General features: G+C 41.7%; 1 protein-coding gene across 1 annotated transcript; it reads left to right on the top strand.

Moving 5' to 3' along the window:
- The first annotated feature begins 21,625 nt into the window (after positions 1-21,625).
- On the top strand, positions 21,626-64,399 carry SLC6A15 (solute carrier family 6 member 15). Its single transcript, XM_072146511.1, has 12 exons — positions 21,626-21,782; positions 29,925-30,357; positions 31,933-32,090; positions 34,318-34,444; positions 35,145-35,326; positions 36,957-37,067; positions 39,211-39,452; positions 39,549-39,741; positions 54,828-55,020; positions 56,540-56,699; positions 57,834-57,996; positions 60,634-64,399. The coding sequence occupies exons 2-12, from the start codon at positions 30,069-30,071 to the stop codon at positions 61,009-61,011; spliced, it is 2,196 nt and encodes a 731-aa protein (XP_072002612.1). The 5' UTR covers positions 21,626-21,782; positions 29,925-30,068; the 3' UTR covers positions 61,012-64,399.
- Positions 64,400-72,089: the final 7,690 nt, after the last annotated feature.

The raw sequence follows: 72,089 nt of genomic DNA, 5'->3' as shown, positions 1-72,089 counted from the left end.
TAGAGGTTATACCAGCAATCTCATTGGGAGAAGCAAATAGACTCTCACAATTGTACATAGTCCACAGGGTATACAGAACGCCAAAATTCTTGTATGATATCGGGGTGCGATCAAACGCCTCATGCCCAAAGTGCTCTGAAGAAATAGCAGATATGGCACATATGCTATGGAACTGTCCTGTTATACGACCCTTTTGGGTGGAAGTGCTGGAACTAATAGATAGGGCGTATATGACCTCAGTCCCCAGGAATGTCCTTACATGTGTGTTAGGCTGTGATGAGGAAATCACTCTTGAACACTTTGGCAAGACTGTGGTAGGGAGGTTACTATATATGGCCAGAAAATCAATTGCAGCGAGGTGGATTCAACCGATCCCCCCTACAATGGAGGAATTCCTTCAGAAGGTAGAAGGGATGTTAATAAATGAGAGGGCTATACACAAAAAAAGGAAGACGGAAGGCAAATATGAGAAGTTATGGGGCCCATGGTTGGATACACCAGGAGTAGTATCAGCAGAGTTATTAAGGGAAAGGCTGTTACAAATTAATATAGGACAATAGACGAGAAAAGGTGATGTTTTAAGTGTTTATTGAACATGTGTATTATTGAACAGTATACAGCTTATTGCATCTACGAGCTAACCTGTTTATTGCCCTGCGTGCCGACCTAAGAATGTAATGGTTATATGCTAAATGTGCCATAAATTTTGTATAGCCCTGGCTGGGATGGGATGGGAAGGGGGGGGATTGCTTTTCTTCCTTTTAATGTTTGTACGTTCCTTAACCCCTTCCCGACGCGCGCCGTACTAGTCCCGGTGCATGGAGAGGGCTCGCGGGCCGAGCCCTCTCCATAGCCGGTAAGTCTTTGCTGCATATTGCAGCAAAGGCTTACCGGTAACACCCGCGATCGGTGCTAGCACCGATCGCGGGTGCTTTCACGGCGATCGCCGCCGGCAATAACGATGACGTCACGGGGAGCGGTGATCCGTTGCCATGACAGCATCGGGTCTCACGAAGGCCCGATGCTGTCTCGTTTTAACCCATTCATTACAATGTGCTATCAGCACATTGTAATGAATGAGGAGTAAAATCCCCATATACTGCCATATTGCAGTATGGCAGTATATGGTAGAATCGATCAGACAACCTAGGGTTAAAGTACCCTAGGGAGTCTGAAAAATAGTTAAAGTAAAAGTAAAAAAAAGTTAAAAAAATTATATTAAAAAAACCTAAAAATTCTAATCACCCCCCTTTCCCTAGAACTGATATTAATATTAATAAACAGTAAAAATCATAAACACATTAGGTACCGCCGCGTCCGAAAATGTCCAATCTATCAAAATATAATAACGGTTTTTCACTGCGTTTAACCCCGTAACGGAAAATAGCGTCCAAAGTCAAAAATTAATTTTTTTTGCCATTTTGGAAACTATAAAAATTTTTATAAAAAGTGATCAAAAGGTTGTACAGTCCTAACAATGATAGCAATGAAAACGCCATCAAAAGTTGCAAAAAATGACACCACCCACAGCTCTGTACACCAAAGTATGAAAAAGTTATTAGCGCCAGAAGATGGCAAAATCAAAAAAAAAATGTTTGTACAGGAGGTTTTAATTTTTTTAAATGTATGAAAACATTATAAAACCTGTACAAATGTGGTATCCCTGTGATCGTAGCAACCCAAAGAATAAAATATACCTGTCATTTGGGGCACACAGTGAAAGCTGTAAAATCCAAGCCCACAAGAAAACGTTGCAAATGTGTTTTTTCACCATTTTCACTGCATTTGGAATTTTTTTCCCGCTTCCCAGTACGCGCCATGGAATATTAAATACTGCCACTACGAAGTGCAATTTGTTACGCAGAAAATAAGCCGTAACAGAGCTCTTTATGTGGAAAAATAAAAAAGTTATAGATTTTTGAAGGTGGGGAGTGAAAAATGGAAGTGAAAAAACTAAAAAAGGCCAAGTCGTTAAGGGGTTAAAGTGAAAATAAATAAAGAAATATCTGATTTAAAAAAAAAAAAAAAAGGTTTTCCATCCCAGTTTTGCCCATTCAATATATTAATGGCCTATTTATATCTATAGAATGGTGCAATGGATGTAACCAGAAGCAGGCAGCACCATCCCGTGTGTAGACTCGGCCAGGGTTACTGCAGGCTTGTATATCAGGTTTATAGCAGAAGCTGCTTTGGCGCTGCGTGCGCACGATCGTGCGTGCGCCTACATAGGAAATGCCAGAGACGTTGCGTGCGCACGGTCGCGCGCAGCGCCGAAGCAGCTTCTGCTATAAACTTTAAAAAGTGTTAAAACCACAATACAGCGGTTAATAACACTAACGAAAGTAAGCACCGGCACCAGCTCACCCTGAGCTGGTGCTCGGTACTTACAGCTTACACCGACCATTTGAAATGGTAGGTTTCCTTTAAGAAATGTTTTAGTAGAGAATAAAATTTATAAAACTGCCTCTATTACATGATCCCTATAAATAGAAGCCTTATGTGGCATTGCTGGTCACTGGTCATACAGATGTTCATAACACTTATATACATCTGTCATAAATGTAGCAGTTCCATAGCCGTGAATATCTACAGTAAGTACATAGGTTAAAACATGAAATCAAAGTTATGCAACTTATTGGGGCACATTTACTTACCTGTCGGAGGAGTGCACCCAAAATGCATTGTTGCGACAATAATGCACTCTGGTGTGATTCACTAAGATCGTGCGCCCGATATCCTGCATGTGTCGCTTCCCCACTCAGGTCCGACGGAGTTCACCTTCTTCTTCATGTAAGTGCTTGATCCTGCAACACAATTAGGAAGTTGAATGCGTGCTCAGTCCGAGTCAGTAGCATCAGCCATCTTCTTTGGTGTAGTCTATTGGGGAGGCAGCATTTCAGCTAAGGAGAGCAGCAAACTAGACAGGCAGGAAAGAGTCACAATTTGGGCCGAGAATGCAAGGTTTAAAGTAAGCCTAGATAATCTTGAGACAGATTTATCATGATTTTACATTGATGTACTTGTGTAAAAAAGTCTATTCTAACACTGTGTAGCTTTCTACCAAGACTTAATAAGACAAGTAAACCACCGGACATTAACACCTTCTTTAACTTGTTACCACCACAAGTACCTTTTCCATTCTATGATAAGGTGGTTCTGTCTTCAGCAATGGACTCTCAGAGCTGCAGACATGAGTTCTTCGCTTCCATATACCCATAGAGACATCTTAATTCTTCAATTTTACATTTTTTATACAATTTTACAATTGTATTTATATTTATTTTTTTAAAGAAGATATTTTGTTTCTTTTTTCACCAAAAGAAAGTCTTCCGCCTTTTAGTTCCCACAGTACATTTCTCCCTTAATTGGGAATAGCTTTGTATTGATCATTTTATTTCCAGGAATCAATGAAATAGATCCCTTTCACATGACTGGAAACGGTTGACAGAATACAATCCCCCGCAACTTATCCACCAATAAAAACCAGTATAAACATATGTGCTGAAGGTCAGACAATGTGACACTGGTTGCTAAGAGTATAGTTCCTATGTGAAAGACACAGTCTACAAAATCCACTAACTTAAGAAAAGAAAGAAGTTGACTAAAGCCCTTTTGAGGTATATAGACAGATATGTAGAGTCTAGCAATATGAAAATCCCGAAGGAATTTTAAGCCAGGCACCAATTAAACCAGACTGACGCTGCTTAGGGATTTAGATAAGAGTATTAAATGTGTGAACTCACATGCATTCAATGCATTAGTAGACAATGCCAGAGGGGCCTACTGTACATGTTTCAGGGCCTTTTGAAGAAAAAAAAGGTTAATAACTGAGTATATTTAAATACTTAAAAGATGATTTATATCTTATTTTGTAGTGTTAGAACATGAATAATCTGCTTTTAAATACACGTTTGTATTCTGACGCATTACAGCTTCTTCAGTGTAACATGAGTGCATTATTTTAACTTAATAAACCTACTTTTAACCTTTGGAATAAATGTTACCTTTATTTATTGTATGGGCTTGCCAGGCTTTCGTTATTGAAACATTTGCCATTGGGTAAAAAGTGTTTGTTTCGTCTGTTGTTTTTAACATATATCTTATTTATAAAACAAAAATAAGCAATGTATCCCTATGGACAAGATCTATTCTCATGTACACCCATCAGATATACCAAACAATAAAACTACTGATATACTTTGATTATCTTGTGAAAATGGCCTGTGTCCACTATGGGATATGTCAGGCAACAGGTGAAGAGTCACTGCTTGGGTCGTGTCATAACCTGTACCAAAATAACCAAAATGTTGATTTATTAATATGGTCCACCTATTTTTTTCTAACAATTCTGTCTTGATGTGGCGTATGCTACACCCTTCAGTGAAAGAGTGTAGTTACCACTCCCTGACACATACCACAAACCATAGGCTTGACTAAATATACCTCTCACGCAGATTGCTTAACATGCTACCTAGGTGCTCTATTGACATTTTCCTATGGTTAGACATGCACCTGTCTTTGGATCACTGGAAGGCTCCCCCTTTGCACGTAAGCAGGGCTCATGGCAGCTAAATGATGCTCTCTTAGATGATCCTATATGCGCTGCAGATGTTGGTTCTGCCTTCCAACTCGTCTCCAACACCCCCCGCCACACGACACATTGCCACTTTATGTATGGGATTCACTTTAAAACAAATTACAATCCTTTTTCAGGTCACATGGGGCTAGGTTAAAATGAGAAAGAGCCCATAAGCTTAAATCCTTGCTGCTCTTCCTGGCTGACAAGTAATGTACCAATAAATCTACCCACTCAGAGGTTTTTAAAGCTGAGCTTTAAAAGAAATCCTCTCCATTTTGGATTAGAATATTGTTGTGCCAGAGAGCGCATGCAAAAAGGCTACTTTGAATATGGAGACAAATGTGGGGCCTGGCTAGCCAAAGCTATTAATTTGCAAACGGAGACAAAATGGCACGTCTGCCATCACCCTTACAAGCAAACATAAGAGTGATACCTAAACCAGGAAAGGCCAGACACATAGTGGTAATTTCTGCCCGATATCCCTTCTAAATGTAGACACAAAAATATTCTCTAAACTGTTAGCCATAAGACTCCAGCCATTCATCCCGTTCCTAATACATCAGGATCAGGTGGGTTTTGTGCCAGGAAAAGAAGCCAGGGACAACACGATTAAGACAAACTCATTGATATGATCCAGGACCCCCATGTGCTTATTATCTATAGATGCTGAAAAAGCTTTTGATCAAGTACGCTGGAGGTTACTGCAGGCCATCTTATGCTCCATTGGCCTGGGTCCACATGTATTCTGCCTGAACTATGAGCCCCTACTAAAATCTATAGCAACGGACCTAACTTAATGGCAACCATTAGCCCTTTCATGGTTTGGGAGAATCAACTTTCTAAAAATAGACACCATATCATGCTTACTGTACTACTTCCAAACATTACCCATAGACCTCCGACGCACGTTATTTCTGTCACTCTGTGAACTAACATGCTGTATGGCATGGAATATGGGGTCTCAGTGCTGAGACCTCCCAGATCGCGAAAACGAGTCCGTCGGACCCCTCGTCACTCTGTCAGATTAATGGAGCAGACGGCCGCTTAGCAGGTTTACCCGGGGGCATTTAAAGGGTTAACACCTGCGATCAATGCCAGCACCGTCCATGGGTGTTACCGGTGGGTGTTTGCTACAATATGCAGTAAATGTCCACCTTTTATGGAGAGGGCCCAGTACAGTACAGAATTAAAAGTCTCAAATGCATATTTGCACTTACCTTCATAAAATCTTGGCTAAAAGTTTTTAATGCTGTATGAAGAAATTCTAGAAAACGCCACAGGATCCAGGCCAAGTGTAACAATACAAAAAGAAGACAAAACGTGTATTTACTCTGCTCAGGCTCTTGGCCTCAATGACATGGTGGTGAGTGGGAGGCTTTTGTCTAGGGTTGGAAAGTAAGAGCTCTCCTTTCAGAGACTTTGCCAATTAAGCCTGCCATGTGGGGTATTGCTGATGTGATTGCCAAAATGCCAGAATCAAGAACCATGACAAGGTAAATACACTTTTTGTATTATTCATTTATTAATTTAGTTTTTGAAAATGCCTTCAAAGTATGCTCAAGTATCTTGGAAATCACATATGTAAAGCTCACCCAAAGGTAGTTGCTTATCTCCACCTTTTTTTTTAATCTTTCTTAAATATCTGTACCACATTAGCCATTCTCAAATCCTGAGTCTGCATTCACATCTCCCGACATGTCCTTACAACATATGGCACAGACGTATCTAATTGGATACATCGCCCGGTGCCTCCTCATTCCCCCTGAATGCACGTGAATAAGTGACTGCAACAGCCAGGGAGTTGGGATATTCATGGTGTTTCCCTAGTGATGTCACTGTCTCGATATGGTAAGTGATACTAGGGACCCTACCTGAACATATGCTCAGCGGAGGCCAGGAACAGATGTAGCACTCCTCCTCATAGATTTCAATGATGTACAATCAAAAAGGAGAAGGATGGAAAGAGGTATCTTGCTGCATCTTTTCATCCTACTTTGTGCACAGTATACGACAAATACTGTACAGAGAGATGCAAAACATGTGCTCCATCTACTAGTATAGGTTTTTGGTTACTGTTATGACCAGATGTAGGAAGAAATAAACAACAAAAGTTTTTTCTCTAAGGAACACAGAAGTTTCTGTGATTAAATAATTTACAAGGACAGAAAACACTTATCAGCTAAAACTTATTTTAGGTTCCAACTGTTTACATCTAGTAATATGACTCAAAGATCATGACTTTCTAAAATAATGTACAGTCCAGGAAACCTTCTGTGCGTAAAATATAGTATCAAAACAGAACATTCTGCTACCATTGTGCCCTCGGGCGAAAGAAATGGTGGTGCCACCGAAAATGTATCTTTTTCTAAAGTAAATGCTGCAAGACCAAATTATAGCACATCTCTAGAAGTCAATTGGGTGGGGAGGGGGCATGATCTGCCTTTGGAGTGGGCCCCATGGGAACATTCTAGCTATGACCTGGGTCAGCCTCTTGACACCCCGATATTTCTGCCCCAAAGTACATACATTCTCATACTGAATATAAATCACAATGTATCAACGGCAGATTGATTCATAATACACACTTCAGCAGAAGCAGAATATCATAATACACACTAATTTGGGAACTAGCAACATATTTTGTCTTGTTAACTCCTTAATGAAAAGGCTTGAAAAGGCTTTAATGTCCAGGGCATTTTTAGTGAATTTTCTTATGTGGTGGTTTAAGGGCCACTACTTCTTTTTTTTGCGTGCTAACGTAAAAAAATTTGTGCGGTTTTTTTCAACGCACATAGGTCTAGTTAAAACCTAATAAAAGTTTGAAGATTTTTTTTTCTATTTTTAGTTTTATTTGGGGTTAAAAGCGGAAAAAATGCTAATGTAATTTAATGTATATATATTATATAAATTTTCATATTAACTCAAAATGAACATTATTAATGAATACCCTATTTCGTTTTTTGTACATTCTGATATATAATGGGGCACATTTACTTACCTGTCCGACGGAGTTCACCCAAAGTGCATTGTCAGACGAGAATGCACTGTGCTGCAATTCATCGTGCGCCCTATATCATGCATGTGTCGCTTCCCCGCTCAGGTCTACCGGAGTTCACCTTCTTCTTCCTGGTGTACGTAAGTGCAATTTGCGACACAAATTGTAAGTTAAATCCCGCCTTCAGTCCGAATCAGTCTGATCGTCCAACGGCCTGCCCCCCAATTTCTGTCGCATGAAAGCCAGCGCAGCAGTGCCACAATCCAATTGCGTGCAACACAATGCCAGCACAAACCCCTGTTACATACCTGTCAAAGTAAAATCCCGAAAACCGTGAACATTCCTACTAAAGTGTGCGGCGCTTAGTTAATAAGCCCCAATATGTAGCTTTCTGGGCAAACTGGGCAACAACTTTTTTGTAGTATAGCTGGGGATTTTATTGGAAAATGTGAATGTATTTTTCTGAATACTTATTCATAGGTTTTTGCTTTATATGTTCCCCATGAGGTCACATATTCACTGTTTTTCTTTTATAATTTTTTCATCTACAAGAGCCCCAGTTACAGAGAGAAATGACCCCTTGACCTGACCCAGCAGCTGTGAATTATCCTCTCTGCATCGAACAACTTCAGCTCATTGCCTTGAGGAGTGAAAAAGAGTTAATAAACCGGATCTCTCTTCTCCTTAGGACCCAGTCCTGCTCCTTCATAACAGCTCATAAGGAGAATCACTTATAAATCGGCAATATCTATATATCTGGAATAAGATTAAAGATATGTAATGCATGCCTAAAAGTCTGAATTCACATGTCGTTTTGTAAGGATAAATTAGGAGGATTACCGACATGTCCTTAAAATGTATGGCACAAACCTATACCACTGTATGCTGATTTAACATTGGAAGCAGTTGGGGTTTTTGTTTCCCCACTGATTTCACTGTGTGCAGGAGTGAACGTCGAAAGCGGCTTGTGATGGGCATTTACCGAGAAATGTCAATAAACAGTGACATCACTGGGAACCTCCCTCCTGCTGAGCGACTGTTGCATGTGCCCCTATAGAACCCAATGGCCTATGTAGGCAGCAGGATGTAAAGATGTAGTTTGGTATGTCTTCCCATCCTGTTTTCTGCACAGTTTTTGACATTGCATGAAAGCCGGCGCCAAAATCCAATTGCGTGCGACACAATACCCTTTTAAATGTGACGCAAATCCGAAATCGTCGGAATATCCGACGTTTGTGCGGTCCGTGGACCGTTAGTAAATGAGCCCCATTATGAGCATACAGTGGCAAAGACTATTTATCATTTATCAATCTGTTTATAATAGAAGTCTGTTATAATTTGAACCAAAAAACTGTCTGCCCCACATGTATGTTTTTAGACAGTTTTCAGGCACTTTTACAACTAGCCTGTGAAAATGCTAATGCACCAGAATTATGGCAAAACTTTCTGGCGTAAACTAAGCCATCTGTTAGGAGGTGCAAAGTACAACTAGACAGTCTTATACTACGCCTTCAGACAGTCATAAACATGGTGCAGCATAAGACTATCTAGTGTTTCTAACCTTACGACACTTTTGATGAGTCTGCCCCAATATGTGAATAGAGCCTGGATGTCATGCATGCATATTTTGGCAGGTTGATAATCTCTCTGGTAAATACTACCACAAATACCTTCATAATATTTTGGTTGATATTCCTGAGTTAAAATTTACAACAGGGCACATGATAAAGTGAATGTCCAGAAAACCATCTTTTAGTATGCCGCAGCCTTGGGTAGCACTTTTACATGCATAGCATCATTGCATGACTTGGCACATACTTTAAAACTTTGCAAAATTTGAACACTTTGTACAATTCTTCTGTACACATTTGGCTTGAGGTAACAAGTGGTTCATCTGCCACTTTTTTAATACTGAACTGACATTTTTGTGAATTTATTGAATGATAAATTACAGTGTAATATGAGATTTGGAATTAGATGAACTCTAGAGATCTATGCAGACAGCTTAGTTTTTAATGCCATGTATCTTTTCACACGATATGAGAGTTAACATGCATTTTCCCAGAATATCTCATTAAGAAATGTATTAATAGTCAATGATGACAGATTTTTCTCAATCTGATCAAATAATTTCTGTGACTTCAGTTACAGAAGTAAATTGGTAATTTAGCACATAAAAACCACCACACCAAGTTTTCTATTCTCGTTGATTGCCCTGAGCAGTTAGTGTTTGTCTGAATCCCAACGCCCATAAGAGCGATCTTTTTGCAGGGTCTGTTGTGAGGTGAAAACAGGCTGAGCTCAATATTTAGTGTACTGTTCAGTACAGTGTAATTGCAACACATAGGGGCACATTTACTTACCCGGTCCCTGCACGATCACCAAGGTGCGTTGTCCGATGAGGATGAAGTCTGCCACGATTCACTAAGATCGTGCGCCCGAGATCCTGCATGTGTCGCTTCCCCGCTCAGGTTTGCCGGAGTTCACCTTCTCCTTCCCGGTGTATGTGAGTGCACGTCTTGCGACACAATTTGAATTTTAAATCCCGCGCTTAGTCTGAATCAGTCGGGTTTTCCAGCGGCCACACCCCCCATTTGTGTCGCAGAAAGTCGGCGCCCAAAAAACCCTGTTAAATGCTGCGCAAAACGGAATTAGTCAGGAAACCTGATGGAAATGCGGTGCGCAGACCCTTATTAAATGTGCCCCATAGTTTATACAGCTTAGTCCTTACAAGTAAATAAGAGAGTAACCAGATGAGGGGACCTTACTATTTACGGCACTGGACTTCTTTTTAATCAGAACTTTTTATCAAGGCAGTGAAAAAAACAGAGCCTTACATATTCCATTTTTTGAGTAGAGAGACATAAACATAAATTGGATAACAAAAGCAAGGGCTTACAAATTACCGCCCATTCCCCTGGGGCATAGCCAGGTTTAGATTGACCATGGACCTATTCTCACCGGGTGCAGCTGGGAGCTGTATTAACAATAGGATAACAGCCCTGCCTACCCTTCCCACCCCTCTCCTCCCACCCTTTCTCTGGTCTGGCGCCCCTCATCTAGCAAGTGTAGGACACTGGACTTCTAGTCATTTGACTACCTGGTTCTGTTGCATGGCAGGCATGTAGTGTCATGGTTGGTGGGTTTCCATTAGCATTGACTAATCTACAAATAATTACATATGGAAAACAGAGTTCATCTAAAATAAAGCCCAAGATATTTCTCAAAGAACCAAGTTTTTTTTTTGTTATATTTGAAAACTTTTGTTTGTTGTTTTTATAAGAGGTGCAAATTTTTAAGTGCATATTGATTAACAAATTTGAGGAGAAAATAAATGCAATCATATTATTTACTTTATTTACTACAACATAGCATTACAGAGGGAGAAGTGAGCTTGAAAAGTGGGCAGAGAAATGGTTGATGTGGTTTAATGTAGATAAATGTAAGGTTGTGGACTTTAGGCCATGGAAACAAAAAGTACAATTATGTTCTAAACAGTCAATTACTTAGTAAAACTGCAGCTAAAAAAGACTTGGCGTTATTGGTAAACTTAATTTTAGTGACCAGAGTCAGGCAGCTGCTGCTAAAGCAAATACAATGATGTGATGTATCAATAGAGGGATAGATTCTCATTAGGACACAGTTTTGCCCTTATACAAATCACTGGTCAGACCACACATGGATTTTTGTGTACAGTTTTGGGCACCAGTGTATAAAAAGGACATAGTAAACTGGAATTGGTGCAGAGGAGAGCAACCAAGATTAGTGGGGGAATGGGGGGACTAGAATACAATGACAGATTACAAAATTTGTGGTTTTTCAATTTAGAAAAAAGAGGGAAGGGGAGGCCAAATTACAATGTACAAATACCTGAACGGACAGTACAAGGATCTCTCCAAAGATCTTTTTATACCTAGGCCTGTGACCAGGACAAGGGGGCATCCTCTACGCCTAGAGGAGAGGCGATTCTACCATAGCCATAGACAAAGGTTCTTTACTGTAAGAGCAGTGAGACTATGGAACTCTCTGCCGCAGGAGGTTGTTATGGCGGACTCTATGTACATGTTCAAGAGAGGCCTGGATGCCTTTCTGGAGAGCAAAAATATCATATGTTATGGGAAAAAACATTTGTTTAATTCTTAAAAGTTGGGCTTGATGGACTTGCATCTTATATACTTATGATACTATGAACAGCAACACAACTTATCAGATGCAGAAAAAGTAGCCTCATACTCAGACAGTGGTGTAACAAGACACCAGTTGACCCTGATGCAAACTTTGGATCATTGCCCCCATATATCTAAACTTGCACTGCCACCCTCGTCCCGAACATTGGGGTCATTTATTATAACCTTTCAATGGGAAAACTGGCAGTGCTTATTTTTTTCCCCTCTTGTGCCACAATATTGGTGGCCCCGCTCGTGAATCCAACAGTTTTCTGGCGCTTCTATTTTATCGACTTGTTTTGTGGTGCAAAAAGAGAGCAGCTAAAAGTCAAGGGAGTTCTAAAACTCTTAATCTGTGCGCCAATTCATTAAGTCCCTTGTGCCACAAACTTACACCAGAAATTGATGCAAATATGGCATAGAGTTGACTTTCTGATGCATGACAAGCCAGAGATGCAAAGTATGTATGAGGTGCATTTGGCTCTTAATTCATTATATTCATTTTATTTCAGCACGCTTAATGACTGGTGCACAAAATGGAAAAGGCGCAAAAAAGCTTGCCTGGATCAACTGGCAAATTTGACAGGAAGAAGCAGGACAACCAACTCTGTGACTTTTTTGCACAATCATTTTTGCGACTTTTTGAAAATAAAGTCATCACCAGGCAGCAACGTAATGCTAACAGGCACAGGTGAATTTTAACACAAGTAAAATCCACCTAAGACAAATGAGACTAAGAAACCATACAAAAAAGGAACTAGACAACTAGAAAACTAGAAAGAGAAAAGTTAAATCACCCCCATTGCATATGTGAAGACTCTAACCATTTACAACAAAAGTGTGGTAACAAATACTACAGGGTGTATAAGAATGATAAAGCAGTAACAAAAAAAGAAAAAGTCCCCCCAGTAACCCAGCCCAGCGCAGAGCTCCCTGCACCACAAAGAAAAATCTTCCTGATGTGTCTAAAGAAGAAAGAGCCTATTTATAGATTACTGAAGTGAGGGAGGATAGACAAACCTCCAGACCACACACTTCTTCAATTCTGTAGCGTAATTGGACTGGAAGACTAGGAATACAAAAGTTTGCTTACTTATTTAAGGAATTCTTTATGATTGTTCTTGATGATTCCGGTACAAATCATACAGTTGTAGGAACTTCTGTGGTAGCATAGCGAATGAAAGAATTGTATATCAAGCTGTGAAGAAGAGTGGCAGAAGAATACCTATGTTTTACTACTAAGGCCACATTTCATGAGAAGCGCCTGGTAGTAAGAATGAGAACGTTCCAGAACTTTTTGTTACATTTTGATGTATGATCAGCCCATCCTTTAAACAGTATCTTATTATCTTATAGCAAAAACAGGTCCAAAATATATATAAAAAATTAGTGAGGGTCCAGGTGCTGAGATCCCATATGTCTCAGCACATGGCCCCTGTCCTAAAGGGGCATCCCGCTTGTGGACCTTTGTGGACAGAGGATGTGTTGCTCTTTTAATACCCCTTGGTGGAATGCCCAGGTGAAGATCCTTATCATCTATCACCTGTCTATATATCTATCATGTATCTGTCTAGTTATGTATCTCCTATAATTTGTCTATTTACTTTCTATATATCTATCTCTCATTTCTATCTATCTTCTATCATCCATCTAGTTATCTATATATAATCTACTTCATATTTTACATCTATATATCTATATCATCTTTCATATTTATCTTCTATCATCAATCTACCTATCACCTGTCACCTCCTATAACATTCTCCTACAGTCCCTATAAAATAGAAGAGCTGGGACTGAAGATGGCTTTTATTTCTAAAATGACAGTTTCTTCATCTTACTGTACTTTAGCCCTAGGCTACAATAAACAGCTATAACAGCTATCACAGGTGTCAGTAATGAAGCTTTATTGTTAATCCTGGTTATGACAATCCAACATTTTTTAAAATCCAACTGTCACAGAGACCAAAAAAATTTAGCTGGGGTTACAATTATAAGATAAACAGTTCCGACTTACATACAAATTCAAATTAAGAACAAACCTACAGAACCTATCTTGTACTTAACCCAAGAACTGCCTGAATAGTTAAAATAGAGGAGAAGATGTAACAGAGAGGGGAGAAATTGAGAAATAGGTAGACTCAAAGGGACCCCGTCACTTTCAGATTGTCACGGGTGCCTCTGTGACCTCCCTCCCGGGTCGCAGGGGCACCCGTGCCGCCCTTTATGGCTGCCCCGGTCCCCCGGCTTCTTACTTACCCCGTCCCATTCCCACGCCGACTCTTTGTGCCTCACAGCCTGAGAGAAAGCTTTACTGCGATTAGCCTACGTTCCTGTGTCTCCTGCATTCTTGTGTCTCCTGCGTTCCTGTGTCCCTCCGTGTTCCTGTGTTACCTGAGCTCCTCCGTGTTCCCGTGTACTAGCGATCCTCCGTGCTGCTGTCCTGTGTGCTGTGTTCCTGTACCCCTCTGCTTGGACCTCCTGTTGCTGACCCCGGATTGAACTCTGACGTTGCATCTCTGCCGCCTGCCCTGACCCTGTGCCTGGACTTTGACCACGAGATTGATTGCCGTTCTTGTACCTCAACCTTGGCCGCCACTGCAGACAAGTCACGCCTGTGGAACGACCTGGTGGTACCACGCCGCAGTTTGTCTAACCCGCTTTGCGGCGCGCTCTGGTGAAAACCGGGTACCACTTAGACTCCGGTCCCAGGTAGTGGCTTGTGTCATCGTCTGCAGTGGTCCAGTGGATCCACAACCCACAAGCCTGACAGTAAGATCCGGCCATGGATCCCGCAGAGGTTCCGTCTCCCAGTTGGCCCGATCTTGCTACGATTGTGATGCATCAATCCTGGCAGATTGCCGCACAGCATGAACAGCTGGAGCAAGTCACCGCCATGCTGCAACAGTTGCTAACTACCCAGCATCAGCAACATGTCCCTGAAGCTGTTCCTGCAACTCCTGCTACTCCGGCTGTCCTTCCAGCTACTGAACCCAGGCTATGTCTTTCTATGCCCGGAAAGTATGATGGGGATCCCAAGCTATGCAGGGGCTTCATCACCCAGTGCTCTCTACACATAGAGCTCATGCCGTCCCAATTTGTCACGGAGCGTTCCAAGGTGGCATTTATCCTCAGCCTCCTCTCCGGGATGGCCCTGGCCTGGGCTACTTCGCTTTGGGACAGAGACGACCCGGTCACTGCTACACTCTCAGCATTTCTGGCAGAATTCCGGTCTGTTTTCGAAGAACCAGCACGGGCCTCCTCTGCTGAGACTGCGTTGTTGAACCTGCGTCAGGGAGATTCATCTGTTGGAGAGTACGCCGTGCATTTCCGTACCCTGGCCTCGGAGCTCTCTTGGAACGACGCGGCCCTGTCCGCAGCTTTCAAAAAGGGACTCTCCTCCCATGTTAAAGACGCTCTGGCCGCTCGTGATCTGCCGTCCACTCTGAGTGGTCTAATCTCTCTGGCCACCCGGATAGACGTGCGATTTAGAGAGCGTGCCGAAGAGTCTCTCCTCAAGCAGCCTCAAGCTCGTCCAAGACGTCTTCCTCGCCTGGCTCCTGTCTTCCAGAGGCCGCTCCAGTCACCAGTTGTACCGTCTGCCGAAGAGCCTATGGAGGTGGACAGAGCCAGACTCTCTTCCCAGGAATGCAACAGAAGAAGACAGGGAGACCTCTGCCTCTATTTCATCAGGACGTGTCCCGTCCGTCATCAACGTTCGGGAAACGCCACCACCTAGGGTTCTTGGGAGAAGCGTCCCTAGGTGTGTGCGAAGCTTCTCCACGTTTGACCATTCCTGTGCTCCTCAGTGTTGGTACGGGCAGCCAGTTCCAAGTGTGTGCCTTCTTGGACTCCGGGTCCGCAGGAAATTTTGTGAATGCTGCACTGGTCTCGCAGCATCACATTCCAGTGATCCGCCTCGACAATCCCCTGGTCATCTCTTCGGTCAGTGGTCAGAACCTCTCTGATCCAGTCCAGTATCGCACTGAACCTCTGTGTCTGCAAGTTGGTGCCCTGCATATGGAGAGACTGTCTTTCTACGTACTTCCCCGTTCCACTTCCTCCATCCTATTGGGACTTCCGTGGCTGCAGGGACATGCACCTGTTCTTAACTGGCAGACTGGGGAGGTTCTTCGCTGGGGTCCTGGATGCCAGTCCCGCTGTCTTAGGGCTCTTCGTCCAGCCTCTACTATACCTTCCACCTTGTCTCCCAAGTCTTTGAAGGGTCTTCCCGCTGCTTACCTGGACTATGCCGATGTTTTCTCTGAAAAGCAAGCGGAGACCTTGCCACCGCATCGTCCATACGATTGCCCTATTGAACTGCTGCCAGGAACATCCCCGCCACGAGGTCGAGTTTACCCGCTGTCCGTGCCTGAAACTGCGGCCATGTCGGCCTATATTAAGGAAAATTCGAAGAAGGGATTCATAAGGAAGTCTTCTTCTCCCGCCGGTGCTGGCTTCTTCTTCGTGGCCAAGAAGGATTGTTCCCTTCGTACGTGCATATATTACTGCGGACTCAACAAAGTCACGGTGAAAAACCGTTACCCTTTGCCTCTCATCACCGAACTTTTTGACCATCTACGGGGTGCCAAGATCTTCACGAAGTTAAATCTGCGAGGGGCATATAATCTCATACGCATACATGAAGGTGATGAGTGGAAGACCGCCTTCAATACTCGAGATGGGCACTTCGAGTACCTTGTTATGCCCTTTGGTCTCTGTAGTGCTCCAGGACTTTGTTAACGACATTTTCAGAGACTTGCTCTATACCTGTGTCGTGGTATACTTGGACAGGGTGTTCTCTGCGGACATTGCATCCCATCAGGCCTATGTACGGCAGGTTCGCAGGCGCCTAAGGGCCAATTGCCTCTACGCTAAGCTGGAGAAGTGTCTATTTAATCAGAAGAGTCTTCCGTTCCTTGGATATATTATTTCGGACAAGGGACTTCAGATGGACCCTGCTAAAGTGTCTGCAGTACATCACTGGCCACGTCCAGTAGGGCTACGAGCTATCCAGAGATTCCTGGGATTCACCAATTATTACCGGCAGTTCATCCCACATTTTCCTCCCTGGTATCTCCCTTTGTGGCCCTGACGACGAAGAACGCTAACCCTAGACACTGGTCTCCGGCGGCAGAAGATGCCTTCACAAAGTTAAAGTCTGCTTTTTCATCTGCTCCCGTTCTTACTCGACCTGACTTAGAGAAACCGTTTTCTGGTTGAGGTTGACTCCTCATCCGTTGGTGCTGGAGCCACAGAAGGGCCCCAAGGGCAGAACCCTCACTTGTGGGTTCTTCTCCAAGACCTTTTCAGCTGCGGAACGGTATTACTCTATTGGTGAACGAGAGCTTCTGGCAATAAAACTTGCCTTGGAAGAATGGCGTTATCTTCTGGAGGGTGCTCGTTTTCCAGTTAATATCTACACCGATCATAAAAACCTTCTGTACCTCCAGACTGCCCAGCGTCTCAATCCAAGACAGGCTCGTTGGTCTCTCTTCTTCTACCGTTTCAATTTTCTCATACATTTCTGTCCTGCAGAGAAGAATGTGAGGGCCGATGCTCTCTCCCGTGCCTTCCTGTGATTGGGGAGGATCCTGCTCCTAGACATATTGTTCCTCCTGAACGCTTGGTTCTTGCTGCTCCTGTGGATCTTCGGCAACTTCCTCCAGGCAAGATATATGTTCGACCTGCCCTTCGGAGGAAGATACTGACTTGGGGACATTGCTCCCATGTGGCTGGGCATCCTGGGGTGCAGCGCTCTCTCGTCTTCATTTCCCGACACTACTGGTGGCCAGATATGGTCAAGGATGTACGGGACTTTGTGGGCGCCTGCACCTCCTGCGCTCGAAACCGATACCCAGCTGCCCGTGGACTCATGTGGCAATGGACTTTATTACCGATCTTCCATGCTCTGTGGGTAATACCGTTATCTGGGTGGTGACCGACCGCTTCTCCAAGATGGCCCATTTTGTTCCTCTGCCAGGCTTGCCGTCAGCCCCACGTCTTGCCAGCCTGTTCTTCCAGCACATCTTCCGGCTACATGGACTACCTCTGCACATAGTCTCGGACCGAGGGGTCCAGTTTGTTTCCCATTTCTGGCGGTCCCTGTGCCATCAACTACAAGTGAAACTGGACTTCTCATCTGCTTACCATCCTCAGTCCAACGGACAAGTTGAGAGGGTTAATCAAACCCTGGGCTGCTATCTTCGCCATTTTGTTTCCGCCCGACAGGACGACTGGTCCGCTCTGCTCCCATGGGCAGAATTCTCCTATAATTCCCTGGATTCGGAGTCTGCCGGCTCCGCCCCATTCATCATTGTGTATGGGAGACTTCCACGTCGACCCCTACCCCTCTCCGTGTCTGCTGATGTTCCTGCAGTAGAAGAGTTGGTAGTGGACCTTAAATCCATCTGGGAACAGACTCGTCGGTCTTTGCTTCAGGCGTCTGCCCGCACTAAGACTCAGGCGGATAAAAGACGCAGATCCCCTCCCATCTTCTCTCCTGGAGATAAAGTGTGGCTCTCCTCCAGATATGTTCGGTTGAAGATCCCCAGTTACAAACTGGGTCCACGTTTCCTGGGTCCGTTCGAGGTGTTACAGTGCATTAATCCAGTGGCATATAAGCTCCGCCTTCCCTCCACTATGCGCATCCCGATTTCTTTTCATGTCTCCCTGCTGAAACCTGTCGTCCTGAATCAATTCTCCCGGCATGTACCTCCTCCTGGTCCTGAAGCTGATACTTCTGATGTCTTTAGGTGAAAGAAGTCCTGCTGAAACCTGTCGTCCTGAATCAATTCTCCCGGCATGTACCTCCTCCTGGTCCTGAAGCTGATACTTCTGATGTCTTTAGGTGAAAGAAGTCCTTGATATGAAGACAGTCAGAGGGAGACAATTCTACCTTGTTGACTGGAGGGGGTTCGGCCGGAGGAGAGGTCATGGGAACCCGAAGAGAACATCCTGGATCGGGCTCTTCTCCACAGGTTCCTTCAGTCCAAAAAGAGGGGGAGGCCGAAGGGGGGGGGTACTGGCACGGGTGCCTCTGTGACCTCCCTCCCGAGTCAGAGGGGCACCCGTGCCGCGCTTCATGGCTGCCCCGGTCCCCCGGCTTCTTACTTACCCCGTCCCGTTCCCACGCCGACTCTGGCAGCACGGCGTGCGTGTCCCCGCCTCCTAGGGCGCGCGCGCGCCACCGTCGGCAAATTTAAAGGGCCAGCATGCCACTAATTGGCGCTGGCCATTTTCACTAAAACTACTTAAGCCTGTTTCGTCCTGTATCTCTTGCCGGATCTTTGTGCCTCACAGCCTGAGAGAAAGCTTTACTGCGATTAGCCTACGTTCCTGTGTCTCCTGCGTTCCTGTGTCCCTCTGTGTTCCTGTGTTACCTGAGCTCCTCCGTGTTCCCGTGTACTAGTGATCCTCCGTGCTGCTGTCCTGTGTGCTGTGTTCCCGTACCCCTGTGCTTGGACCTCCTGTTGCTGACCCCGGATTGAATTCTGACGTTGCATCTCTGCCGCCTGCCCTGACCCTGTGCCTGGACTTTGACCACGAGATTGATTGCCGTTCTTGTACATCAACCTTTGCCGCCACTGCAGACAAGTCACGCCTGTGGAACGACCTGGTGGTGCCACGCCGCAGCTTGTCTAACCCGTGAGACAAATTTGCAACTTTTGTGTGACTTTTTAACTAAAAATTTGCATATCCCAGACATTAATACCTCATGTGCTACAGTTATTAAGGCGTCTAAGCTGCTCTGACGAATCTGCTGAGCAAATAACATCTAAAAGCTGCTAAGACAGTCTTATAACTGGAATAAAATTCTGCCTTATGATAAATCTCCCTCCAAAGGGCGTTCTTTATCCTTAGTCTACAAATTTAGGGTTTTGGTTCTGTAATCTGGCATAGGGGTCAGGTGGTTTTTTGCTACTTTGGAAAAAAAAGACAGGTGCACAAAAGTAGAAAAGTCTTGAGCAACCCTCTCTAAGCTTTATCCTACCCCAGCACGGGAGTGGAGTGTTTTAGCACAAAGATTTGCGATTTTTTATCATAATTTAGACGAGAAAAGAAAAGGTTGGCAAGATGAAGCGCTAGGATGAGCGCGAAACGACTCGTCCCAGGAACGCTCCTCATGCATAAAATTCTTCTCTCCCTATAACGCATGCCATTTTTACAGATGTAAGAATAAAAGAAGATTTTAAAGAAAGTGGTGGGTGCCAACCTTTTCTTTTCTCGTCTAAATTATGATGAACAAATGTACTGTCTGCGTATATGGGTTAAAAAAGTTGCGCTGGTTATCGAAAAGCATTTAATCTATCTTTGAAGTGTCCATCCAAGCATCTCTTACTGCTGGGAAGAACAAGTTGTGAACTCAGCTTTCCAAGAAAAGGCTATACAAAAAGTACCACAACTAAAAACTGTGAGGAAGTTTGTTCTGCTGGTTATTGCTGATCTTAAATGCCGTAACAAGGGGCTTTTCTGGGATTGTACACCTGCTTTTTCCCTGCTTTTCTGGCATTTTAGGTGTCCTTTAGTTACATTTTTGGTAAAAATGAGCACAGAAGTCACATTCTGGGTGTGTCCGCATTAAAAATTCAGAAACTAAAACTAGAGTCTCATATTTCCTAAAATATTCCCTAGTTTATCATCCCAAACAGCAATCTCATGGTTATTTTCTATGAGCCCCCCTCATACCCTATGGATTCATTAGATACAGCCCCCTCACCCACATGGATTCCTTATGTACAGCTTTATGTGGGCCTCCCAGCATCTCCGAGCCCCTGCACTTGCCCAGGTATGCCAAGTGCTGGCGCCGGCCCTGCCATTGTGCCCAACAAATTTGCAAGAAAAGCAAAAAAGGAGGCAACATAAATGATACATTTGTTGGCCAGCTGCCCACAAACCGTACTGTACTATTTTGTCCAGTGAAATGTGTACGATTTTAGTACAGTTTAGTCCAATTTGAGTCCTAAGAACCTGCTCTATAATTTGCAAGAGCAGTTGGCCTGCCCATGGAACGCTGCATGGACCAGGGTGTTATTCACAAGAGAGGTCAAATAGGGACCTCACTATAACCCATTATTCTGGAATAAAACCTAACCTTTATTGTGTTTGCCGAATGGCTAGCTCACATCCAAAAAAAATTTAATGGGCATGAACCCTGAGTCAGAGTTCTGTCAGAATGCTGTGTGATGTAGGTCCGAATAGCATTTGTATGAGAAACCTTTTGTGCATATAACTATTTTGCTACACAAAATTATACCATGCATAAAGCTCCCATTCTCCTTTTTCTCTATGAGCACTGGTTATGGTTCTTAACACAGTTTAGGAAAAAGGTTTTACTTAACACAATGCATTCATTACATTGTGGGTCATATTTTGGCTTTTGTTTATCATAATTGAAAAAGACCATAAAGTCCCTCCTATAATGTAGATTGTTGGGTTATGAGATCATTGTTACATACTGCAATATGTGTATGTACAATGTGTATGTAAGTACAATTTGATATTGATTTTGGGATTCATTTTTATTTTACCTATCTTTTTGTGGAATATGATTATGTTAGTTATTGTGTTTACTAAAAAAAGAATCTAGAGAGTCAAAATAAACAGTTCCATAAAAAACACCATACACAACAGCAGACTGCAACACAGAAACCCCTTAATTCTAATAAATATTACTGTGATATTACCTTCTACTTTATAATTACAGTACATATAAATCATTACTTAGGATTTGGGTAAATATTCTATTTCGTAATGAATTATTAGCCCAGGTCTAAAAGATAATTTGAGGTGAGCTAAGATGACTCTTATGCTCCATGTATGGACCACTCCCTGGGACCAGGATGATGCGTGCAGCTTGCTACAGCTTGTATTAGGTGGATTTGTTTCAGACACTCAGACTGTAGTCTCCTCCCACTCATTCCTCCTCTTAACCCAGCTCTGATGGAACATGTGCAGATCCGTCATCATCACACAGTGTACACACAGCAGGCGTGCTCTCTGATCACATCACCCATCATCCTCATCTTCTTTCCTTAGGGAGGTAAGGTGAATCAATTTTATATGCTTTATTACTGTCTAGCTTACATATGTGGTGGGGAGATGGAGGGATTTGAGATGAAGCAGAGATGCTTGGCGATCCGAACAAAACACTGGAGGCCTGATGCTGATGGGATTTTATTTCTACACAGACCCTTGTACAGGATGGAGACACATGCTTATGCCGCATGGCAGTCTGGCAGCCCTGGTGTGGTTGTCTACAGGAAAGATCAGACCGCATGCTACTGCCATGTACATGTATCCTCTGATCATAAACCATGAGAATCTGATCAAATGCCTTACAGAAACGGCTTTACTGTAATTTATAGCTTCTGAGAGTTTATTGTGCTCAATATGTACATTTTATATTGCAAAACAATGAAAAGACTGGGTGATTATGTCTTATATATTTGAACAGTTTCATAGTAGATATTACTGTATTGGCTGGATGTAAAGACCCTTTACCTCTGCGCAGTGTGAATCATTCCCCGGTGATATCAGCCTCAGGCACTTGTGAAGGTCGAAAGGTAGAATTGTGGTTAAATCCTGATGTCATTACCCTTTTTGATGGCCTTACTAAATCTCATTAGGACGATGCAGGTCCTAATCATATAAGCTGACAGGGCGGATGAAGGGATGAAGGTGGTGCTAATGCTGTTGTACCGTCCCTGATGTCCATCCTCCAGCCACTGAGACATAATAGCATCAGTAAATATTATTGATTTGTGTCTACGACAGCTAGCAATGTTTTGAACACTGATAGTAAGCTGCATAGCACGCTGTCCATGCTCAGTGCTAGTGTGTTGCCTTTCAAGGGCAGCCTCCATTACCCCCCTTCCTCCATGTAAACTATGGTAGAGTAAACCCTGCCCTGCTGCTGCCTGGTGCACTAAAGCTGTGTGGATAGCACTGCTTGCAGAGAAATACCCGCCTCCTCCCCTTGCTCCCATGTCTCTTCTCCTCAATGACACGGGTAGGCCCACTTTCATCTAAGTGGAACGCCCCGGCTCATTGTATTCTTGTCATCTTTAAAACATGAACTCTTTTCGAGTACTCCAGCATGGGAACGGAACGGTTGCTTTCAAAAGAGAATATTAAGCAATCCATCCAAGAATGTCCACCCTTTTACATATAGTTACAGTATTTATGCAAATGTATATTACAAATTAATGCATCTGCATCTGTGATGGAATAGATTATGGTTTGGTGCTCATTTATACTTTACACACATTGTAAATTCAAGTTATGTGAGCTTGCAATGTAGAGTTATTTAGTTTCATTTAAAATATGTGCAAATCTACTTTAAAACCATAGTAACCAGTCAAACATTTGCTTTCATTGTATAACTTTCATGGGTCAGATGGTTGGTTACTATGGCTATAGTAAGGATTTACACCTTTAACCTAAGTGGTTAATTTGTAGACCTTTGAGAGTACTCCTCCTTTTTTCTCTCTGTACAGCATGGTTAGCTGCCTGTTCTCCCACACAATATGATTTGGTACTGCATATTTGGTACTGAACAGAAGCAGCCCAAACTGGAGTAAACCTTTAAATAAAGGCTATGCTGTGGTTTTCTTGCAACAAATTTAATTTGTCCAGAGATTGAACTTTCATTATGCAACATTGCATCATACAAAAATACAGTTACTAGTAATTTAATTTCTAGCAACTTTATTGTTATGGTTGCGTCAATCTCATGCTGAGATGTACTGTACAATAGTAAAAGTTGTAACCTATAGTCTCTATTGAAATGATGTGTATACACCTACTTTTAAGACCGCAATCCGTGCTTTGCTTTCAATACCTGAGCTTCCTTCACTAAATCAGTTGCTTTGACTGGTTCAGTGTGATCATTGATTTCTTTAGCGAGCATGTTGTCAGAACACAGCAGAGATCTATAGGCTCGATGATGCAATATTAGCAAACTATTTGATATGGCTACAAACTAGGCAAATCACAGACAATACCTATGTTATATACTGTAACTACTGTGTATACTGTATATACATACAAATCAAAATACAAGCTGTACAAGATAGGTTCTGTAGGTTTGTAATTAAGTTGAACTTGTATATAAGTCGGAACTTATATTTTATAATTGTAACCCCAGCTAAATTTTTTGGTCTCGGTGTGACAATTGGATTTTAAAACTTTTAGGTTGTCATAAGAACAAGGATTAACAATAAATATTAATTGCAGACATCTGTGATAGCTTTTATAGCTGATCATTGTAGCCTAGGGCTAAAGTACAATAAATTACCAACATCCAGAGGTCCCTTTGTAACTAGGGGTTGTAAGTCGAGTGTTCTTAAGTAGGGGACCGCCTGTAAAAATCTTAACCATATCACTTTGCAATGTGTCCCCAAGATAAGTTAACATTCATTAAGATGAGAACAATTACAAGTTCATAAGACACAAAAACAGCAGTGATCTGGAACAAATGGAGGGAGGACCCTGCCTGTGAGGGCTCATAATCCATATGTGAGGGTAGCTGGAGACACAAGGTGAGGGATTATAGCAGTGGGAATATTCCACATTTTAAGCAATCCTAAACAGGTAGGTTTTCAGTTTATGTTGGGGGACAGTCTGACATATTTTGGTAGAGAGTTCCTGTACTGGAGTTGGTTGTGAAAAGAGCGGATGGTATGATACTGAAGCTGAATGTCCTATGAGGAAAGATTATGTGTTATTGGCTACCTTTTTCATGTAGGGCTTTGTAAAACATACAGGACAATGTCTATGGCTATTTTGATATTTTAAACTGAATTCTTTGTGCAATAGGTAAGCAATGGAGAGTGGCAGAGCAGAGAGGCAGTGGAGAAATATGGAGATAGATGGATTACACTGACAGCAGGGTTAAGAGTGGATTGGAGGAGAGTTAAGAATGGTTGCCCGAGAGGAATTATCAATATATCTTATCTACCAAAATCCCTGCACGTTTCAGAAAACTTCAAAGTTTCAGATACCGATTAAATCCGTAGGACTTCAGTTGTAATCTTCACAACCCTCCATCACCATAGCCTATGCAATGTCATATACGGCAGGTCCCTCTTCCGAGCAGAATTGAGTTGCCAGCTAGGACCCCTCCACTTTGAATGCCCTACAGACACAACGCATATTGGAAGCCTCAGAAATCCTCGATGAGGTGGTACAGTTAGAAGTGCACCTAGTAGTAGGACTTCTTTCTACTTTATTGCCTGTGACCTTTAGGTCACACACTGCCACTCTACTATTCCAACATACCAAGAATTAGGTGCACATCTCATAGTGCTTTTTGAGCACCCCATGCACTTCAGGTTGGAAGTGCTCACACCCGCTGCTCTATTAGACACCACAGGCCCTTGGTATTTTTGAAAGCGCACTAGTACTATATGTGTAATAAGGTCACCAGTATTACTGACCAAAAAATCCCCTTCAAAGATGTTGTCCAGTCTTTATCATGTTATAAAATTGTATAACTTTATTTTGCTTTGGGATTCAGTTACTCATAATTTGCACAATGTATGGATCCTCAGACAAGCAAGACAGAAAGCATAAGCTATTTTGTTTGAATCCCTGGCAGACACAGAATGGATTTCATTTTAGTCAAAGAGGTCCATGAGCCGACTATATTGTCATGGGACAGACTTAAGAAAAACAATGCAAAAGTGACAATATTTAATGTAGTAGAATTGCTTGATGGATGGGAAATGATATAAAATGCAATATAATACTTTTTTCAATGATTAATCAATGTGTGTATAAATATGTTCAGGTTATGCTTGTAAAACATGGAAAACATGACTTTCTTTTTAAAAGCCAAAAAATAAGACGCAAATAAGTTGATGTGAATTGATAAGGGTAATAAACACAATGCTAGTAGAAGTGCTTTATGGATTGGAAATCATATAAAAAGCAATAAAATACTTTTTAAAAATTATTTATGGCCGTATCTATAAAGCAGTTCAGATTATGCTTGTAAAGATAATTGGAAAACCAAAAAAATGAGACACAAATAAGTTGATGTTAAGTGATAAGGGAAATAGGCACTATGCAACATATTGGGGCTTATTTACTAAGGGTCCGCGGATTGCACTTTTCATCGAATTTTTGAAATTTTCGGGATTTGAGCCACAGTGACAGGTGTTTAACTGGGGATTGTGTCGCAGCTGTGCTGACTTTCATGCAACAGAAATCGGGGGTCGTGTCGTCGGAAGATCCAACTTATTCGGACTGAGCACGGGATTCAAGATGTTGCAAGACAATGCACTTACATGCACCAGGATGAAGAAGGGGAACTCCGGCAGACCTGAGCAGGGAAGCGACACATCCAGGATATCAGGCGCACAATCTTAGTGAATCGTGGCAGGCAGCAGATGTGCATTCCGGTCGGACAATGCAATTACAGGGATCGCGCAGGACGGGTAAGTAAATGTGCCCCTTTGACAACAGTCATAATTTCATGTCACTTTCATAATGATTAAAACACAATAACTTAAGGGCCATTGTGTTCAGATTTTGACAAAACCACATCTATATGTAAAGGTGAGAGCTGGAGACTTGAACCCCCCCTAACAAGTGCACATCCTTCCTATGTGTATTGCTGATGCTCTGCTGCATTTTCTGTGGTTTTGGTACAAACTATAGAAACACGTTAAAACTTTTTTTCCGTTAATCCTGCAAGGATTGTTGTCACATGATGGAAACTCTGGTGCTATTTGGTTTTTGGCAGACTCTGCAGACACTTACATTGATAGCTTTGAAGTTTTTTTGAGTATGTCATGTGAATAAGATATTTATGATTATTTAAAATACTTTGTCTCCCCAAATAACATTTCCTTAAATCATTGCTGAAGCAGAAGATATGAGATTTGTTCTCTTGTCAAAGGAATAGTTTTGTTAAAAAATATTCGGTTAATTTTCTGTAAAGAACTAAACTTCTGAATGTGGAATAAGTTTAGCGGGTGAATGAAGGTGTCTAGGAGAATTTTACATGGAGATGTAAAAGGGATAGAAAAGTGACTAGTTGAGGCTGTGAACAGCCTACATGGTTTATAAAGAAATAATACACTTCATTATTCAGGATCCTTGCAGTCTTTGTCAATTTTAGGATTTGTGACATTTACTGTACACCAGTATGACAAATGGTGCAGACCATGATAAATTCATTGGAACTATTGTAAGTTGTTTCTCATTGCTACTGAAGAAAGGCGCACAAAAAAATCCTTAGATTTTCTCAGAAATCAAAGGTGTGCCTTATTGTCCAGTGTGCCTTATATATGCAATGTACTGACAGACAACAGCTGCCTTGAACTGCGCACTGGTCTGCCACCTGCTGGTCATTCATCCTTATAATCAGGTGCGCCTTATACATGAACCTAGACATTTTAGCAGGCATTTATTGATTGTGTGCCTTATACTCAGGTGCGCCTTATAGTCCGAAAAATACTGTATTTTGTAAGGGGCTGACTTTATTGTGAGTGACACAAAACGTTGTACGAGGATGTAACTGTTTAGCAAACTCCAAAGGGGAACAATTCCCTAAGTTCCTTCAAACAGTGCATGTATAAAAATATGTGACTATGAGAATTCTCATAATGGCCAATCCTTCTAGTCCTTATGGAGCCCACTGGAAAAGTACTTTAAATAGAATAGAAAATATATACAGAATCCTGATGTAATTTGAACAAAAAAAACTTTAATGAAGTGTGCCAGATTTATCAAGGGTATAAGCAGTTTTTATACACTGTTTCGATTAGTAAGACAAAAGGGATGTGGATTCCAGAAAGGGAGCAAAAAAATTCCAAAAAATTAGGCAAATGCACTACAATTTTGGTGCACATTTCTGTTGTAAACTGAGCCAACTAATAGGAGTTTCAAAGTACCACAGATTTTTACTACACTAGATTTATCATCCAGTATTAGACACTTTGATGAATCAAGCTGCAGCATAAGGCTATATTCACACGAACGTATGGGGGATGTATATACCGCCGATATATGTCCCCCATACATCGCTATGGACTCATGGCGCCCAACAGGAGCGGTACGGAGCCGCACATGTGCGGTACCGTACCGCTCCATACCCCATAGAAAGATAGGACATGTCCTATCTTTCTATGGAATATGGCGGCGTGCGCCATATATTCCTATGGAGAGGGGCGGGGGTGAGCGGCAGTCTCCCCCTTCTCCTCTCCCCCGGCACTGCCGAGTGCCCCCAGTGCTGCGGTACGGCGGGCAACGGCAGTGTGAATGTAGACTAAGACTTTACAGTCTAAGGCTACATTCACACTGCCGTTGCCCGCCGTACCGTACCGTAGCGGGCAACGGCAGTGCACGGGGAGAGGAGGAGGAGGTGAGCGCAGCTCACCCCCGCCCCTCTCCATAGGAATATATGGCGCACGGCGCCGAACTACGGACAAAGATAGGACATAGGGCCCCGTGCGCCGTCTATGGGGGACATATATCGGCCGTATATATACGTCGGCCTTATATATACGTCCCCCATACGTCAGTGTGAATATAGCCTAAGGGGTCTGGCTTTGTCAGTTTTTGGGACTTTTCTTGGCTTTTCTGCTGGTCAGATTTATCTTAGCGTTTTTTCCTTATTGCTACATGTGGTGTCTGGTCTCGAGTGAATTTTCAACTTTTTAAAACAAAAGTCACAAATATTTTTTGCAAAGAATGTGGGCACTAAAATAGAAACTGTCTCAGATTGTTAACAAGAATTTGCAAACAATTTGTTAACAAAATGCTAACAATCTGTTAACAAAACCCAATGTGTAAACAATTTGTTACACAAACCCATTCTGTAAACAATTTGTTACACAAACCCAATTTGTAAACAACCTGTCGACAAAAATCAGTAAACACTTTGTAAACAATAAATTGTAAATAACTTGTTAACAAAAAACAATTTAATTCAATTTGCTTCAATCTCAATATAATATTCAATTACAATAGTTGAAGACCAATGTTTAAGACTTTTAAAAACATATTCATGCATAAAAAAATAGCGATTCTATGTAGACAAAAGACGCAATTATACATAGACAAAGAAGTAAAACATGAAATCCTTTTTTAAGGTACTTTTTTATAAAATTCCCAAAAGGGAAAGAAAAAAAGGTTCGCAGATATTTGATAGATGAAATCTATATTTGTTGATTAACATATATGTGTTGAGGTTTACGACCAAGGGGTAAGTATTCCAGGAGGTTTGTGTTTTCAGGTCATAGGGCCCTATGCCTGTAATACACGTTTTTGTATAAAAAAAATTAAAAATAAAATGAAAATTAAAAATAAAAATAAAAAATGGACAATAAAATTAGTTTCTTTGAGCAGCTTTCAATCTTTTAAGACAATTGTAGCCTCCATGTGGTACCTTTATGGTTTGTAATATGCGATTGTTTGTTATATTATTTGGCACTCACGGTTAGTTGATGTTCAGCTGGGCTCATGTTAGTGTTTCTTAGCGGGACCGTGTTGCCTTATTCCGCGGGTTCCGATCACCAGCTATGTCTATTTCGCTGCTTTGTCGTCCCAGGGGACGTTATGTAGAGTGTCTCTGGGCTGTGCATAAGGATTGAGCAGCTTCATACCTTACAACATCTATGATTCACATTGGTGGACTATTTATTTGAAAGTACAACATAACCTTGCTCCGGAGCTTCAATGCCGTGTGTACTACAAAAGCTGACAACACATGATATCAAGATCAGCTAGTTTGGGCTGCGGGAGGTGAAAACCCACGATCCACAAGCCGGTCAAAGGCGCCTTCAACGGCGTTCTGAACGCCACTACAGAACAAAGAACGCATCCAGCTTGCACAGCCCAGAGACACTCTACATAACGTCCCCTGTACAAATAAGCACAAACACCAAGAAAATTCTCAAAAATTTCTTTGAAACACTTGATAAATTGGCCTTAATGTCTTCAATTTCTTGATTAGAAAATCAGTGGTAACCCTAGTGTATTTTGATGGGTACTGTAGCTTTCTTCATGCTGTGGGAAGAATTCTGCAAGTGCCAGTAGCAGCAATGTTCTTCTGGGAAGCCATTACACCACACATAATGAGGTGAAAGAGATTACCTTCACATGTTACAACTTCATAGTCCTATGTAATTTCCATGTAATACACTAATATGTATTCTAATTATCTACTTCATAGAATACCAACCACTATGGATCTTTGAAGAAGCCTTCCCCTGAAAAGAACCCTAAATATTAACTAAAACAATATTTTACCAGAATAAACTTTTACTTGAGAATCTGCCTATCCCGAAGCAATACAGAAACTGTATCATACATTCAGATGCCTAAGAACAGTAAAGTAACTAAAAGAGAGCTGGACGATGATGTTGTGGATTCTGTTAAGGATCTGCTGTCCAATGAAGATTCTTGTGAAGAAAGCTTTAAGAAGAGTGAGCTGATGGTCCAGGATGATTTGGACAAAGACAGAGATATTGAGGATGGATCAGACATTGATGATGAAAGACCAGCCTGGAACAGCAAGTTACAGTATATTCTCGCACAAGTTGGCTTTTCTGTTGGCTTAGGAAATGTGTGGCGATTTCCTTATTTATGTCAGAAAAATGGAGGAGGTAAGAACTAAATATGGTTTTATTAGTTAAAAGAACAAATAATGATTCCATAGTATGCACATCGGAAATGTCTAAATAGTAAAACTCCTTTTAGGTTGTGGAAGGAGAAAAGAACAGAATGCAAAATACGCTGACAATTAACAAAATTCTACCATGCCAAATCATTTTTCTTGTCACAAAGTACAGTGACAGGCATTGTACAGTAAAAACAAATCTGTTTTTGGATAAGGTGCATCTGTTACTGAAAACCCTTTATTCTATCTCAGGAGTCCAAATCTTAGTCCAAATTTGGGGATGTATATTTGCAAAATCCTTTTTCTGCATAATAGGTATAAATGTAGATACAGGCAGTCCCTGGGTTACATACAAAATAGGGTCTGTAGGTTTGTTCTTAAGTTGAATTTGTATGTAAGTCGGAACTGTATATTTTATCATTGTAATCCCAGCCAGAACTTTTTTGGTCTCTGTGACAATTGGATTTTAAAAATGTTGGGTTGTCATAAGAATCAGAATTAACAATAAAGCTTCATTACAGACACCTGTAATAACTGTTATAGATGTTTATTGTAGCCTAGGACTAGATGCTTGTGATTGGGTTCTAGGACATCCATTACCAAAAGGTTAAAGGGGTTGTCCACTTTTAACAAATAATTGATACGGTTTGTGTAAGGAAAAGTTAAACAATTTTCCAATGTACTTTCTATATCAATTCTTCACAGTTTTCTAGATCTCTGCTTGCTGTTCTGCTATAGAAAGCATGTATGTTTACTTCCACTGGATAGAAATCTGTCCATGGTCATGTGATGGACATGCAGGTGCACCTGTGTGACTATGTAGAGATTTTTATCCACTGGAAGTAAACATAAAACATTCCTATAGAAGGACAGCAAGCAGAGATCCAGAAAACCGTGAGGAATTTATACAAAAAGTATATAGGAAAATTGTATAACTTTTCCTTACACAAACCATATCAATTATTTGCTGAAAGTGGACAAACCCTTTAAGGTTTACAGAGAAGAAAACCTAGTTTGATAGTAAAGATGGCTCTCCTTATTGTATGTCACTCCATACATAGTACAAAACATCTATATTAGTAGACAGAGTAGCTGTGGCAGCACCTGAATGTTTTAGTAACATTTCTATAGCAGAAAGTGGTACATGATGTGAGCTATAGGTGCTGTATAGGGGCTGTCCTGACCTCTCTATTATCTTGGAGTTTGTCTATAGGGGCCAATGATCAAGAATAGGCTGCATTGTCAAATAGCCACCATTACTATATTCATCACTATACAGTTTACATTTGTCAGCAGAACTTTTGACCTTTACACCAGACAATGTGCTACCCACAGACAGGAATATTAGGCCTTATATAAAAGATGCAATCACCCAATTGTTTGCCCATTTATCCTACAAAATGTTTGTTCCAATAATTAGCTGAATAGTGAGTTTATGTAAAATTAATGTTGTTTCCCAGCTGTTAAAAAATAGAAAAAATGTACATAATTGTTTAATCATTGTTCAATCTGATTTTCATTCCTAACATATTCTATATTTTTCTATTCGTATTCTTTCTAGGTGCATATCTGGTGCCATATTTAATACTTCTACTAGTTATTGGAATTCCACTTTTCTTTTTGGAGCTTTCTGTAGGACAGAGAATACGTAGAGGAAGTATTGGAGTATGGAATTACATTAGCCCTAAAATGGGTGGAATTGGATTTTCAAGCTGTATTGTAAGCATGCTGTTTTGTCTTAACTTTGTGCAACTTCAATTACAACATTTTTATTGCTATATGGTTAACAGAAAAGTTAAATGATGTGGTAAAAGAAAGAAATAACACAACTCCATCAGCATCATAGGGAAACTAAAGAAGCATACAGTATGTACTCTACTTTGGCTAAGACTTGGGTAGTAAACAACATTGTTGTTCCTGATATAACAAAAAAGCTAACTAGGACTATAACTAGAAAAAAAGTATGTAGCCGCAAACCCTAATCTGACCTTAAAACAATTCTCCAACTTTAGAGTTTTCTGGTATGTGCATTAGACATGCCAGTAGATTATGGTCAAGGTCAGGAAGCTAATACTCTGAACAAAAGGTCCAAGAGCCAGATCAAAGGTGATCAGCCCTAAGTCATGCATCTGAAAAGCTTTGCAACCATTGAATTGTACCAGGTTATTATAAGGCATTCCTGAGTCAGAGTCAAAAACAGCCACACTATGTCCCAGTGTCAGGACACCTTTGTTTAGGATCTTGGTGAAAAGGTCCTTTAATCTAATACCCATCTCTCTCTCCTCCCATGTAGAGACAAAGGAAAAAAAGGCAGCACACCAGATTGTAGTGAAAAAAATACCTTAGTGGATTTATTCCATGTGAAAGAGCAACGTTTCGGCTCCAAACAGTGAGCCTTACTCAAGCTGAATATCCATGATTGTGTACAGATATATAAGCAAAATGGAGGAGGTCATGTGATCATTATTGACCAACACAGATAAAGTGCAAAGTTCAAGCAATGTGCAAAGTTCAAACAATCATAATGCTCATAAAATGTACTAAAATACAAATATCAAATAGATGCATCACTAGATTAAAGTGCATGTGCATGTCTCAACATGGTATATGTATACATGTATATTTTTAGAATACATCGTGATCATTCCTTGATGTGTGTGAACACTGACATAATAAAAGTGAAAAAAAATCTTAAAACATCCATAGCTAACAAGCCATAAACAAAGTCCCCATCGTCTCACCACCTTATATTAAAAGAAGAGCTAGTGATAGCCGTATACACCATCGCACTGAAATGCACACACTGGGAATGGCGACCGCGGGTGTGCGGATCGGCACATTGTAAGCCTATGGATAGAACTACTGTCAATCAAAAGACCAAGAGATTTCCCCGGTTTGGTTAGCTAATAAGAGCAGTGGCTTTCCTTCACAGCCTCAAATGTGAAGTGCCTACAGATTTGTATAAAAGTGGATGTTGTAGGCCAGATATGAGGCATTCTAAAAAAGGGTGGGGTGTGGGACTGACGATTGTTTAACCAAAGGGGACTGAAAACTATTCAACACTTTACCAAAGGCATATTAGTGAAGGCTGGTCGATATACAATATATCACAACATGATTAAAATATAATTCATTTTTATTAATGATTATAGTATAAAAAACCACTACAACATTAGAGTATAACACAAAATCGTTCCCGAAGGTCCATCTAATTCATCACTGCATCACAAAACAATTCATGAACGCATCTTTTCATAAGGCATCCTAATACTGTATATGCAAATTGCTATAATATCACAAAAAGTGCCATTGCAAAGACAACTCAATATATACCTATATACCAATTTACCCTATATTTCCTATATATTATCTATTCATCAATCAATCAATCAATCAATCTTCTATTTCTCATACCTATCTATCTTCTATCCTCTGTCTAGCTATCTATATATAATCTACCTTATATTTATGCATCTATAAATCTATCATCTATCTATACATCTATATCATCTTTCATGTTTATCTTCTATCATCAATCTACCTTTCATCTGTCATCTTATATAACATTCTCCCATAGTCCCATATTACAGATTTCCTTACCATACTACTGTGTGTAACTACAAAGTGTTATTACCGTGCATGGCTAAAGGAGACTCTTACTGAATGTGATTGTTCGTAAAATAGTTTTATTTTTATTTTTTACTTTTAGTTTTGCCCAGGGCCCCACTTTGGCTGTAAAATAGGAATATAACTCCATATTTAAAAACCCCGTTGCACACAGTCCAGCAGTTCTGCTTTCCATTCAGTTTCACCACTTTCTGGTCCAGCAATGATGTCCGGGCACATGGGCTTTTCTGATTGTTGTGAATCATAAGTCATTTCCTTTAAGATGGTGTATAGCCTTTTCCATACTTTTGTACTCATACACTTGTTTTATTTTTTTTAGGTCTGTTTGTTTGTGGCTCTGTACTACAATGTCATCATTGGATGGAGTCTGTTTTATTTCTCACAGTCCTTCCAGCATCCTCTGCCATGGGACCAATGCCCTTTGGTTAAAAATGCTTCTTATACTTGTGAGTTACCTCCAAATTTATTGAAAATAAGGATAAACTAGAAAACTCCTCCTCCTGTGTCTCCATGAGGTTCAAAATGTTACATAGTCTCATCACTTAACAATAAAGATATTATAAAATAAGTGTGGTAACACAGCGATGAATGGTGCAAAGGAGGTCATATTATAGTAGTGGGGACACAAGGGATACATTTATAGAAGTGTGGGAGGAGATGTTTATAGCATTTTGGGGTGGGGCACAAGGATGTCATATACTATATGAATGGGGATACACACTGTAATAGTCTTTAGTAGTTATTTTCTGCTTGATAACATTAAATAAATAGCACTCAGAGATAGTTTTATACTTGATCTAATTTGTTAACACCGACCAAATATTATTCTGATTACCAAGACATGATAAAGGTCACACAGGCTTAGCCCATAGGGTATTCTGAGCTGTTAATACAACTTACTGTGACTGTAGGCAACTAGACTTGGAAAACATTGTAACTAAGCTATGGAGGGGATAAGTATAGTATATTTCTTTTGTATAGCAGCTGTAACATTCTGTTAAATATATCCAGCATAGCAAACCCTTTAAATATAGGAATTCTAGTTGCCTACAAAAAATATCACTAGGTGAAGCTAAAACAAGTATGTCTTACAAAATTATTATCAAAAGAAGGAATGGTGTCACATACAGTTTTATTGTGTTTCAGATATTGAGCCAGAATGTGAGAAAAGTTCTGCAACTACATATTACTGGTACAGAGAAGCCTTAAATATTTCCAACTCAATTACAGAAGGTGGAGGGCTCAACTGGAAGATGACGTTGTGCTTACTAGCTGCATGGATTATGGTGTGTCTTGCCATGATCAAAGGCATTCAGTCTTCAGGCAAGGTGAGTATGTAGTATATCCACATCATCTACAGGTTTATGAGGCCATAAAAAAAGAGGGAAGGGAAATTGTGCCACTTCTGCAGTACTGCCATTGTATTCCGATCCTCTGTATGCTATTACAGTAAGACATAAGTTGCAGTTTGTGGTCTTTCTTATCCAATACATTAGAGAGCGTATAAAGTAATCCCCAAGTTTACTTCTATGGAGACGCAAGGAATGTAGCTGAGGATATTTGATGTAGGCAAAGGGAAATGGAATTTTACTAAAGCCTGTTCACACAAATAATATGATTCACAAATTTCCTATGGAGTTAACTACAACTTTGGCTGAATGCTACACACCTTAGCTAATCTTACATGCTGGAAGGCTCCTGTTTCTAAGAGGTTAGCTCTGTAGGTGAGTCAACAGCCAGGGAATTATAGCACATGCTGAAATAGACATTACAAAACAGTGGAAATCTTCATTTGTACTGATAAAATGGGTTTTTCCACTAAAACTACTGCTACATGGTTTATCCCTGTTCCTGTCACTTGTATGGGACAGACAGAAAGATCTCTGAAATGAAAAGGGCAGGGTTTCTGTGCACAATGCCCCTCCTCAGAAGGCCAGAGGAAGATCGATCAAAAACTGTGATGAAAGTTTCAGATGTACCAGTTTTTTTCTTAGAGAATTCTAGCTGATTTTTCAAGGCGGTAATTGCAATGCATGTCAGTTTACAAGTAAAAAAAAGATCTGCTGCTCCTACAAGAGTTTTTTTTGTAAACAACTTTATTATAATGCTACTGGGTAAGGCTACATTCACATGAATGTGTCCTTACCGTGCTATACACGTTGGTGCACGGGAGAGGAGGAGGGGGTGAGCGCTGCTTGTCCCCGCCCCTTTCCATAGAGATACATGGTGCACTGTGCCGTAATACAGGGAAAGATAGGACATATACAGACCGGTACGGAGCAGCACACGTACCATACCGCTCAGTGCGCCCATTGCCGCCCTATGGAGGATGTATATACAATGTTCATATATACGTCCCCCAATGGTCGTGTGAATGTAGCCTTAAGCAGTAGATTTTCCTTGCAGTAAAAATGAGTAATTTACATAGACTTTAGCTACACTACACTCTGGGCATGATGGGATGAAGAACAGGATGGGCAGTGTCGTGGACTGGTCTAAGCAGTCTTCCTCTGGTTTTGACATGCTTGTGCAGCGCTGCGTAATCTGTGTGCGCTATATAAATAAAGAATTATTATTATTATTAAGAGGTTGGAGATTCTTATTAGATATGAGGCGCTCAGGGGCGTAATTTGAGGGGGGTGCAGAGGTTGCGTTCGCACCCGGGTCCAAGAAGTTTAGGGGGCCCTTATGGTGTCACTTTCTCATATGAGAAGACTATTACTATAAACCATACATTGTAGTCGGGGGCCTGGGACAGACTTTGCACTGGGGCCCATCAGCTTCTAGTTACGCCACTGGAGGCGCTCATGGTAATTTTAAGACTTGTGTTTAAAACATCAGTCTTAATGAATTCCCCCAAATGTCTCACTCAGCAAGATTCAACAGGGATCCTGCTTAGAAAAGTCTAGGATTGGACATTAACATGGAATAACATGTTTTGTATTAATGTCCCCCCAGGTCATGTATTTCAGTTCTCTTTTTCCATACGTGGTTCTTACATGTTTCCTCGTGCGAGCTTTGCTCTTAAATGGCTCCATTGATGGCATTCGACACATGTTTACTCCAAAGGTGAGTGTGTACAACAGGATGGTTATAATCTTTATCGTATCCTCAGTTTTTTTTATGTATGTTTCTCCAAAAGTAAACAGAAAAGCAGCTGTTATTAAGAAATTGGTGACCGTGTTGCTCATAAAGCTTGCCTTTGAAAGCACAGAACCATGGTCAGTCCATGTAGAACAGGACTCTGCATTGTTTCACTATGATGCACATAGTGTCCCATGCTCTGTACTGCGGTCGTGCTGGGGGGCACAATTGATGAATGCCCCCAATTTGTTTTTCATTGATCAGTTACAGTTGTGTTCCAATGGCCTAAACTTTAGTTTAGTCTGTATGCACCTTTATGTAAAGGGGTTGTCCAGGTAAGCAGAGGCCAGCACGGAAAGAAGTAAATATATGCTGTTTATTATTTTTAAAGAATATCTACCACCAAATTCAGGCGTGATAAACTAGGGACACTTACTCATAGATTACTGGCACAATCACTGTGGTTATCTTCTTATATTTGTTATTCATGGCCTCCTTTTTTCTAAAATTAACTTTTAAAAGTATGTTTTTAAACCAGAAAGGCTTTAGGATTGTGCTGCAGCTCCTCCTCTTAGACAATACTGAAGATTGATTTAAAGTATCGATATTGATTTAAAGATTTAAAGTATCATTAAAAGTGACACCACCCACTCAACTCAATACTCAATAGACTGAAGTATGAAAAAGTTTCTAGCGCCAGAAAATGGCAAAATTCCCCCACAAATTTTTGTACAGGAGGTTCTAATTTTTTTGTAAATGTATTATAAAACCTATACAAATTTGGTATCCCTGTGATTGCACCGACCCAAAGAATAAAGTAGATATGTTATTTGGAGCGCACAGTGAAAGCCGTAAAATCCAAGCCCACAAGAAAACGTTGGAAATGTGTTTTTTCACCATTTTCACTGGATTTGGATTTTTTTTCCACTTCCCAGTACACGGCAGGGAATATTAAATACCATCACTACACATAGCTTTTTGAAGGTGGGGAGTGAAAAATGGAAATGAAAAAACAAAAAAGGGCCAGGTCGTTAAGGAGTTAAAGCTTCCCCCCAAGCCATGTATTGGAAATGTATTTACCTGCTTTTTTTTTTAAGAAAAATGCAGTTGTATGTGACAACTTCCAGAAACTCCCATTCTACATAAGGATAAAACTTATAGTGAAAGTTCATAATAAAGGATTTAGCTCATTATTTCCCTTGTCTAAAGACAAAACAAGGACGTTGTAGGATGAATTCTCCTGAAGTGCTGGTAAACACGAGGCAGCAAGGGAATGAGCGACCTTCATTAACAAAACAAGACAGAGATTGTGGTGACTAAATATATATTCTAAACTCCTCAGTATAAAAAAGATCTACATAATCTTCTCTCTCTACAGAATAACTCTCTCTTCATATCAAATGTGGGCTCAATAACATTAAATGTTACAGAATGGAAGAGAGAAAATTATTCCTCCCTCAAATTTCATGGGGTGCAGACCCTTGATGATCTCTTATCATATATGGATAAATGTGTGGACCCATGTAATGCACTGAATAGGGGGCCACCAAGTATATGGTACAGCAGTAGTTGTGCCCCTGGTTTCCCAGAATAAATATAAAAATGTCTGCTTTTTTTTTTAAACAACAGCGCCACTCCTCTCTAGAGGTAAACTACAGCATTGCATCCTAGACCCTTTCTTTGTAAATGGAGCAGCAGTACAAAAACTGACACAACTGATGGCCTGGTGTGTGTTTATATAAAATACGAAAATATGTTTCTCTAATCCTGGAAATTCCTTTAAAGTGTCCTGCTTACATCATAATACAGTCTCTTTGCTTTGTATTTTTATAGATTACTATCATTTCATCGATCACATGCTGTAAATTACTGTATGGACATAAAGGAATGGATCAGACAGGTTCAATATCACACATGGCTATAGGAATGTATGTGATATACCATGAATTTGTCTTTTCTAGCGGTGGCAGTAATCAGTATATAGCGCCACCTAGTGTCAAATAACATAACTACTTCTTCCACATAAAGCGAGCTAAGAATTTGCGTCCATTTAATATCACCAAGCTAAAAAAAAACTAAAAGTATTGCACTTTTACTGTTGTCTAACTCACTTATCTTCTCATTCCAGCTTGAAATAATGCTAGAGCCTAAGGTCTGGAGAGAAGCAGCGACACAAGTGTTCTTTGCACTGGGGTTGGGATTTGGAGGAGTTATTGCTTTTTCAAGCTACAACAAGCGAGACAACAATTGCCACTTTGATGCCGTCTTAGTGTCGCTCATCAACTTCTTTACATCAGTATTGGCAACTCTGGTTGTATTTGCTGTATTAGGATTCAAAGCAAACATTATGAATGAGAGCTGCATCTCGGAGTAAGATTCCCTGTTCATTTTCCCATTCACTCTATTGATTATAACGAGTAACATCAGCCTATTAAATATTTTTCTTTGATATCTATGTTACTATAGGAATGCGGGAAAAATTGTAAGACTTCTACAAGCGGGCAATCTGAGCCACAGTGTTATTCCCCATCATGTGAACTTCTCCAGTATCACAGCACAGGATTACGAGTTGGTGTATGATATTATCAAAAAGGTTAAAGAAGAAGAATTTGATGCGCTTGGGTTGGCAGCATGCCAGATAGAGGATGAACTTGACAAGGTAAACTTCTGCTCCTGTACTTTTTATTATTTCTGTAGTTTCCTTTTAGGTTCCTTGTAGTAATTATAAAAAAGTTTGTGTCTTTCCCTTGAAAGCTCATCAGTTTATCCCTCCACCGCCTATTTTTCTATATTACGTAAGAGGCAGATGTAATCAATTCACATTATATGTAACTATATCCCATTGATCTGTACATCTGTACAAGCCTGCATGTGCACAATATAAAGACTACTCCTTATGCCTTCTCCATTTATTCCACTCTTAGAGCATCTATCAGACTACCGTACATGTTGCTAACCCTCAAAAAAAAACCTCCATTTGCATTCCTTGTTGAGTCCATGTTACACATTCGTATGTCATCCATATTTGTCACATCTGCAAAAACAAAAAAGGCTAGCTGACTAAAATTAGCTGGCAGCATTCACAAAATTGGTCTGTTTTTTTTTTTTCGCTGACCCATTTACTTCTATGGAAACTGTGGTCTGCAGGCAAGAAAAATAAAAAAAAAACAGACATGTGACTATCGTTATAGAATACAATGGGTCAGTATACTATCCAGAAAAATTATTGAATTTAGCTGATTGCAGGATATGTCCAGTTAGTTTTCTTGAGCTTACTGGAATAATATTGATGCCCAGGCCTAATATTGCTAGTGCTAATTTTTAAAATCAAAGTCTTTGTGTTAAACTATTATGTAAACGCTATGTTTAACCTGCTGGACTTAATAAAAAATATTTGAAACAAAAAAAAAAAAAAATTCAATAGTTTTTCTGGATAGTATACTGACCCATTGGGGGTCATTTACTAAGGGCCCGATTCACGTTTTCCCGCCGTGTTACCCGAATATTTCCGATTTGCGCCGATTGTACCTGAATTGCCCCAGGATTTTGGCGCACGCGATCGGATTGTGGCGCATCGGCGCCGGCATGCGCGCGACGGAAATCGGGGGACATGGCCGAACGAAAACCCGACGTATTCGGAAAAACCGCTGCATTTAAAAAACGAAAATGTGTCGCTTGGGACGCGCTTACCTTCACCTGGTCCAGCTCGGTGTATTCCGGCGCGATCAGATGCATTTCAGCGCAGCAGCACCTGGTGGACGGCGGAGGAACTGCCATCATAAATCCCGGCCGGACCCGAATCCAGCGCAGAGAACGCGCCGCTGGATCGCGAATGGGCCGGGTAAGTAAATCTGCCCCATTGTATTCTATAACGATAGAGATGCTACTTACTCCATTACTCCACATGACTAAAACAGTACTACTCATGAAACAATCCCTGGTGCACCCTCACTTTCAGAATTATATTCAACCATTAACCTACATTGTCTACTGGAAAAAACCTTTGCTCTAAGACAAGGCACTCTAAATAATTTCCACACCATGTGGGACCCATGGATAGTAGTCGCTACCGATAGAGATGCTACTTACTCCATTACTCCACATGACTAAAACAGTACTACTCATGAAACAATCCCTGGTGAGAACCCTATCTTCCCTCTTCCCTCCCCATCCCCAAATGTTATTACCATGGTTTAGAGTTATGTCAATTATCTTCTACGATAAAAAATCGTAAAAACTATTGAATTTTGTCCATGCCATTATTGGTGCAAGGCCACCCCATGGCATGCCAAGTGGACCGTGCATGCTGGGATGAGGATGCCTTATGTCACCAGATTAACTATAGTATTAGCGGCAGTTCCTGACCCACGTTTTAGCGCAAGTCTGAAGGTCATAGTCTCTTCGGCATGGCATGGGAGGCGGAGGAGGGGTGGACATTTGTTAACACATGATGTGCCAGCTCTTGGTGTATTCCCTCATAAACTAAAAAAGGGTCAATCACGGAGAGCATATTGAGTAAAAAACCTGATGTGTAAATAAGCCTTTACTGTGTGAAGAAATCAGGCTTTGTCAGACATGATGTTATATATGAAACTTCACAGTGTTTTAGATACACCCAGCAGTAATCATCAGTGCATCTTTACCAAAACTTTAGAAATAATAGAATGATATATACACAGACATCTTATTTACAACAGGTCAGATAATAAACAGACCAAAAACATTTGAGGTGCCACAAGAGAACTCTGTAGTACGGCAGGCATACACCGGCGTCGGGGAGAGGAGGAGGGGACCCCGCCCCTTTCCATAGCGATATATGGCCATGGTGCCATATTCCGGGGAAAGATAGGACATGTCCATTGCCGTGTATGGGGGACGTTTATACGACGTATATACGTCGGCCATATATACGTCCCCCTTATGTTTGTGTGAATCTAGCCTTAAACTGTTTAGTTTCTAGATACCATGCTATTGCAGAACCTCTTATGGGCCAGAACAGTGGACTTCCCTCTGAGGTGACCACATTTTGCATTTTTAGCAGAATGTATCTTGGGATGTTTGAATCCCCCCTGTGATGTTTAACTTAACTTTCTAGAAATTATTGCCCAAATGGCAAAAAGTGAAAATGTAATTTTTCTAGAAATCTTCCAGTATGTACTGTGAGAAAGTGAGAGGTGTTGTGTGGGAAAACCGCTATCTGTCTTACAGGCAGTTGAAATGCTGGTGGTAAAAGCCCTGGGTTTGTCTGCAGTAACCCAAGGGTTAATGCAGACATGATAAGCAGGAATAGTCTGTTTTGTCTGTGTTGGCCTAGCTAACACAGACACATTTGTAATGTCCGTACTGGGCCTGCTTATTATGGAGTAGGGGTAGGCTGGTAGTGGGACTCCTACTCCACTCGGGCTTCGGTCCTGGGTTTGTGAATTGCCCACAGGGGCGGGTCACAGGCCTCGTTAGGGTCTGATTTAGTCTGCAGGCCAGAAGCAGTAGGGGAGGCCCTACCTGGAGAGCTGAAAGCGAGATTGCATTCTCACAGCAAAGGTAACTGAGGGTCTCCTGTCTTGCTGCTGGCCAAGAGCGTGTGCCAGGCAGCCTGGTACCCGGATAGCTGGGGTCCTCCAAATGTATTAGACAGCTCCTTGCCGGGCAGGAATTACTTTTATAATGTTTTTGCATGTGCCTAAGCCAAGGCTGAATTTGTGTTCTGTTTTGCAAGTGTGAATAAACACTTAAGTTGGACTTTTAAACCTGCGTGTGTCACTGCTTCCTGCACTGCTACCTGTCAACTACCAGAGCAATTCCCCACATATGGTGGATTGGAGCGGGCAAAAGTGCAGTGAAGTATACACTAGTGCATGTCCTGGAAGTTGACAGCACTGAAGATGCAAGCCACAGCCATGGAAGAGTTAATCAAGCAGCTTGTCCAGTCCAACGTGCAGCAGCAAGAGACAAACAGATTGCTGCTCCAGCAGATAACAGCCCTGACCGCTGCTCAGCAAAGGACTGTCCCAGCAATGACGGTGAAGGACGCCAGGAAAGAGGTCCGTAAAGCTATGACCAAGATGACCGCCGAGGATGATGTGGAGGCCTATCTGACAGGCTTTGAGAGGGTGGCCATCCGAGAGAGGTTGCCACAGCAACACTGGGCAGAGGTGTTGGCCCCCTTCCTCGTCGCTGATCCCCAGCAGGCATACTACGACCTGAGAGCGGAGGATGCCCAGGACTACACCAAGGTAAAGGCAGAGATCTTGGCCCGACTAGGAGTGGATCAGCATCTACGCGCTCAAAGAGTGAATAGCTGGAGATACCAGGAGGCGCTACCACCGAGGGGGCAGATGCACCAACTTGTTCACTTGGTCCGCAAGTGGCTTCAGCCGGAGACATCAACCCCAGCCCAGATGGTCGAGAAGGTTGTTTTGGACCGTTTCCTGAGGGCCTTGCCGGGTGAGATTCAACAATGGGTGGGACACGGGGACCCGTCTGATGCCGAGGCACTGGTGGGGTTGGTGGAGAGGTTTTGTGCCACCCAGGCCCTAACAAAGAAAGCCCCTTATACCCAGGCGGGCCCTAAGGCACGGAAGGTCGTGTCACCCACAAATACTTGGCGCAGGACAACGCCCAATGTCTGGGAAGTACCCCAGGGGAGGAGGAGGGGGGAGGCTCCCACCTGTTGGACCTGCCATGAGCCAGGTCATATTGCAGCCCATTGCCCCAATTCCTCAGAGCCCATGGACGGCAGTTCCGCCAGAAGGGTTTCTCTCTATGCTGCCCCTGTCTACACAGCTACTAGCCCCGACTCTGCTGATGAGCGCCACCTGTGCCGGGTGACAGTGGCAGGGCATCCAGCATTGGCCCTGCTGGACTCAGGCAGTCGGGTAACCTTGATTAATGGGACCCTCATAGACCCCAAGACAGTCACAGGGCGCACAATTGGTGTCCTGTGCATCCATGGGGACGTAAAGGACTACCCCACCACAGTTATTAACTTCCAGACCTCTTGTGGAGAGACACTACATGAGGCAGCGGTTGTCAAGAACTTGCCCCATGACCTTATCTTGGGACGGGACTTCCCCATGTTCTGGACTCTATGGCGGGGAAACCAAGAGTTGGGGGGTTGTTCTCCTGTGTTGTCTGGTCAGATCTCTGAAGCCGAGCCTGATGACCCAGACTCTGGAGTTCCTGCCGTAGGGGTGACCGCCACAGATGATGGAAGTGTAATGTTTCCCCTAGATGTTATGGCAGGCGAAACTGAGGAGGTAGTGACAGGACCGCAGTTGTCTGATTTGGAGGTATCCCGTGACAACTTTGGTACTGCCCAACTCCAGGACCCCACTCTGGTCCGCGCCAGAGAAAATGTGGTAGAAATTAATGGTGTACCTCAGCACCCAGGTGCGGATAAGTTGTTCCCTCGTGTGGTGGTAAATCAGGAGTTATTGTACCGCATTGATAAGGTCCACGGTGAAACCCGGGAGCAGTTAATGATGCCTCAGCCATATCGTCAGATGGTGTTAGACCTTGCACATAAGCATGTGATGGGAGGGCACCTAGGTACCACAAAAACTCTGGAACGCATCTTGCAGCGTTTTTACTGGCCAGGAGTGTATGATAGGGTAAAAAGGTATTGTGAAACTTGCCCTGATTGTCAATTGCATGCTCCCATGGTACACTTTCGAAGTCCGTTGGTACCTCTGCCCATTATTGAGGTACCCTTTGAAAGGGTCGCCATGGATTTGGTCGGTCCTTTAGTTAAATCTGCTCGGGGGCATCAGCATATCCTGGTAGTCATGGACTATGCTACCCGATATTCTGAGGCCATCCCACTGTGGCACACCTCTGCGAAACTAATTGCTAAAGAGTTGTTTGCCATGTTCTGCCGGGTGGGACTTCCCAAGGAGATCCTCACAGATCAGGGGACTCCTTTTATGTCAAAAGTCACCAAGGAGCTATGTCGGCTCTTTAATATTAAACAGTTAGGCACCTCTGTGTACCATCCTGAGACGGATGGATTGGTAGAACGGTTCAACAAAACTTTAAAGAGTATGCTAAAAAAGGTGGTAAACAAGGATGGGAAGGACTGGGATGTACTATTGCCATATTTAATGTTCGCCATCCGAGAGGTCCCACAAGCCTCTACTGGGTTCTCACCGTTTGAGTTAGTGTATGGCAGACATCCCAGGGGTCTCCTGGACATAGCCAAGGAGACATGGGAACAAGAGCCCACCCCCCACAAAAGTGTAACAGACCATATCGCAGATATGCAGGACAGGGTGGCAGCCGTCATGCCCATTGTCAAAGAGCATATGGAGGAGGCACAAAGGACTCAAAGCCGGGTTTATAACAGGTCAGCAAAAGTAAGGAGCTTTAGTCCCGGTGATCGTGTGTTGGTGCTAGTCCCCACTGTAGAAAGTAAGTTTCTCGCTAAATGGCAAGGACCGTATGAGGTTATAGAGAAAATAGGAGAGGTGAACTACAGGATACGTCAGCCCGGACGGAGAAAACCCCAGCAGACTTATCATGTAAATCTGTTGAAGGCCTGGAAAGACAGAGAGAGTCTGCATACAGAGATGGTCCTGGCTAGTCCACCTCCTGCGATACCCTCACCGGCTGCAGATAAGCCTGTGCCGGAGGCAGAACTGCGAATAGCCGATACCCTTACCAAAGAGCAACAGCGAGAGGCTCGAGAGTTTGTAGCAAGAAATACAGATGTGTTCTCAGAGTTGCCAGGCTACACATCTGTAATTAAACATGATATTGTCACTGAGCCAGGGATAAAGGTAAGATTAAGGCCGTACCGAGTCCCTGAAGCTCGTAGACAAGCCATATCAGAAGAAGTTCAGAAGATGCTGAAGCTAGGGGTTATTGAGGAGTCCAAAAGTGAGTGGGCCAGTCCAATTGTTCTAATTCCCAAACCGGATGGGACGTTGCGATTTTGCAACGATTTTAGAAAATTGAATGAGGTGTCTAAGTTTGATGCCTATCCCATGCCCCGGGTGGACGAGCTTATTGAGAGACTAGGGGGTGCTCGGTACTTCACCACCCTGGATCTAACTTAAGGATATTGGCAGGTACCCCTGACAGATAGGGCTAAAGAAAAGACAGCCTTTATCACCCCTGAGCGCCTTTTTCACTATGTTGTATTACCGTTTGGGCTTCATGGGGCCCCCGCTACCTTTCAACGGTTAATGGACATAGTGTTAAAGCCACATAGGAGATACGCCTCCGCCTATCTAGATGACATTATCATCTACAGCCAAGACTGGGCGAGTCACTTGGCCAAGGTACAGGCCGTAGTGAACTCTCTAAGGGCAGCGGGCCTGACTGCAAACCCCAAGAAGTGTGCGCTGGGAATGGAGGATCTCAGAAAAGAAAAGGGGGGAGGGGAGGTATTGGGAAAAAGAAAAAGTTGTGAGTGTAATAAAAATTAACTTTTATTTTTATATTAAAATCTAGAGTCTGAACTCTTATTCATTATTTATAACCTAACAAGCGACGCAAAGATTCTCATTGCTACGCTGTTGCCCCAGCCACAATTTGTACAGAATGACTCCTAGGGATGCAGATACAGGTGGGAGTCCCCTTATGTTTGCTTAGTTCCCTCCTGTAGAATGACTGAGTCCCACTTAAATTAAATAGTGGGAATCTAGGACAGTGTTATATAACTCTCTCTTGATATATAATGATTAGGAACTTTTATTGTAACCCAGCGTGACACCGCTGTGTGCGTGTGTCAGCTGTCAGTGACACCGTACGGTGCGTGTGTCAACTGTCAGTTGTGACGGGATCGCAGTGGTGCGAAACACTGCGTCTCCCCTCTTTAAATAACTGCGCCGCTTGTCTAGTTTGCAGTGACACGCGTGCACAGGAGCAGGGCTAATGGTAAGTCCTAATATATATTGAAACAGCGATCTCACTGTTCGTGAGTGTCGCTACTGCATCTGTCCCTTAATAGATCTTTCCCTAGGTTGTGGCTGCGGGCATAGATAGTGTCCCGACACGTGTTTCGCCGGGTCTCCCCGGCTTCTTCTAGGGGCGGGGGCGGCCGGGTTCGGGCGCCTTTTGTTTCAAAATCCAGGAGTGACAGCTTAATTAGCCAATGCACAGCCACTATCGATCTAGTGGGATGCAACATTGTATCGAAAGTGTCTTTCTGCTATTGTAACATAGTAAGAATGTATTTTAAATATGCTTGCAAGAAAAACTAAGTTAGTGTTTCTACAGTAATGTATAATGAGGAGAATTTTATCCTACATTATTGGGAATAGCAGAAATGGCCAGTTTGTTGCCACAAATCCATATGTTTGTTGATGTAATCACAATGTCTTTACTTAAAGTATGATGTTTAGTCATCAATATTATTCTTTGTGAAAGAGTCAGCAATTAGAGAATAAATAAATAAACGTATGGTAATATTAAGGAATCATAGTAGATGCTTGAATAGGACAAGTTTTGTTCCATACAAATATTAATTCAGAAATAGAAGTATTGCCTAGTTAATGTCATTTTTACACATAATGGGAGATCCCAGTTAGATTTGTTGATAGCGCAAACTCCAATACGGGTCCCCCAGGGTGACAGTTTTGGACGAGGGGGTTGTGAGAGAGGTGAGGGTCGCAGTGGAGGTTCATAATGGTGACCTCTAAAGAAAGCACCCAAATCCAAAGCTCTCATTCAGCCCTCTGGGCTTGAGGCTTCCCATTCTATATATCCATAAGCTCTCTTTTTGGAGAAGCATGTTGTCTAGGTCTCCACCTCTGATTCCCAAGGTAATCCGGGTAATCGCCCAACCTTTCAATCCTTTCGGATTGCAGTTGTGACATTTTTTAAAATGTTCTGCAATAGGGGTTGGCTGGAATAATTTGTTCTGTTTTAAAGCTTCCCTCTGCATCCTATCAAAATTCTTTATTGAATATAGATGTTCTCTCACCCTAGTTCTCATTTCTCGAATGGTTTTCCCCACGTACAATAGGCCACAAGGACATTCGAGAGCATATACCACTCCTGAAGAGGAACAAGTGATATGTTCTTGGATTTTCTGTCTGTGACCATCCTTATCTTCAAATGTCGTCTTTCTCACCAGCACTTGGCATGCTGTGCATAAACCGCAGGGATAGAAACCTGCGTATTTCTGGCATCCATCCTTCTTCCCCTTACAGAAATGACTCCGTATACTATACACAAGTATAGGACATCAAGTGGGCTGCAACGCCGTAAAATACTTCCTGGAACGCTATAATGATAAGAGTACTATGCGACAGGAATTTATTTTGGAAGCCTTGTCCTTCGTCACAATTACTTTATTTGAAGATAAGGATGGTCACAGACAGAAAATCCAAGAACATATCACTTGTTCCTCTTCAGGAGTGGTATATGCTCTCGAATGTCCTTGTGGCCTATTGTACGTGGGGAAAACCATTCGAGAAATGAGAACTAGGGTGAGAGAACATCTATATTCAATAAAGAATTTTGATAGGATGCAGAGGGAAGCTTTAAAACAGAACAAATTATTCCAGCCAACCCCTATTGCAGAACATTTTAAAAAATGTCACAACTGCAATCCGAAAGGATTGAAAGGTTGGGCGATTACCCGGATTACCTTGGGAATCAGAGGTGGAGACCTAGACAACATGCTTCTCCAAAAAGAGAGCTTATGGATATATAGAATGGGAAGCCTCAAGCCCAGAGGGCTGAATGAGAGCTTTGGATTTGGGTGCTTTCTTTAGAGGTCACCATTATGAACCTCCACTGCGACCCTCACCTCTCTCACAACCCCCTCGTCCAAAACTGTCACCCTGGGGGACCCGTATTGGAGTTTGCGCTATCAACAAATCTAACTGGGATCTCCCATTATGTGTAAAAATGACATTAACTAGGCAATACTTCTATTTCTGAATTAATATTTGTATGGAACAAAACTTGTCCTATTCAAGCATCTACTATGATTCCTTAATATTACCATACGTTTATTTATTTATTCTCTAATTGCTGACTCTTTCACAAAGAATAATATTGATGACTAAACATCATACTTTAAGTAAAGACATTGTGATTACATCAACAAACATATGGATTTGTGGCAACAAACTGGCCATTTCTGCTATTCCCAATAATGTAGGATAAAATTCTCCTCATTATACATTACTGTAGAAACACTAACTTAGTTTTTCTTGCAAGCATATTTAAAATACATTCTTACTATGTTACAATAGCAGAAAGACACTTTCGATACAATGTTGCATCCCACTAGATCGATAGTGGCTGTGCATTGGCTAATTAAGCTGTCACTCCTGGATTTTGAAACAAAAGGCGCCCGAACCCGGCCGCCCCCGCCCCTAGAAGAAGCCGGGGAGACCCGGCGAAACACGTGTCGGGACACTATCTATGCCCGCAGCCACAACCTAGGGAAAGATCTATTAAGGGACAGATGCAGTAGCGACACTCACGAACAGTGAGATCGCTGTTTCAATATATATTAGGACTTACCATTAGCCCTGCTCCTGTGCACGCGTGTCACTGCAAACTAGACAAGCGGCGCAGTTATTTAAAGAGGGGAGACGCAGTGTTTCGCACCACTGCGATCCCGTCACAACTGACAGTTGACACACGCACCGTACGGTGTCACTGACAGCTGACACACGCACACAGCGGTGTCACGCTGGGTTACAATAAAAGTTCCTAATCATTATATATCAAGAGAGAGTTATATAACACTGTCCTAGATTCCCACTATTTAATTTAAGTGGGACTCAGTCATTCTACAGGAGGGAACTAAGCAAACATAAGGGGACTCCCACCTGTATCTGCATCCCTAGGAGTCATTCTGTACAAATTGTGGCTGGGGCAACAGCGTAGCAATGAGAATCTTTGCGTCGCTTGTTAGGTTATAAATAATGAATAAGAGTTCAGACTCTAGATTTTAATATAAAAATAAAAGTTAATTTTTATTACACTCACAACTTTTTCTTTTTCCCAATACCTCCCCTCCCCCCTTTTCTTTTCTGAGATCATATTATTAGGTGGTGCACACCGTGAGTGCTTGATTATTTGAACACACCTGTGTATCCTGGGAATGGAGGAGACACACTATTTGGGGTATGTGATCGGTCAAGGTATAATTAAACCTCAGATCAACAAGATTGACGCTATACAGGGTTGGCCTCAACCAGTGAGCACAAAGCAAGTCAGGGCATTCCTGGGCATTGTAGGGTACTACAGACGGTTTATACCAAACTTTGCCACCATGTCCGCTCCCCTGACAGACCTGCTGAAGGGTAAAAGGCCTGTCATGGTGCGGTGGAATGAACAAGCAGAAGGTGCTTTTCAGGCATTGAAGTCTGCGTTGTGTGGATCTCCCATCCTCATTGCGCCAAACTTCAAGAAAGAGTTTATTGTGCAGACGGATGCGTCAGATGTAGGACTGGGAGCTGTCCTGTCTCAGGAGGTGAATGGCGAGGAACACCCCATTACTTACCTGAGCAGGAAGCTCACGCCAGCTGAAAAAAATTACAGTATCGTAGAGAAGGAATGTCTGGCGATAAAGTGGGCATTAGAGTACCTACGGTACTACTTGCTGGGACGACAGTTCCGTCTCATAACTGACCACTCTCCTCTCACGTGGATGAGTAGAACTAAGGAGAAGAATGCCAGGGTCACTAGGTGGTTCTTGTCCCTCCAAAATTTCAGTTTCATGGTGGAGCACAGAGCCGGAAAGCTACAGGGCAATGCGGATGCCTTGTCCCGAACGCATTGCTTAATGTCAGGAGTTCGCCCCGGTGGGTCTGAACTGAGGGGGAGGGTATGTGAGAAAGTGAGAGGTGTTGTGTGGGAAAACCGCTATCTGTCTTACAGGCAGATGAAATGCTGGTGGTAAAAGCCCTGGGTTTGTCTGCAGTAACCCAAGGGTTAATGCAGACATGATAAGTAGGAATAGTCTGTTTTGTCTGTGTTGGCCTAGCTAACACAGACACATTTGTAATGTCCGTACTGGGCTTGCTTATTATGGAGTAGGGGTAGGCTGGTAGTGGGACTCCTACTCCACCCGGGCTTCGGTCCTGGGCTTTTGTATAGCCCACAGGTGCAGGTCACAGGCCTCGTTAGGGTCTGATTTAATCTGCAGGCCAGAAGCAGTAGGGGAGGCCCTACCTGGAGAGCTGAAAGCGAGATTGCATTCTCACAGCAAAGGTAACTGAGGGTCTCCTGTCTTGCTGCTGGCCAAGAGCGTGTGCCAGGCAGCCTGGTACCCGGATAGCTAGGGTCCTCCAAATGTATTAGACAGCGCCTAGCCGGGCAGGAATTACTTTTATAGTGTATTTGCATGTGCCTAAGCCAAGGCTGAATTTGTGTTCTGTTTTGCAAGTGTGAATAAACACTTAAGTTGGACTTTTAAACCTGCGTGTGTCACTGCTTCCTGCACTGCTACCTGTCAACTACCAGAGCAATTCCCCACAGTACGTACAAGTCTACACTAGCTGCAGTCAACCAAATTTAATGCTAGTTAATGAAGTTATCTTACCTTTACACAGTAAGGTCCATGGACTGGTTTCCAGACATATTATCATTGGTGGGATTCAGATATGCATCACCCCTACCGATCAACCAGTCACAGTGGTACAGTGCTACAATAGCAGACACAGTACTACTCACTGCAGGTGCCGCTCACATTTCAGTACATAGAGGCTGTCTCTGTAGTGATCCTGGGTGGCCACTATACAGGGAATACAGTTGTCTGCTTCCAGCTATGTCTGTTGTGTCAAACAACTGATAGGCAGAGAGAGCGCTGCCTCCCCCCCCCCCACCTGTCACCTATCAATGGCCTATCCTATGATTAAGTCATTAGAAGATTGAGTCTAGAACCCCCTTTAGTACCCAACAAGAAGTCTGATTATCAGGAGACCCATTCCCGTTTATTTTTAGTTTCTCTTTTATTGCTAAATAGTGTTCCCAAGTCTGATATAATGCACATTAAGTAGGAGTCGTTAGAACAGATGATGCCGGATGATTCTGGCTACAAGGCCCTGGTGCTGCAGAACCAGATGGTGGCGCATTATGTTAAGACGTGCCATCTGGCATTGGGAACATTGAATTTTATGTCTTGTAAAGTAAAACATTCCATTGCAATCCTTTACTTAAAGGCATTTAAATATAGTTATTGCGAGCACTGTACCAGAATCACGTTATGTTACAAAGTTACCTAAAATTAGGTTGTAGTTTCACTGTCAAACTAACAGATGGAAGCCATCATGGCATTTCACTTTGACCCTTACAATGCCTAGATACATATGTTATATAATAACTGTATGTTCTTGATCCAGAAAAAATATCATATTGAATCTTAGAATCCTAGGTTGGTCACTTTTCAATAAATCTGTTCCATTAAACATGTCTCTGCATGTATATGTAGCTGTGTCTTTGCCACCTTTGATAGCTTCAGCCTTTCCCTGTTCTCCCATGCTGCCCTCTGCATGCATAAATACCTGTCCCCTCTCTCACTGCTCTAAGCCTTCCATATGGCGTCTCCTACTGTATCTTTCTTCTCACAGTCTGTCTTTAATGACAGAGACAGTTAAAGGAGAGGTGGAGGGAGCAAGGTGAGTCAAAACTCTCCTGCATCTAGTGATGTGTCGCTCGCAAAAGAGCCGGCTCTAAGAGCGTTTCTGAGCGATGTGAGCCGTCTCTCACTACAGTGAGCCAATGGATCACTTAACCCTGCCCGTTACCAGCTCACCATGCCCCCTTTAACCTGGCTCCCTATTATATATTTAATAGGGAACCGTTCAGGAGCCAGAAGAGCCAACTCTTCTCAGTGAGCGGAGCCTAATGAGCCAGTTCACTAAGAAGAGCTGTAATTCCCATCACTACCTGCAACGGTTCCTCCTATTCAGCAGAGCTCAGAGATGTAAACAAAGAATCACAGAAAGTATGCACAAAGCACAAAAGTAAGTAGCAGGAATGCTGAATAACTTGACAAGGCAGTACAGTCACAACTTATATAAAAGAGTGGCCAACTCCTTTAATGTTTTAGGTACAATATTTGGGGAGCAACATTGTTCTGAACTTAGGATGCAGCATCAATGTCTACCTTCCTATCTCTGCGTCTGTCAGGGAGTTGTAAAATATAGGGAAACTGCAAGTATCTTTGAAAAAAAGGATCTTTTCTGTCAATCATTTGAAATTGCTTTGGCAGCAAAAGAGGTAAAGGGCACATGCAATGAAATGCCAGTTATAGGTCATGTACACGTCTGAGACTAAATACTACTAGACTGCCTCATTTTGTACTGTGGGAATGTAGAGTATTTACTGTAATAGGCACCTACCTTTGGCAAGGGTTTGGCCACTCTTTTACATAAGTTGCTCATGTGCCTTTACTGTGTTAATAATTATCCCTGAATGTTCAGTACTGGTACTAAATTCTATGTTGTCTGGATACTCTCTGTGATTCTTTGCTTACATGTCTGAGCACTGATGTAACAGTAGAGTTATGACTCATCCTGCTCTCTCTCCCCTCTTCCTGTTACTGTCAGTATGAATGGACAGTAAAAACAGAGACACAGTGGGTGACGCTGTGAGGACAGTCTAGAGCAGTGAGAGATTAATTTATGTATAAATGCAGAGGGCAGCATGGTGAGAACAGGGAAATGTTGAAGCTATTAAAGGAGGCAAAGACACCGGTTCATATACAGGCAGAGACATCTCTAATGGAACAGACTTATTGAAAAGAAATGTCCATGGCCCTCTGGATGTTCTTTCCCTCTGACACTGCTTTTGGCTCCACAGCCAGACATGGTTTTCCCAGATGACACATTTATATGATAGATTGAAGCCATATATGAGTATTTTGACATGGCAGATTTGTTGCTGAAATTTCTTTTATTGTGATTATCATCTGAATGACATTTTCATACACATCCTTGATAATGGCTATAAAATAAAAGTTCTACAACTTTCGAATACACATTTACTAAGGGCTTTGCGCCGGTTTTCTTATGGACTTTGCATGTTCTTTCAGGAATAAACAGCCTGCACAGGTATTTAAGAATTGTCCGCGCCACTATTGTGTCGCACGTGACCGTTTTGTGGCGCAGCTGCACTAGCTACAATGCGACACAAATTAGGGGGCGTTCTGGTTCCCAATAGCAACAAGCACCGGATTTATCATGCAAATCTGTTGCACGCCCTATGTTAAAGCTGCACCACAAAAAAGATGTCGGGCCAGTGCAGGGAAGCGACAGATTTATGATTTCTGGTGCACGTTCTTAATTAATCTGTTGCACTCAGCATTATACATGGGAAGAACACTTTTAGTTTCCCACATTCTCAGTAAATGAGCCCCATTATGTTTCTTACTATTTCCAATTTGTACTTGCTGTACAGATCTGTCACTATAATTATATCCCGTCTGTGAGCTGTGAGCACCATGCATCAGCACCAGCACTTGTTTCAGTCCCAAGTCCTGGGTCAATTCTGGGACACTTCTATGCTGTCTAGACAAACCTGAGCACATCAGCCACCTGTCAAGTTTCTCGCCAGTCAGCATAGTCTGATACACTGGATCAGAACAAGTTGTCTTGAGTCCGAGCTGAGTGCCACTTACGCATCAGATCAGAAGCACAGCTTACTAGTAGTTAAAGTAGTGTAGTTATTGAAGTAGTGTTCAGACTCAGTGCTAGCTGTCTTACTGCTGTCACGCCTGTTACTAGGATTGCTGGTACTATCACTGTATGTACCACTAACGTTACTTGTCTTTTGCAGTCTGTCCAGGGCACTGGTTTGGCATTCATTGCTTTTACTGAAGCCATGACACATTTTCCTGCCTCACCTTTTTGGTCTGTGATGTTCTTCCTCATGTTGGTAAACTTGGGCCTTGGCAGCATGTTCGGAACCATTGAAGGAATTACCACACCCATAGTAGATACCTTCAAAATAAGGAAGGAGCCACTCACAGGTAAATCCAGGTCTCTAAACAAATTGTTCTTGCTGCTGTGAAAAATATTGCTAAGAACTTAGCATTAAAGGAAACCTACCACTTGTAGTGGCAGGTTTCTGATGGAAATACCGGGCACCAGCTCAGGGTGAGCTGGTGCCGGAGCTTATTTTCGTTAGTGTTTTAAACCGCAGTATCGCGGTTTAAAACACTTTTTAAACTTTATAGCCGGCGCAGGCAGGTACGCGCTCGGCGCTTACCGTGCGCGCGGCTACATAGGAAGTGAATGAGAGCCGCGCGCATGGTAAGCGCCGAGCGCGTACCTGCCTGCGCCGGCAATAAAGTTTAAAAAGTGTTTTAAACCGCGATACCGCGGTTTAAAACACTAACGAAAATAAGCTCCGGCACCAGCTCACCCTGAGCTGGTGCCCGTTATTTCCATCAGAAACCTGCCACTACAAGTGGTAGGTTTCCTTTAACATAACTGTTGCCTGTGTAAAATCAGGAATACCCTCTGTATCTAATTGACATCAGTATACTGTAACTACTTTTACTTGTGTAGTAATCAAAGGCAAATAATGTTGTCATACATTAAATCTGTAAAAGGACTCTACATAGCTGTGATGGAAAGTCACATAGCATTAATTTAGCTGCAGGGTCTTCAATCCTGGTGCCTTAGGGGAAAAAAAGAGGCCTGTGCCACTATTAAATGACACTACTCTAAACCTTTCCCAGTGTTCTATATAGTTTAAAGTGAACCTTTTTAGCATATTTCTAGGGTGTAGCATGAATGAAAAATCATCTTTTATTCTTTTTTCCCATGCAGTCATACAGTCAGGTAACCCCGCCTCCTGCAGCCAGGTAACCCCGCCTCCTGCAGTCAGTCTGCTATGCCCACTCAATGCACCTGGGTGGGAATTCCAGTGCATGGAGTGGCTTAGGGCCTCTTAGGGTCTCTTGATGTATCCAGAGGGCAGAGCTGCTGAGCAAAACTACACCAGGTCTGACTTGGTAAATTTTTGCGTAAAAACCAATGAATGAAAGTTCACAGGTTCTTCAAAATTACACAGACAAGGCCCCTCTAAACTCCTCATTCGTGCCCTGCACAATTGTGAGCGATTCTTTTACACGAGAAAACCGTAGAAGCAGTGATAACTCTCCCCCATGTTTCTTTTGGTCCTCTTGTTTAAGATAAGTAAATAGAAGATGAATGAAATTCTGCAGAGACTCTATGGGGGACATTTATTAGAACTTAATGTTCAAGTCCTGAAATAATCAAAATTACTTATGGAACACCCTGGGCACCTGAAAAGGCCTGCAAACATTCACAACATTTTTTCAAACATTCTTCAAACTATGCCAGAACATGGCTTGCCCAGCAGAGCAGCCAGCCAACAGATACATCAGGAGGTATAAACCTCCTCATCTATTTGTCAGGAAAGGGACGTATGCTGACTCCTCTTAACACAGGATCTATTTATTTGCTCTTTTCTGTGTGTAGTATTTCATTTTGTGTATATTTTTGACTTTTTACCTTTAGTTGGATGTTGCCTGCTAGCGTTCTGCATTGGCCTACTCTTTGTGCAGCGATCTGGGAATTATTTTGTTACTATGTTCGATGATTACTCTGCAACCCTGCCCCTTCTTGTTGTGGTCATACTAGAGAATATCACCATCTCTTGGGTATATGGGATTGACAAGTAAGTTTTGGATTCTTGTATCAACAATTTTTAAGGGAGAATACTTGGGTGTAATGATAAAAAGTAACTTATAAAACGTTTTACAAATCCAAAAAAGAATGGAGCCATAATATGGAAATATGCTTAAAATTTTGAAGGTGTTGTGTTGGGAATTAATATTTATACATTGGGGGGAATTTATTAAGACTGGTGTTTTGAACGCCACTCTTAAAATTCCCCATGCTTGTGTCTGGCGACCATATTCTTAATGGATATGGACGTGAATTCCATCAGTTTCAACCTGTAGATCAGAGCAGAAGCGGCAGAGTTTTCTACTATAATCTCCACTGGTTTTACCACGGAGACTATAGTAAATGTGACCTGCAGGCCAGAGAATGGCCAAAACAGAGGGATGGGAAAATTCATGTGGTTTCTCTGCCAGAAAACTGGCAGAAAAAGCCATGATGAATCTCCCCCATTATGTTCTGCCTCATCAGCCGTAATGATTTTCCAGTTGGAATAGCCTTTGAAATGTGTTTCGATATTGCTGTCTTGTTATGGAGCCCTCTCGAGTTCTTTTGATTCTCTCTCAGGATATCAAGTGTTTTTATATATTTCATTTTTTACTAGTGGCCTTGGGATGAGTTTAAAAAGCAAAGCCAGAAGCACATGAGCTTGGTCAGTCCATGAGTCATGGACTGTGCGATGGCCAGATTTCACGGACTGACCACAGTGGAACACAAAGGACGGAACTCAAAGTATCATATTCATAGTCATGCCCCCTGAGGGGACAACAGCTCAAAACTATAATCATGCTTACAGCGGGGGAAGAAGGGACTCCTTGCTTCAAATGTTACCATGAGGCTCAGAAACCTATCCCCATGACTGTAGTCAGTCTGTGAAATCAAGCCACTGCACGATCTGTATTCTCTTGGAATACAAAGGTCAACAGTGACAGGTTGATTTGTGTGGTCTAATTAGATAAAATGAATATTCATGTGATAGCATTACAATTACAATTTTACAATTTTGTAAAATATGTATGCATGTATCTTTAATAATATGTCTCCACTTGTTTCTCCATATGTCTCCATACCTGTTTCTATTCTCTTTTGTAAATACTAAAATTCTGTGTCATTTTCTACTATTTTCTAGATTTATGGATGACTTAAAGGATATGCTTGGATTCACACCTTACAAATACTACTATTACATGTGGAAATACATTTCCCCAATTCTGTTAATCATTTTGCTCATAGCAAGTATTGTCCAAATGGGCTTTACTCCTCCCGGTTATTATGCATGGATTGCTGAAAAGGTGTGTGATTAAAAAGATTGCCTCTTTTACACAATGAAAAATATGTAAGCTTTTGGGAAAATATTTTTTTCATAAGGCATACCATAAATTAATATATATCAATATCAGAATGGGGTACAAACATGGCGCTGTAATGTGTAGACACTTAACCACCTACAGATCCTTATAGATGTGCATGTCCTAAATCGTCATTTGCTCGTTTTATTATAGATCCAGATAGAAATAATCTAACACTCACACTTACCTAATAATGGAGATCGCGGTGCCTGCACAGTCATTTTGTGCAGTTCATATAGTACACCCCAGCTTCATTGTGCATGTATCTAGTTTAGGTGCAATGAAGCCAGGGGTTCTACGATGGCATAACTGGAACAACGTACAGGTTCCCGGGTCACCAGAGACAAGTCTAATGCGTCCTTATCGGACTCATCTCTCATCTCTTATAGCAGCCACCAAAAAAGTGCTTTTAGGGCGATTTGAGACATATTTCAACAAATAATTGATATTGTTTGTGTAAGTAAAAGTACAATTTCCAATATGCTTTCTGTATGAATTCCTCATAGCTTTCTAGATCTCTGCTTGCTTTGCTTCTACAAAAAGCTTCTCTATTTACTTCCAGCGGATAGATTCTGTCCATGGTGTTGTTATCACACAACTCCTATTACTCTCAGTGATAATAACAGACTTGTGCACCTGTATGTCCATCACATCACCATGGACAGATTCTACCCAGTGGAAGTGGAAAAATTGTATAACTTTAAACACAGGTTCATAAAGAAGTGTAATTGTTCAGTGTCTAAAATCGAGCAGAAATCACTACTCCTTCATTGGTCCTTTTTATCATATATGAACTATATACACTCACCGGCCACTTTATTAGGTACACCTGTCCAACTGCTCGTTAACACTTAATTTCTAATCAGCCAATCACATGGCGGCAACTCAGTGCATTTAGGCATGTAGACATGGTCAAGACAATCTCCTGCAGTTCAAACCGAGCATCAGTATGGGGAATAAATGTGATTTGAGTGCCTTTGAACGTGGCATGGTTGTTGGTGCCAGAAGGGCTGGTCTGAGTATTTCAGAAACTGCTGATCTACTGGGATTTTCACGCACAACCATCTCTAGGGTTTACAGAGAATGGTCCGAAAAAGAAAAAACATCCAGTGAGCGGCAGTTCTGTGGGCGGAAATGCCTTGTTGATGCCAGAGGTCAGAGGAGAATGGGCAGACTGGTTCGAGCTGATAGAAAGGCAACAGTGACTCAAATCGCCACCCGTTACAACCAAGGTAGGCAGAAGAGCATCTCTGAACGCACAGTACGTCGAACTTTGAGGCAGATGGGCTACAGCAGCAGAAGACCACACCGGGTGCCACTCCTTTCAGCTAAGAACAGGAAACTGAGGTTACAATTTGCACGAGCTCATCGAAATTGGACAGTAGAAGATTGGAAAAACGTTGCCTGGTCTGAGGAGTCTCGATTTCTGCTGCGACATTCGGATGGTAGGGTCAGAATTTGGTGCCAACAACATGAAAGCATGGATCCATCCTGCCTTGTATCAACGGTTCAGGCTGGTGGTGGTGGTGTCATGATGTGGGGAATATTTTCTTGGCACTCTTTGGGCCCCTTGGTACCAATTGAGCATCGTTGCAACGCCACACTCTACCTGAGTATTGTTGCTGACCATGTCCATCCCTTTATGACCACAATGTACCCAAGATCTGATGGCTACTTTCAGCAGGATAATGCGCCATGTCATAAAGCTGGAATCATCTCAGACTGGTTTCTTGAACATGACAATGAGTTCACTGTACTCAAATGGCCTCCACAGTCACCAGATCTCAATCCAATAGAGCATCTTTGGGATGTGGTGGAACGGGAGATTCGCATCACGGATGTGCAGCCGACAAATCTGTGGCAACTGTGTGATGCCATCATGTCAATATGGACCAAAATCTCTGAGGAATGCTTCCAGCACCTTGTTGAATCTATGCCACGAAGAATTGAGGCAGTTCTGAAGGCAAAAGGGGGTCCAACCCGTTAGTAGCATGGTGTACCTAATAAAGTGGCCGGTGAGTGTATATAGGCATATATAATGCATATATCCTTTAAAAGGATCACCATCCATGCTCCACAAAGTTGACAGTACATGAAACAGTACATGAACAAGTTTGGTTTGATAGTTGTACGCACACTCCTAGGTATGTTAAGGAAACCTACCTTAAGGAATCTACCATCAGAAGTAGATCTGATGGTAGATTCCTCCTGCCTGCATCTGCCCTAATATGTAATTTACAGTAATAATCCTGGAACCTAACTAGTTAAAAAACTTTATTTTAGTAACATCTGCAGTTAATTTACGTGGTATTAAAAGTTTTTTAACAAGTTAGGCTAGGTTCCAGGATTATTGATTAATCTACATTAGAGCTACTTCTGATGGTAGATTCCTCATGGTAGGTTTTCTTTAAACCGTTAGATGCAGTTATTTAGAATAATATTTTAGGTATTTTTAATGTAATGCTTTTTCATCAGCCATCATAGCTTGTACAAAACCTAGGAATAAGCATTTAATGACAAAGAATTTTTTTCCCTATCCATTCTGTTCTGAACTTTTCTATCTTCTTTGTTTCATTTTAGGCTACTGAAGAGCGTCTAAGTTATCCAACTTGGGGACTTTTTCTGTGTGTTTTACTCATTGTACTTGCTTTACTGCCCGTTCCTTTGGTCTTCATTGTCCGATTCTTCAATCTCATTGATGACAGCAGTGGAAGCCGAGCTTCAGTCTCATATAAAAGAGGACGTATTATAAAGGAAATATCCAATCCTGAAGAAGATGATGCCAGCCTAATCCATGAGAAGATTCAAAGTGAAATGCCATCTCCAAATATTGGAAATAGCATCTACAGGAAACAAAGCGGATCTCCAACACTGAAAGTAGATACTGCCCCCAATGGACGTTACGGCATTGGGTACCTAATGGCGGATATGCCTGACATGCCTGAATCAGACTTGTAAATGAAATGGCAGAACGCAACTTTTTCCTTCTTGGCACTGTACACTAGCTCTTCTGAAGTGAAGAGGTTGGCTTTAATGCTTGTGAAGCACTGGTAGCTCTAGAATGTTCTCAGGACTGAGAACACATAGTTTGAGAGGGAGAAGGGTATTGTGGGTTGGTACCAAATGGCATGGCACTATTGTGTTCTGGATATGGCTTTAGCCCTTAGCACTTTCTAGGACCTTAAGTACTGTATGTGTCTTACCTCTGTGCCTAATGTATCCCAACATCAAGTGGCAAATCAGCTACTGACATTTGTCTACTTTACATGCATAGAAACGTCATAAACAAGGGCAACAAAACAAAAAGTGCCAGAAATTAGATTGTTTTACGCTGGAATAGGCCGCAGGTCCCTAAACTCCCTTTAAGCCATATGAGTGGTTGGTTTGTGGGCTGCAGTATTATCATGTATTATGGATATTTCTCAGTATTTTATCAGCACCGCTGTTTTCGTCAGTTAAAGCTCAGGACTTTTCAGCAACTGATTCTTTTTAATGTTTCTTCATATTTTCTGTGATTCCATTTTTAGTTTATTTACCAGGTTCTTTCTTCAGTATTATATTCATGTCCGAATGTCAGGGTCACTCAGTGGTCATAACAGAACAGAATGTTTTTCTCCTCCGTTGTGAATGTTTTATTTTTTAATTAATGACCAATATTGGCATTTGCCATAGAACATATGGCATGGGTATATGGGTCTACATTCCGAATGTATTCTATATGGAGGAGCATTATTATTAGGAATATTTAAATGAGTCACTTTGTGCCAAAATGATTTTTTTAAAGTAATTATGAGCACTTATACACCAACCTGTTCCAAAGTTAATATGTACAGTGAAGATTATTAATGAACCAGGCTCGCTAACTAATACTAACATACAAGAAGGTAACTGTCACCTCATTGTCAGTAATAGACATCTCTATTTTTACATGCAGGGCAAAGGATTTTATATTTGTATGTAAACCTCAGTTCCTCGCGTTACGGTACCATGCAATAGTTCATCCAATTTGCACAATGACAAAGATTGTACAACTATTTGATGCATAGAGAATATTCTATCAACCAAGGAAAACACTACTTGTGGTTTGCACAGAACAATGTTAATGTGTTGATAGGGGACACTTGCTGTCTTGTGTATGGCACTTTTACATCAAATCTATTCTATTATTTAGTTGTAGATGTTTATTAAGATTGGAAATGTATAAATTGACTTACTGGTTTACTCTTTGGACCTGTTTTTATGAGACTGACCCCAATTTTACACTTTCTTCAACATAATTATAATAACATAATTATTCTAGCAAAATACATTACAGAATATACTTACAGACAAGTACTTCAGATAGAGAGAGATTGTTCTGCTCGCTTATCATGATGACATCCAATCCCACAAACGTCTATGTATGGATTCACTAGATTGTAGTATTGCGTAAATTCCAGTGTATTGTTGTATACTGACATCTGTGCAGCTGCAGTCTGCTCCATTGTCTTACATGTTGCTACATTCCTAGTCTATATTCCAACTAGTATTTCACATGATACTAGTTAATACCATAACACGATCTTACACTTTTATGAATTTAAAGGGGTTTTCTGGGACATAACCTAAAGGATAACAATAGTTAAGTCATCAATATCAACTCAGTATCGAGTAGATATTTGCAGCATATGAAGAAGAATTGCAATCTCTTAAAGGAGGTTTCAATGAATATGGAAACCCCCCAGAACACATACTTACCCGGTTCTGCTTCCAGTTCCCACATCGCGCAGTATTTCCCTTTCTCAGCCATCCATAAGTATGGGGGTCACTGAAATGCTTTATCCAATGAGTTGTCTCCGCTGGCCATGGGAGAGGGAGTTGTCGAGGGCGTGCATAATTAGAAGCCCGGAGAGTCGGACATCTTGTCCCGGCGCTCCGCGCTGCTAATTAACACTTACTTTTCTAGGTGATCCATGCATGTCAAGAATAGTGACAGACAGCGCCGGCATCAACATCAAGAGGAGCAGAGGTGAGTATTTATAGGTTTTTCATTGTTTTTTAACTGGTTGATATCTGACTGTGACTAAATGTGACTGGTTAACTTTAAAGTGTTTGTCCGAAAGTTCCAAAAAATTAGGAGCTGAGGGTGGACTTTTTAAAAAAATAAACGTATACTCACCTACTCTGGCGCTCCCGATGTTCCGCGCCGTGTCCGATCTGCGCTCACCTGTCCTTATCTCTCAACACTGTATAAGGCGATGGGATTTGGTCACGGATGGGCATGCCCAGCTAGCCAGAAGCTCCCTGAGCACAGCTTCCGAGTCCCTATAAACAAACAAGGTAACGGATCAGACATTGGGAGCGCTGGAGGAGGTCAGTACACTTTAATTTTTTTTCAAAAAGCCCACCTCAGCCCCGCTCCTAATTGTTTGTGACAGAATACACCTTTACCTACCAAGAATGTATTAAAATTAGAGATAAATGTACCCCTTTTCATGGAATATGTGCAGCATTTTACTTCTGCCCCCTTCTGAGCGACAATAACAGACACAACCTGGCATCCATGTTTCTGGACAAATTCTTAAAATGATGGTGTGACCCTCATGCATGTTTGTATCCTGATGTAGAGTATATACAGACATACCCCCTCCCTCAGACAGCATTGACAAGTATACATACACCCACACTTGATTGTACTGTAATATATGAAATGTATAGGTACCCTTATGTTATAGACCTGATCGAACTAAAGTAGTGTGCTTATTATTTTCTTATGTATTAGCTGTATAGATAATAAAAACTGTAGCACTTATTGACTGTGGGGTGTAATCTGTCCCCTTCTTTGCTGTGGATGTATCACATAAAGCTGTATATTTTAAGTAAAGTACTTGATGTTAACTGCAAAATGATCTGCTCTTTTATCAGGTTACAGTAATTGAAAGGTTTTTACATGTTGTGTTCCTAACAGAGCCTTGGATTGCTATTTATTGTGGTTACATCATGTCCAATTTGTTGTATATTTATACAATTTACTTGTACTGTAAATATGTACATTGCTATACACTAAATCATGTTCCTTGCTTACCACAGCAGTAAATTTTCTCTTATATTGAAAGAGGCCATATTTTGGAGTTCTTGTGAAAACATATACATTGGGACATGCATAAAGTAAAATACAAATAAACAATATTTTTTTGTACTTTTATTTCTTCTTCTAACTTAAATATTAAACTAGTGACTCTGGTATTCATCTTCTGCCATACATTTACTACCTTTTCAGTTATTCGCATGTACCTGTTTGCCAGGTCTGTTACATCATTTTTAATTTGTATTATAATGTATGTATTATTAAAACATTAACAAGAAATGAGATATGCGTGGTGATTATTGGCATTTGTATTGAATATTACAAGATGATATTCAATATTTATAAAGAGCTGTGTTACACTATCCTCAACCTGTAAGAAATGATTACTATTACTAAAAGATTGTAACACTATGAGGGCCATATTGCCAGATTTGGGGTCGTATTTACAGTCCTGTTCAGCATTTATAGTTTTTTTTAAATAGCATATTTATATTAAATACAGAAGATTTAATTTTAAAACAAAAAATAATTGGAGGGAAAAATAGCAAAACCTAAATCTTGCTGTGACCCTGGTATTGGCACCCTTTCAATGGCTGATCTTCATATAGGCTGTATAGGTGTACGCTCGGGGCCTCTGTCGTGCGACGGGCCCAAGCCCACCATTCGCAGGCCCTATAAGACGGTCTAAAAAAGATGGAGTTGCGGGCTGGGGAGAAGAAGCCAAAGGCAAGTATAGATTTTTTTTTTCAAGAGTGCCCTGCTGCCTTTGCACAATTAAGTAAGGGGAGGGGGGCATTTATGTGAAGGGGTCATGTGTCATGGACATGTTATTAAATGGGGACATGTGCTGTGGACATTTCATTAAAGTGGCCACCTGCTGTAGACATTTCTGAAAACAGGGCTCTGCTGTGGATATTTCTGTAAAGTAGGGCTCGATTGTGGTTATTTATGTAAAGGGGGCTCTGCTGTGAACATTTCAGTAAAGGGGAGCTCTGGTGTGAAAAATTCCTTAAAGGTTGACTCTGCTGTGGACATCTCTATAAAGGGGGCTCTGCTGTTCACATTTCATTGAGGTGCGACAGCTGCTGGACATTTTATTAGAGTAGGTGTTACATTTCCATCCCTAGGGGTTATACTCCAGTCAATAACTTTTCCTATTATTTCTTTCTGGGAAAATTAGGAGCCCAGTGAATAGACCAGTGAAGAGTTGACTCCACAGTCTTATTCTGCACCAGATAATATTTCCTTTATATAGCGCACACAAATTACGCAGCGCTGCACAGAGCTTGCCAAAATCATGATGTATATGGACTGGTTTACAACTGTGGAGTCATACATTAGACCAGCTATTAGTTGGTCTAGTTTACATAAAAATGTTCTGCCACTCAGACTTCATTTTCTGCCACGCCTCTTTCCCTGGGCCACGCCATTTTTAGACAAGTCGGGAAAATAGGCTAAAAAATGGCGTAAAACCCTCAATAAATGTGGCATATCAGATATCAAGCAGAAATTACTCCAGAATTCTGATACAGGCAGGTTAATGAATCTAAGCCCAGTGTTTTAAAAAGCCACATGTTAGGTCTTATTCCTTTGTCACAAAGGTGAAAGGAAAGGAGATGTCTGAGGACATCAGAACTATTATTAAGAAGCTTGGAAACATGGAAAAGTCAAGAACCTCTCTGGACGTGGGAGAAAGAGAAAAATTGACGAGAGGTCTTTGAAGATTGGTGCAAATGGTGGGGGAAAAAACACCACGTCTAAAGGCCTGTCTGGGCCATGGTTTCAACAAGTACTGCACACTAATCTTAGTGGAGCTTTATTGGTGAAAGCCAAAGAGAAACCCATTACTGAATGAAAGACATAAAAGGAACTACTGATCGTTGCCAAAGAGAACCATGACAAATTACAATCCTTCTAGAAAAGGACTATGTTCTATGGACAGATGAAACAAAAATAGAACTTTTTGGAAATGCAAAGCAACAGTCTATTTACAGACGCCGACATGAAGATTATAAGGAAGGTAAACAATTCATAATGCTCTGGGGCTGCTTTAAAGAGAACTCGTCAGGCAAATTAACCCCCTAAAACCCTATCCCTTCATTGTCCCTCTACATGCCTGTAAACTTAAGCAAAGAGGTCCTAAAGCTGTATCCAAATGACCTGTGAGATGTCCAATGAGTCATTATCATATTCAGCTGTCCAGCTTATTCATGAGTGGGAGGTACAGCCACACCCCCCAGTGCTTGACTGACAGCCTGCATAATGGTGTAATGTCTCCTCCATGTACTTCCTGATGCTGGCGGCCCCATGCAGCCTGTGTGTTTATAGGAGAGATACAACAGCTCCAGGCAGCCATGTTATAGCAGAACATGTCAGGTACTTTTTTAGCTGATGTTTGTTTCTCACACATGTGTATTAGGAGGGAGAGCATGTCAGCAGATACAGCACACACACTAGCAATGCTTTACTATACATTACACACAGATATGAGCAGTGGGAGGAGAGGGGAGGGGTAACAGGGGTGACATCACTGCCTCTGACCATGTGACCAGCCTCATTTACATGATAAAGAAAAGATGATTTTATAATGATTCATGTATGAATTGAATAGATAAAGGCTGGGATGGATCCTTGTGAGCTGATCCTACAGGTAGAGGTGACAGAGACCTGATGACAGGTTTCTGGTAATAGAGGACTTGACCATAGAACAGAAATCATGAAATCAGAAAATTATCAAGAGATAAGTATTAATGTATTAATGAGGGGCCTTTATTGCTGCACATGCTGTTTATTTTGTTTCTTCTTTGAAATTACAACAAGTCGAAAAATAATGTGTTATAGTTGTATTACGTTTAACCAAAAATGAAAAATCCTAAGGATACAACTTAGAAACATTTCCATTTACCGTATATACTCGTGTATAAGCCGAGTTTTTCAGCACAAAAAATGTGCTGAAAAACCTCACCTCTGCTTACGCACGAGTCAATAAAAATAATAAACTTATATACAATGTCTGCGCAGCTCCCCGATGTCAGTGTGGCTCCTCTTCTGTCTTCCCCGCGGCTCCTCTTCTGTCTTCGGTCTTCTGTACAGCAGGCAGGGACGCGGCCATGTTATCTTCCTGGCCGGCACATACTATGATGCAGCTGCTGATGACATCATAGTATGCGACCCTTCCTGCTGTACAGAAGACCGAAGAAAGAAGAGGAGCCGCAGGGAAGACAGAGAGGAGCGCATCTGGGACATCGGGAGCCGTGCTGAGCATTGGGGCCGCCGGAGGGTGAGCATATAAGTTCAGGGTGGGCTGGTTGTATACTACAGGGGGCTGGCTGGGAAGGCTGTATACTACAGGCGGCAGGCTGCGCTGGCTGTATACTATAGGGGCGTGCTGGGCTGGCTGTATACTACAGGGGGCAGGCTTGCTGTATACTACAGAGGGCAGGCTGGCTGTATACTACATGGGGGCAGGCTGGCTATATACTATTGGCAGCTTGCTGGCTATATACTACTGGGGGCTGGCTATATACTGGGGGGCCTGTGACCAATGCATTTCCCACCCTCGGCTTATACCCAAGTCAATAGGTTTTCCCAATTTATGGTGGTAAAATTAGGGGTCTCGGCTTATACTCAGGTCGGTATATACAGTATTTCTAAAGATATTGTAAAGTCTATGAAAAAAATGAAGGGGTGCCAATACTGGTGAGCAGCACTGTAGGTTCAAACAAGGCATGTTCACATACAGTACACATTAGAAAAATCTGACATACTGGGGCATATTTACTAAGGGTCACCAATCGCACTTTAGTCAGTGTATTCGCTGTTTTAGGGATTTGTGCAGCTTTGACAGGTATTTAACAGAGGTTTGCTCTGGGATTGTGTCGCAGCTGTGTTGGCTTCCATGCGGGCGATCCGGCTAATTTGGACTGAGCGCGGGATTTAAGTTTGAAGTTGTGTCAAACAATGCATTTACATGCACCAGGAAGAAGAAGGTGAACTCTGTCAGACCTGAGCGGGGAAGTAACACATGCAGGATATGGGGCTCGCGATCATAGTGAATCGCAGCAGAGTGCATTATCGTCTGTGCACTTTCTGTGAACTCCTCGGACCGGGTAAGTAAATGAACCCCACTGTCTATTTTTGCGCACTAAATGAATGAATGAAACCCATCAAGACTGCTGCATGTGAAAATGCTTTGTCGAAGCGGACCTGTGTGCTGGTCTGATCCCATGGAATGAGCACAGTGCAGTGGACGGGAGTCCTTGATGCAAGGAGTCCCTGTCTGCCAGTCTAACTGCAGATCTGGCACTGTAACAACTGTGGCCAAATATCAAGTATCAAACACTATTCCGAGGAATGGACAGTTAGTGCGGAATTTTGGTGGGAAGAAAGGATTTCCTCCATCAAATACACTATGATACACAGTGGTCTATGAAATATGGCCAACACATGGTCCATGTTTTTTTTTTTTGCCAAAGGAACCTTGTAGACATATCCTTACCCTCTCTGTATCATCATAGATTAGAAGATAAGGAACTGATATATATGCGAGAATAGTGTATGTGAGTAGATAGATGCATACTAGTTTATCAATAATCAAAAATAAAGATCATGATTTATAATTATAAAGGTACTTGGTATCCCATATACAATAACTGTATTATATGATTCATGATCACACAGTAGGCGTAAAAATGTTAACTGGTAAATTTGCAGTTGTTTTATTAAATACAGTATTCCTCTGAAAATACCTGATTACATAATACAGTACAAAAAGTTAACTTTAAAGTAAAATCCATCCAGCAAAAGCAAGAACTCATACTGTGATATCAATGAGGAAATTGCACAAGTAAGAACTTTCTTCCTGTTTCTTAATAAGTTAGAAGGAAATAAATAGAGGAAGACTGTACAGCAAATCTGCTGTATGAATGATGTTTCATACATATTTAATGCAGTGATTTTTCACTAGATGGTGCTGTCATCCATCACTTTCCTATTGCTTTCTTAACAGAATCCATCTTGTGGACAGATAGAAATATTAGTTTTTTATTATTGTAACACATTTCTACAAGAAAACATCAAATATTAGTGGATTTGAGGAATCTGGTGTTATTGTCCAGTTTCCAGATATATTTCTGTGCTAATTAAGTTTCAAAAACCTCTGGTCATTGTTGAGGATGAAGAGTTCTCTACCCATGTGTTCATTGTAGGATAACTTTATCCCCTGGAAATGAACAATGATTTTTTTGTTTTTGTGTTGCTGTTTTTACTCCTAGGTGCCTGCTTAGACTCATTCTTTTATTTCCTTTTTGCGCCTCCAATTAAGATTTTTCAAAAAGTGAAACCTGCGACCAAGGTTAAAGGACAACACATTAACTTGAGGCAAATATTTGACAAACATATGGCCATAAGTTTTGAGAATGATACAAATGTTAATTTTTACAAAGTCTACTGCATCAGGTTTTATAATGGAAATTTGCATATACTCCAGAATGTTATAAAGAGTTAACAGCTTAACAGCAATTAATTGCAAAGTCAATATTTGCCTAGAAAATGAACTTTTTCCCACAAAACACATTTCAACTTCATTGCAGGCCTGCCTTAAAAGGAACAGCTAACATCGTTTCAGTGATTGCTCCAGTAACACAGGTGTGGGTGTTGATGAGGACAGACCTGGAGATCAATCTTTCATGATTAAGTAAGAATCACACCACTGGACACTTTAAAAGGAGGCTGGTGCTTGGCATCATTGTTTCTCTTCTGTTAACCATGGTTATCTCTAAAAAAAAAAACATGTGCAGTCATCATTGCATTGCACACAACTGGCCTAACAATGAAGAGTATCGCAGCTAGAAAGATTGCACCTCAGTCAATAATCTATCGCATCATCAAGGAATTCAAGGAGAGAGGTTCTATTGTTGCCAAAAAGGCTCCAGGGCGCTGAAGAAGGACCAGCAATCGCCAGGACCGTCTCTTAAAAGTGTTTCAGCTTTGGGATTGGGCTACCAGCAGTGCACAGCTTGTTCATGAATGGCAGCAGGCAGGTGTGAGTGTATCTGCTCGCACTGTGAGGCGGAGACTCTTGGAGCAAGGCTTGGTGTCAAGGGGGAAGCAAAGAAACCACTTCTCTCCAGAAAAAAAACATCAGGGACAGACTGATATTCTGCAAAAGGTACAGGGAGTGGACTGCTGAGGACTGGGGTAAAGTAATTTTCTCTGATAAATCCCCTTTCCGATTGTTTGGAACATCTGGAAAAGAGCTTGTTCGGAGAAGACAAGGTGAGCGATACCACCAGTCTTGTATCATGCCAACTGTAAAGCATCCTGCAACCATTCATGTGTGGGGTTGCTTCTCAGCCAAGGGAATGGGCTCTCTCACAGTCTTGCCTAAAAACACATCCATGAATAAAGAATGGTACCAGAATGTCCTCCAAGAGCAACTTCTCCCAACCGTCCAAGAGCTGTGATCAACAATGCCTTTTCCAGCATGATGGAGAACCTTGCCGTAAAGCAAAGGTGATAACTAAATGGCTCAGGGAACAAAACATAGAGATTTGGTGTCCATGGCCTAGAAACTCCCCAGATCGTAATCCCACCGAGAACTTGTAAATCATCAAGAGACGGGTGGACAAACAAAATACAACATATTGTGACAAAATGCAAGCATTGATTGTGCAAGAATGGACTGCTATCAGTCAGTATTTGGTCCAGAAGTTGATTGAGAGCTGCCAGGGAGAATTGCAGAGGTCATGAAGAAGAAGGGTCAACACTGCAAATATTGACTTGCTGCATTAACTCATTCTAACTGTCAATAAAAGCTTTTGTTACTCATAATATGATTGCACTTGTATTTCTGTGTGTGATAAAACATCTGACAAACACACATAAAAGCCAGAGGGCAACAGAACATGTGAATATGTCAATATTTGTGTAATTCTCAAAACTTTTGGCCATGACTGTACAGGCAGTCCCTGGGTTCCAAACAAGATAGGTCCCATTGCTTTGTTCCTAAGTTGAATTTGTATGTAAATCGAAACTGTATATTTTATAATTGTAGATCCAGACAAAACATTTTTTGCCCCAGTGACAATTGGAGTTTCAAATTTTTTAGCTGTAATTGGACCAAGGATTATCAATAAAGCTTCATTACAGACACCTTACAGCTGATCATTGCAGCCTGGGACTATAGTAAAGCATCTAGAGAGCTTCACAAGGGGTCGCTAGTGGCAGAGGGGTCTGTCTTTTACTAGGGGTCGTCTGTAAGTTGGGTGTCCTTTAGTAGGAGACCGCCTGTATTTACATTATCTGTAAGATAGCCATATCATGAGATTTTGATTTGGCTTAGGTAATCATTCCCCAATTATCAATTATTTGTCTCCACTACTGTACCAACCATTGGTCATATCATAATATACCAGTCACACCTTCACTGTTCAATTACTAATGACCTATTTAAGGCTGAAACTAGTAACAGAGGGGCCCTGTAGTAAAACTTAGATCTGACTCCTTTATAAGGCTTCAATAATGATAGGCAGTGATATTACAGTATAGAGAGCATCCATGTAGTGGTCTCACTGATCAGAAATAATAAAGATAATAAACAAATGCAGTGCAAGGAAACAGTGCAAGGAAATGGTGATCTCACAGTACAGGGATAATAAAGACAGTGATGTCACAGCAGGGTCAGACTGGGGTCCTAGTCTGACTGGGGCCCACCAAAATTGAAATTGATTCTGGTGGCCCCCCAAATGCTACATGGAAATATTACCTGTATATTCGTAGGCCTTGTTCACACAATACATTTTCAGCCTAAGATATGCACAAGATACAATTGAATTGTTTTAAAATGCATTTTAAGTGTACCTGGGGTAACTCCTCCTTGAATGGAGATATTTTTAGAGGTAGACGTTTACGTTTGATAAGTAGAAACAAGTGTTTTCCCACAAGCATTAAAGTGTAACCGTCATTTCAA

The sequence above is a fragment of the Engystomops pustulosus genome, chromosome 4 (assembly GCF_040894005.1).
Source record: "Engystomops pustulosus chromosome 4, aEngPut4.maternal, whole genome shotgun sequence".
In the NCBI taxonomy this organism is placed as follows: Eukaryota; Metazoa; Chordata; class Amphibia; order Anura; family Leptodactylidae; genus Engystomops; species Engystomops pustulosus.
Note: the sequence above shows the minus strand (reverse complement) of the source record. Positions and strands in the feature narration are given on the sequence as shown.

What these genes read in the sequence shown, in the direction of transcription:
- SLC6A15 (XM_072146511.1), top strand. Translation starts at nt 30,069, where the DNA reads ATGCCTAAGAACAGTAAAGTAACTAAAAGAGAGCTGGACGATGATGTT. An exon ending in TTGGATTTTCAAGCTGTATT is followed by an intron (nt 32,091 to 34,317) that starts GTAAGCATGCTG and finishes TATTTTTTTTAG; the next exon opens with GTCTGTTTGTTTGTGGCTCT. An exon ending in AAGGAAGGAGCCACTCACAG is followed by an intron (nt 55,021 to 56,539) that starts GTAAATCCAGGT and finishes TTTTACCTTTAG; the next exon opens with TTGGATGTTGCCTGCTAGCG.